The sequence below is a fragment of the Lygodium microphyllum genome, chromosome 15 (genome assembly GCF_053477565.2).
Source record: "Lygodium microphyllum isolate KBCC chromosome 15, Lygodium_microphyllum_v1.1.10, whole genome shotgun sequence".
Taxonomy (NCBI): Eukaryota; Viridiplantae; Streptophyta; class Polypodiopsida; order Schizaeales; family Lygodiaceae; genus Lygodium; species Lygodium microphyllum.
Window position 1 is genome coordinate 43,107,975 of NC_141149.1, and position 60,948 is coordinate 43,168,922.

Sequence of the window (60,948 nt, forward strand, 5' to 3'; positions counted from 1 at the left end):
AGGTATAGGATACCTATTCTTTACAGTGATCTTATTTAATGCTCGGTAGTCAATACACATACGATAAGTATTATTCTTTTTCTTGACTAAGAGCACAGGTGCACCGAATGGAGAACTGCTAGGTCGAATTAGGCCTCTATTTAGTAATTCTTCAACTTGACTCTGGATTTCTTTTTGCTCTATTTGATTGTGCCTATATGGTACTTTGCAAGGTGGTTGTGTGCCAGGTATTAGATCAATCTTATGGTCTTTTGGACGTGATGGTGGTAAACCTGGTGGTAGGTCTTCTGCAAAACAGTCCTTAAAATATGCAAGAAATTCCTTATGCCTAGGGTGCATATGATTTTCCTTTGCGTGCAATTCATTCACCCAAATGAGATATGATTTAGTATTCTTGCGTAGTGCACGTTTTGCTTGAGTACGCGAAAGCAGTGGAAAAATATGAGATGCATGCATACCAAATAATGTAATAGATTTTCCTTGAAAATTAATATTCATTGTGTGCGTAGAATAATCTATGTTTGGATTATGCTGGTGTCTCCATGGCATTCCTAGAATAATGTCACTTGACTGTAATGGAACAACTAAGAAATTTCTTCTTTCAATATATGAACCAATTTGAATTTCTAAATCTTGTACTTCTTGTGTGCCATTGTACCTAGTGCCTAAAAATGCAGCTTTTATGCGATAATGCGTAGGTACAGTATGCAATTTTAATTCCTTTACCAATTTTGCTGAAATAAAGTCATGGGTACTACCGTCATCATGCAATATAGTTCTTTCTTTTCCATGCACCATACATTTCATAGTCAACAATGAATGTAAAGTAGGCATACCTGGTAAAGTGTCGGAAGTAGTAGTAATATCATCCTCATCTTCAGTGAAATCTGGCATATCCTCATGCTCTTCTTCGTCCATGGCCCCAAGGTAGTTGATATGTGCTGATGGCTTCTTTGAATGACAATTTGCTGCGAGATGCCCTGGCTGGTGACACTTGTAGCATACTATTAGCTTGGCTTTGGTCACATTATTTGCAATGGCTGGGAGTCTGGGTATATTTGGATTTGCTAGTGGAATAGGCTTTGGATTTGGATTGACAGTGGATGGTAATGCAGGTGGTTTAGGCCAATTCTTGCGGAAAGATGGTGATGAGAATCGTCCTGGATTAAACCTTCTAAAATTGGAATTGAATTGTTTAGATCCATAATTACCGTTGGCTTGGAATGGCTGTGGTCGTCGATCTCTTCCGCGTAACTTATCTTCAGTGTCGTGAGCTAAGGAGATGGCGTCTTCAAGGGTAGCAGGCTTGAACATGTTTACTTCAGCGTAGTAATGTCCAAGAAGTCCAAACATATACTTCCGCTTATGTGTCGTCTCTGGTATGCCTTCAAGCATGCGTAGCTGTAAGAGTGCATTCCAAAAACGCTCTGTATACTGTGGAATAGGCTCACGATCTCGCTGTTGAAGTAAATCCCATTGTTTGATAGCCTTCTCATGAAATTGCGGTGGAAGGAAATTTTGCATGAACTTCTTCTTGAATTCTTCCCATGTAGCAGGACATTCTATACTCTTGCGGACTACAGTCCACCAAAGTGATGCTCTGTCTATCAGATGATTAGTAACACACTTGATTTTATCTTTTTCAAGATAAGTTTCCTCATGGAAATAGTCATCAAACTAGCTAATGAATGATAAAACAGTCTTTCCTTCTCTTATGCCATTGAAAGTGCGAAACTTGAAACTTCGTTTACTTATCTTGGATTCCTTGCGAATGGTTTGTGCTTCAAGGGTGGCGTCGATGGTATGGCGAATCAAATCTTCAGCTTGAGGTTCTTCGTTATCGGTGGACGCTCTTTGTAGCTTTGTCAATTGCGCTTGCAAGGCTTGCCTAGCCCTTCGCTCTTCTTCCAATTGTAGCATGATTAGATCCAGCTTGCTGCGAACAACTTTCCAGTTCAGAGTTTTTGCATACGAACAAGTCTTCTAGGAGTTTTAAGCACTAGTCAGTTCTGATTTAGTCTAACTTGCAGAGTTGCAGACTTAGCAGACTTGCAGAGTTGTTGACTTGCTAAACTTAGGCCGACTTGCAAAACTTAATTACTGTCGACTTGCGGAACTTAACTTCAGAAGTGCGAGACCTGGAGTTTGCGAACTTGTCGGACCTGTGTAACTTGCAGAAAGCCTTAAGCTTAAGTAATTAAGCTTAAGCTTATGAAGCTTAAGGAGGACTAACAGGCCGCCGTTGATTTCGTGAGAGGGGGGGCCGTTTTTTGGCCGCGCGAGATTTTCGGGCCTATATTCTTATACGCCGAGGAGATTTGGGGAAGCTTAAGCTTCCTTTAAGCTTTTAAAGCTTTGTAATTAAGCTTTTAGTGAAGAGGATTAAGACTTTTCTCACTGTTTTTCAACGACTTGTTGATGGAGATGATTGCGTGGTCCTCCGCCTGCAGAGCTTGGTCCTTCGCGATCTGACAGTGGAAACAGGGGTTCTTGATCGCCAGAAGTCTGCCTGTATCGACGGTTCGCGACGAGATTGACTGTAGAGCCCATTTGTTCCTGGAGCTCCGCCTTCGCCCAAGATTGGTAGCGATTGGAAGCTCTTGATCTCTGCTCCGCTCTGATACCACTGGTGCGCAGATCGGTCGCAGATAGCTCACGTGGTGAATCCCGGAAGGTCCCCAAGAACAAAAAATACTCTACCTTTTTGCACAAAAACCCATGTAAAAGCATGCATGACAAGAGGCAAGAGACAAATTGGGTTCAATCTCCCCCATGCCTTGTGTGAGCGCTTCACAAAGCATGTATTTTATGTATATTTCCAATCTTCATGCTCAATAATAGCCCAATTACAAAAATATGACAAGCTTTTTAGCTTTTGAGTTTGCTTTCTACAAAAATAGGAAAATAAAGCTTATGGACGGTGCCCATAGTGTCTGGTACGCCCAATCTCAATGTCCAAATAGAAATAACATATCCGGGCGCATAAGCGCATACAAAATAATAATAAATAATCGATGTCTCAATAGACATAACAAAATATAGGCGTGGCGCCTATCAAAATATAGTCCAAATGTCGAATACCCGCTAGACTCCAATGCTTTCCTCCGCCACTGCTGCTATCTCTACACATTAACTGAAGCATTCACAATCGTTAGTAAAATAATACAATTAAACCGACAAAAGTGAATACCTAGCAGTCTTCAGCTACATAAATAAATCAACTGGTTAGAAATAAATCCTAACCTTAATTTATTACGAGTGCGCACTCTAAACTCATAAACGTTTATTAATTTAATATGCATTTTGCGGAATCACCCGCTATGGAATCACCCATGTACACACTAAATTAATGAAATGCCCGAAAAGGACAGGCGTCCCCATCAACTTCTCGCACAAAGAATCCTCTTTGCGTATGAGCCCCGGTCATCTAAGTTTACGGAATCCACCGTAAAACCTCACGGAATCCACCGTGGAATATGCCTCCTGGCATCATATAAATCCTAACCTTAATTTATTACGAGTGCGCACTTTAAACTCATAAACGTTTATTAATTTAATATGCATTTTGCGGAATCACCCGCTATGGAATCACCCATGTACACACTAAATTAATGAAACGCGCGAAAAGGACAGGCGTCCCCATCAACTTCTCGCACAAAGAATCCTCTTTGCGTATGAGCCCCGGTCATCTAAGTTTACGGAATCCACCGTAAAACCTCACGGAATCCACCGTGGAATATGCCTCCTGGCATCAGTGAACTGCCTACACAAAATTGGCTCTAATTTGAGAAATATGTGTCCAAATGAAGCATTTGATAGCTCCACTCGAAGCTTGTGATGCCTAGTATCCACTCCAAGTGTTCTTTTCTCGTTATAATGAGTTGACAAATTTCAGTAGCAAAATTACCAAATCTGTCTTGTTATTACAACACCGTGGTGGCTGTAACAGAGCAACTCAAATGCCAATAAGCTAAAGCAAAGAAATTCTCCAAGTGCAGAAGAAAAGCATGTGGTATGGGAGGTTGAGCTGAAAGTTGCTCAACAACAGCACATGACACTTGTGACTGAGAAATCAAGCTCACTCTCTGAAATCTCAAGGTCCCTTGAAACACATGATCTAGCTCAATTTGAAGCCTTGGGAGCTCTAGTTGTTACATGCTTTGTAAGCTCGGTCAACTTCATAGCAGCAGAGCAAGTCATGGATGTGCTTTGGAGTGTATGTAAACATAGGAGAAACCACCACTCAGATCAAACTTTCGGGTAAACAAGCCTTCTATAAAAGTGAGAGCTGCAACATTGTCAGCATGGTCATTCCTTTTAACTACTATGCCTTCCAGTCAAATAGTAATCCATCACATGCCAGAGTGTCTGTCAATCTTGTCATCACAGCTAGGAAAGCAGCCTGCATTTACAGAATATTTATGCAATTATTCAGAGCATGCTGGTAATGACATTCTTTGCAAAAAGTTGTCTCTGCATGAGGTAAGGTCCGGTGGCCATCAAAGAAGAAGCAGTTTCAAAAATCAAATCCAGAACTGGAAATACAGAAGCGTTTCTTAAACTACTGTTGCCTTCACTTGAGAAGGAAGCTCACAATGGGAGCATGCCACTATCCCCTTCTTGACTAAATTTCTAAACTCCCTCAAGGGCATGCTGTTTCATGTGGATATGATCTACTGCATTGTTCAAGATTTCTGTTATACGACCAATCTACAGATGCTGTAATGAAATCACCTCCAACTTCAAAATGTTGGGGCCTTCTGAAAAGACTTCACTGCTGAGGCAGCTTGTGGTCAAAGGATGAAACAGGGCTGCAAAAGAGTCTGTGTCTTCTTGAAGATGAGTCTTCAAAAGACAATAGAGAGATTGCTGAATCTGATGGGTCAGAGCCTCCGTTGAATGAAGATGATGCACACAATAGAGAGACTGCTGAATCTGATGGGTCAAAGTCTCCATTGAATGATGATGATGCAGACAAAATAGAGAGACTGCTGAATCTGATGGATCAGAGTCTCCGTTGAATGAAGATGATGCAGACAAAATAGAGAGACTGCTGAATCTGATGGGTCAAAGCCTCCGTTGAATGAAGATGATGCAGACAATACAGTTCCGCCTTATGCTTCCTTAAACAACCGCTTTCTCTCTTGTTGGTTGAAACGAGCACAATAGTAAAAGGCTATTGCGTATAGCCATGAATCGCTGTGAACAGCCATGAGATAGAGCCAATCATGATATCTCTTGCAAAGTTAATACCTAGAGCAGGCTCAGGGAGCTCTGGAATTCGAACTTGTCATGGAGACTTTCAAGTACTAGAGAGAAACAGAAGCCTCAGAGGTCTATGTTTGCTGATCCTTCAATGGAGATTCAAGATCTCATAGCTTGGGCCAATGGTTCAACAACTGGTTCACAGGTTCCAACTTCAAGGGTTGGTAATCATGAGGAGAGTTCAAAGTTCGGCCCCCCCCCACCCTGCACAACAGCAAATGGTTTCACTCAGCTTTTGTTGTGCTTATACAACTGTTGCGTCCTTTAGAGTCAGCACGTTTTGTAAGACCTAATTCAGATGAATCTACTGCAGGAGTTGGGGATGGAGGAGATCCGCAGAAGACTCAGATTCCAACAACCGCAGCATATTGAGGAGGCTGTCTTCATGCTTTGACAATAGCTTTGTATGTTTCATCAGCACTTAAACATTCCATGACACATCTCCAGTGCACATCTCAACCATGACACATCCAAAACTCCAGACATCAGATTCTGGTGAAATTCCCACACGGTCATCAGCAAAGAGATTAAGAGCGGACTTCCGCGATGGAGGAGATCCGCAAAAGAGCTGAGTTCTTGAAGGATCTGGCTTCGTTTGTTGATGCCGGTGCACTTTACGACATCACAACTAGCATCATCAGTATCATCGTTTGCGTTATCATTTGCGGTTATCACAACTAGTATCATCAGTCTTCCGCAATGGATAAGTCATCGCGGGCATGGTCAACTAGACCTTGTGCACCATGCCCACGATGACTTATCCATGGCCACAATTTAAGCCAATGTCAGCATGGAGGATCACATCCAGGTTGAGACTGGCCTGCTGGAACATTTATTGGTATCTATGATGGTCAAAGGAGACCTAGAGATAGCAAAGAAGCACAACATTGAGAAGGATAAGCTTATGTATGAAACAATTGATGAGAGCAATGGATCCTTCGAGTGCCCTGTAGAGAAGTTAGAGCGCTCACAGATAAATGTTCCCTTCACCATGGAGATTCCAGAGTTGGAGGCATAATTTTTCAAAGAAGCAACAACGCAGGGAATGGTGTAGCTCAAAGTCTAGATGTTGGTTGCTTTGTTGGCAAAGCAGGCAGAGCGCTTTTGTCCTCCCTCCCTCCAAAGTCTCTTATGTGCATGTCTTCCTTGGAGTTGCAACATGGGCGGAGGACCCTTCAGGCAGGAGCACAGGTCATGGCAACGGCAGAGCACCCCGAGCTGTTGCAGCCATGGGAGAAGCTGGCCACTTTCCCTTTGAACAAAGTCACGCCCGCCAAGCGGCACATATAGAGCCTGAGCTTGGGAAGAGGAAAGGAAAGGCCTCTCTTCAAGAGTAACCCTAACTTAAGCCTTCCCTCACTACTGTTACCACTCCTTTACCAAAATACCTTCAAAATTGGCTTGAGCTTGCAAAACGAGCTGCCATCTTTGTCTGTCTACCTCCATTTTTGGTCCAAGTTCCATTTAAGACTCCAAGAAAGGCTGCCATGGTCTATGTGGCCTTCATGAAAGCTGCCATTAATGCTCCTACATGCAGTTCTTGTGGTCCAGAGATGCTTTGGAAACTCCCCTACTGCTCCCCGTACTTGTGTACATGTGACTCAAAATTCCATGTAACTAGAAAGTTGTAACTAGGTAAAAATGAGGGACTAACTGGGACCAAGAACCTAGGCTCTGATACCACTTGTCAGATAAAGAACCAGGGAGAGAGAAAGAGGAGAGAGAAGACTGCAGAGGAGAGAGAAAGACTGCACGAAGAGAGAGAATAAGAGTGACGAGGAGAGAGAAAGACTAGATTTAGAGAGAGAAAGACAAGAAAGAAGGGGAAGCCATAGAAGCTGTGAGCAAGAAGGGAGAGAAAGTCTGTAATTGTATTAATGTGTCAAAAAGATGTGTAAAATTACATATCCTCTACTTTTATACCAATGTCAGTGTGACATGGCATAATATCAATATTATTTACACTAATTCCCTATTCTCATCTTCTTACATAATTAAACTAAGGTCATCTCATAAAATCTAAAAAACGTAAAAGCATGACCATATTCATGATAATATGAACATGTTAGCTTTTTCTTTTAACCTTTGATCCTTCAACATATGCATAGAGGTTTTCCCATTACCATGTCCTCTTCTTGCTTTACACCTTAAGTATCACAGTTTAAATCTCACCTTCTCACTAGCAAAGCCCTTAAATCTATGCCTTTATTTCAATGTATCTATTAAAATATGAGTTTTATAATATATTAGGCCCTAGTCTATCTTTGAAAATAAAATCAAAATTGTATTTACAATATTATTTTCTAAGTCTATGGACCATTAATACATGCAATATACCATAACACATTTTGTCATTTCAATCTCACATCTCCTTGATGGTTAAAGGTCTACTCTTACTCCCCGTCTCTACAACTTTCTTTTGTAAAGTTGAAACCTAGTTTCCCTCTTTACGGCCAATCGTACATGCTCTTAACATCAATACACCAATATAAAAGCATGCTCATGCCATTGATATACAAAGTGCTTCAAACACTCTTTACTTGGGAAGTCATGCATATATGAAAAAGATATGCTATGCATTTTAAGCACTCTATGCTCATATATCGATAAAATATATACAAGGAAAGAAATTCTGAGCCTTTTCTAAGCCAAGGTGAAGTGCTCTATGCAATAGTGTAGACATAGAGGGTTCCTTAATTATTTTTTACCTTTATAGCTTGAACCTCATCTCTTTAGTACAAGATGGAACTCCTTCATGTCCACTCCTCACAGTACACTCCTTTGTGTCTACTACCACAAGGGCCGGTCATGTAAAAAGGGATGGGTGTCCATGGGATTTTAGGGCTTGTATATAAAGTTCAAAAAGTGAATGGAAGCTCATTCTTTGGTATGTGGCTAACAAGAGTCCTCTCTTCTTCTCTTCACCTTGCTTGTGTGTGGTGCTCTTGAGAGAGGGAGTGTGAGAGTGTGAGGGAGTGAGTGTGTGGGAGTGAGGGATCAAGAGGGTGAAGCCCTTCACCATCTCCTCTTCTCTTCTTCTCTTCTCTTCTCTTCTCTTTTCTTGCACACGCGCAGCTATGGTGGATTGAGCTTGATGGAGAAGGCTTGAGGATACTTGAGCTATCATCTAGGATCGTGGAGCTACCGGTGTGTGCGAGGAAGGAGGCAACTCATTTGAACATCAAGGTAAGTTCACTACACTCATAGGTTCGAAGGCACGTCAACTGGGTGAGAGATAGCCATTACAGCTCACTTGAAATGCTTGAAACAATAAGCGGTCCCTGGGTCTTGGCGATTGAGCGTGAGCTCCCTCCACATTTTGGTTCCATTGTTGAGACCAACGGATTCAAGCTTGAGCACTTGTGCACCTTATATCGATCATTGAAGTAAGGGATTCATCCTCGAAATGGAGCTTGAGATAGATAGGAAGTTTGGGTTTTTTTATCTTCGATACAAGTAAGTATTTTGGTTATTTTGGTTGTTTGATGATTGAAAAAGAAGGGGAAATCATTTTAGTTATTTGCTTTTGATTCTTGTTGCATTTAGTGTAGGTTAGGATTAAGAAATCAGATTGGAAAAGTATAGGGTTCACTATTATAAAACAGGGGAAAACATGGGACAAATCATGCTAAACAGGGGAAAAATAGTGCTTGAAATGATTAATGTTGGCAAGTGAGTGATTGGGGATAGCAAGACCTTGCCCAAGAAGGGGTTTAAGGGCCAAGAGACCATGGAAGAGCTCATTTTTCACCCTAGCATTGAGAGAGAGAGAGAGAGAGCCTCCATTGGTAATTCTATTTGATCTTGCCATTGGGGAGTTCTTCACACGCGTCACGTATATCAAACCCTTCCTCCTGTTGAGATTCAGCAATCACACTCACTAAACAGCCTCTTTGTATGGAGCTTCAGGGGCAAGGACATGCAGGCTAACCTATCCCATATGCACAGTGGTGCCTACTGCAGTTTCCTACTTTCCTATAAAGCATTGTACTTGCTTCCTTTTCTTAATGCAATGATAGTACTCTTTTATTTTCAGTGAAGTGTCAATGTCATTGTCCACATACACAAGATTGTGTTTATGAGTCCAAGTCTCAATCTTGAAACCTAATTCACTTGTGTAACAAACAATGTCTTTCTCTTCTCCATCATGAGTCCACGCTTCTCCTTCCATCCACCATAACTCACTGCCATGTCCTAGATCCCGTATCTTTAACATGGTATCAGAGCACAGACGGCTCCTCCAACTCCAATTCACTCTCATCTAGCTCAGTTTGAGTTCAGTCCAGCTTAAAGTCTAGGACCTCATCTCCTACTCCTCCTTCTCACTGCCCTGCTTGGCAGCCATAGCCAAACTTGCTTCAAGCTCTTATATCTCACTCCACAGGTCAAACCTCTTGGAGCTTCATTCTGGGAAAGTCTTCCCTGCTTCCAGAGCTTCTTGTTGACACATCAATCACTGACTTTGGGCAAGCATAGCTCCAGCATTGTGAAAATTCTCAATCTCTGCCATGTGTCTGCCATAGCCTGATAGGACCTACCTCACTTGGAGCTTCCATAACTCCTCAACCAGGCAACTTCACTCCTAATTCCTTCTAGGGGATTGTTCTCCTACTCCCTGTGCTTCTCCCTGGCACAACATAGAGGCACATTGGTGATCTACAGCCCTGGCATTGCAAAATTCGACGTCGCTGCCCAGATCTGCGCCGTATCTGTTCGAGCCCTCTGCGTGCGCCGTGCTGTCCGCGATCTGGATGATTTCCATGGGGCTTTGATAGCCCTTGACATAAGCTTCCTAGACATGTAAAAATTTTTGAAAATGATCAACTACAAGTCCTGCAATCTTAAAAAAACCAGGCCCTTGTCTCAGAAACCCTAATTCCACCATAGCCAAAATCTCTCAAGCTTCTTTTTTCCTCATTTTTCTCACTCCTGACACTAAACCAAGCTAAAGCCCACTCTAATCCATTGACCCAGCATCAAATCAAGGAGGGGAAGAACCTGAGAAGATTGAAGAACGACCGAATAAGAAGAATCAAGCTCAACATCAACACTAACATAGTGTGTTTTCACACTGTCATTACATGTGTCTCTTGACACATTGTAATCTGCTCTTCTACTGATAAAATCTCACAATTCTGGTGTTGATTTGCTGTTGATCTTGCAACCTCAACATGGGAAAAGACTCTCCAAATTCTTGATTCAAAGGAGTCAGGTTTCACACTTGGCAAACCCGCATCAAGCTCATTCTGATGAAGAAGGGTCTTTGGGCCATCACAAATGGAAAAGAGAAGAAACCTCGAGATGCGGACCTTGCAGTTACTTGGCAGAAGAATGATGACAAGGCACAAGCCATCATCAAACTGGAATTGGACGACAGCTACATCCATCATGTGGATGCATGTGACACGTCCCATGACACTTGGGATAAATTGGATACCCTATTTGGTGCACAGTCAAAGTCGTCTAAGTATGGTCTATTAATTGAATTTTTCCGACTTGATATGAAGCCTCATACATCCCTGGCATCCCATCTGAACTACATGGAAAGCCTACTTACTCAACTTGCAGGGATAAAGCTAAAAATGGATGAAGATGTTTGTATTCTTGTTAAAAAGTTTGCCTCCTGCCTATGATAATGTATCAACCACTCTAACCAATATGTCTGATCCTCAACTTGTTGATATTAAAGCCTCTTACTAGAGGAAGAAAAGAAACTTAAAAGCAAAGAAGAGCCTAGCACTTCAAAGGATGAACAAATGTTATATGTAAACAACAGATACAAAGGTAAAAAGGAACCGCTCTTCTGTGACTTCTGCAAAAGGACCGAACATACTGAGAAGTTCTGTCATGCTAGAAAGAGGTCCCAAAAGGCCTATCTTGCAGCTGTGAAAGAAGAAGAAGACCATGGACCAAAAGATGAAGAAGAAGTTGAAGATGAAGACCACCAGGATCGGAAGGACAAGACTCATCAGTCCTTCTACTCTCATTACTCTGATAAACTATTTTAAAAGCCTTGTATTTCCTTGCCCTAATGCTTCCTGCCATAATCTTTGTAAACTCCTCATGTAACTTGGCATTACAGTCCCTGTACACTTTGTGAGGCCCCTGTTACAACCTCTGGATGTCCATCATGTTTTGGTGCCCACACTTAGCCTTTTCTATGACAACCTCTGGTGTCTACCATGTTTGTGGTGTGCCCACACTTTGTAGGTGGTTCTCATTATAGCCTCTACACACTTTGTGCCTTTCTAGTTGTGATTGAGGAGGGGTGTTGAGATTCAGCAATCACACTCACTAAACAGCCTCTTTGTATGGAGCTTCGGGGCCAAGGACATGCAGGCTAACCTATCCCATATGCACAGTGGTGCCTACTGCAGTTTCCTACTTTCCTATAAAGCATTGTACTTGCTTCCTTTTCTTAATGAAATGATAGTACTCTTTTATTTTCAGTGAAGTGTCAATGTCATTGTCCACATACACAAGATTGTGTTTATGAGTCCAAGTCTCAATCTTGGAACCTAATTCACTTGTGTAACAAACAGTGTCTTTGTCTTCTCCATCATGAGTCCACACTTCTCCTTCCATCCACCATAACTCACTGCCATGTCCTAGATCCTGTATCTTTAACACCTCCTATGTCCTTGTTGTGATCTGGAAGTTTGTGTGTCTTGTGATTACTTGGATCACTGGATTTAACGAAATCATCCTCAGTGCTGCCGTCACTGCATTGTTGAGAGAGTCAGTGCCTTAACCGCATCCAGTGGAGTCATAGACCCCGAAACGAACCTAAAACAAGTAAGATGATGCAGCAAGAAACCCTAAAACCTATCAAGATGGCCGAAAATTGATCAAACAAGCCTATCAGGCCTAAGACAAAATGAGAGTGTGTAAGCCGCTTAGACACTTGTTCTTCACAATCACCTCTCCTACATCTTGGCTATTTCCATTTTCATGTTAGCCAATTCCTAGTTGGTGTTCGTGGCCTTTCCCTTATCTTGGGTACTTGTTCCTGATCTCTCTCATTGGATGCTAAAGCTCTCTCCAAACTTTTAGAGTTGGTCTCTTCTTGGTTTGATTTCCTAGAGCTCCTCTCCTTCAGCTCATCGTCTACTCGAATGGCTTCTTCGAACACCCTAGCTAGCACGTCTTGCTGTAAGCTCGAGTTGCCTACCAAGGCTTTATAAAGCTCCTCATTTCGTATTCCACTGATGAATATCGTTGACACTACTCTTTCTGTCGATCATTCTCCCATCATGACTCTCTCGAAGAGACTCCTCACTTGGGTCACATAGTTGGGATGTCCTCTTTTTCTCTCTGCTTGATATTCATAAGTCGTACTAGCAGGTTGTCAGAGTATCCGGGCTCGGAAAATCTCTTAATGAAGAGGTTTTGAGGCCATTGAAGTTTTCTCGCTCTGCAGCGTCTAGACTTGTGTACCAAGTCCGATCCTTGTCGCCTAGGCAAAGCCCTAATGCTTGAGAGTGTTGAGTTAAGTCAGTGAGACCATTGGCCTTGCAGACCTGCTCGAACTACTATATAAAGCTATATGGATTGTCATGGGGCTAGAACTTATCGAGATGCTTAGTGACAACTGGTATCTTAGACTAGCTCTTGGAGCCTTGGTTTACCCCTAACCCTGCTATAGTGAGATCGCTAATGCTGCACTGCTCTACTCTGCTGCTATGTTGTCTAGCAATCACTTCATGAGAAGCTCACTAAGCATCAAGTCTCCTTTTAGAGCTCTCTCATGGTCAATTTGATTCATGCCTACTGGGTTTAGTATTTCACTGTATCTCTCGCATCTCTACATTCTGCCTCAGGCTCCTAGTTTGCTGATCTCGATTGTATTTCACTATGCCTTGCAGTGCTTTGTGGGCTAGCTTCCTTTCCTCCTCTAGGTCAGCTATGATGGCTTCTACCGTTCTACCATAGTGCTCATATTGAGCGTGAGAATCATAGTTGTTCACCAACTGCTAGATCGCTTGTGGAAAAACTCCTAAGTTGAGTTCCTCGTTCTGCATGTGGTCTGAGCTTTCTTAAGATATGTTGCATTTTCGTGCTCCACCAAGCTGTCGATAAGGTTAAGAAAGTCGGTAGATCCACGTCTCTGTCAATGTTTGCTTGGTTCTATGTTGGGCTCTAATTGATTCGTCTATGTCTTGGGATCTTCTCCAAGACCCTAGGTCATGACCTTGTGCTAATTGCGGTAGGTTTGGCCATGACATTGCACATTGTAGATTGCCTAGAAGACTTTCATACTCACAACCATATGGTCAACCTTACCTGGCAAATAGGCTGCAACAATTCTTTAGAAGGGGAGCCCCATTGCCCCTTCCCGCGCCAATAACATTAAATTGGCTATTCCTAGAATGGACATAAATCCTACTAGAATACCTAGACCGCCTAGTCCCTATGTGACCCATCCACTGAGCGACACTCCAATCCACTACGTGGAAGAGCCAAATGAGGAAGAGACTTATGTATGCCCTTACGTCTCGCATGACGATGAGGGCAACATAGTCCTTATGGACTATGAACCAGTACCAGTGATGGCGTTAGGTAGGGGACGAGGTAGAGGCATAAGAGAACCAATGGACTTGCAGTCACCCGGAACACGTCTCATCACACTGTCATGAAAGAAGGGAGTAACAAAATAGAGACAAGGCTAACCTAAGGTGCCATGAGTGCAGAATCACTCATCTCTTCATTACTATCCAAAGCAAAAACCATCCTTGAGTTTGGCTAATGTGCCATCCTTTTGAGAAATAGACAAATGATGTATACTCTAAGAAGAGATGTCCTAAATCCCATATGCACAGTGAGGAGAGTGGAACAACCCAAATTCTATAAAGCATTGTACTTGACTATCACTTTTATATGGAATGAATACAATGTCATGATGCTTTGTACTTTTAGTTAAGTGTCTTATCATTGTCGATCTTACACAAGATTGTGTTTATGATTCCAAACTTGCATCTTGGAACCTAATTCACTTGTGTAATAGTTTGTCTCTACTCGTCCATGTCATTATGAGTTTGGTCTTCATCTTTCATCCACCATAGCTTGTGTTATGCTCTAGATCCACGTTGTTTAACATGGTATCAGATCATAGCTAAGCATGGCAGCACAGCTCCATTTTGCTCTCATCTAGCTCAGCTTGAGTTCATTTCACAAGTCCAAGACCTCATCTCCCACTCCTTCTCCACTTAATCTTGTGCCAGCCATAGCCAACAATACCCTGCCTGCTTGAAGCTCTCATATCTCTCTCTACCAGCCAAATTTTACCAAGCTTCCTTCTAGAGAAGTGTTCTCCCGCTACTACTGAAGCTTCTTTGTATCACTTGAAACATCAACGTTTCCCTTCCATAAGCTCAACATTATCAATTTTCTCAGGCTCTGTTCTATGTCTACCATTGCCATATCTATACCTACCTCTGATTGAGCTTCTTGATCTCCACCTACAGAGCATAACTTTACGTGCTCTCTTCTAGAAAGTTGTTCCTTTGACTGAAGCCACTTCCTCCCATCACATTAGAAGCCAATATTAAGCTCTATAGGACCAGGCATTGTCAAAAAACGTGAACTAGGCGCAAAAATCGCAGGCAGGGAATCGACATCATTCAGGGACCAACACGCCACGCAATCATCCTCAAGATCATAAGGCTTTTTTAGAGCTTGAAGAGAGCTACATTTCCATTTAAAAAATTTTGAGAATGATCCAATGTAGCTCATGAAATTAAAGAAAAACCAGACCTGGGTCTAAACCCTAATCCAAGAAGCCATAGCCAAAGCTTCAAATTTTGATATTTTTCACAGTTTCTTCTCACTAAAGTCATCAACAATGATTTTAATCACTGAGCAATACTCTTCAAAGTTCATTACAGTTTTGAAAGTTCCTGGAGGAAACTTAGAAGTCATCCATGAAGTTCGTGAGAGAAAAGCAGATCAATTACCAACTAGTATCCATTAATACTCAACTAGTGTCAATTTGACACTGATTCTCTTGTGTCTCTTGACACATTAAAATACAATCTTTTATTGGTTAGTTGAAGTTTAGAAACATGGTAGATCTTGAGAAATAGCAAAATTCAATGGTGAAGGATTTTATGCCTAGAAGGAGAAGACCATGTATCACTTAATGCGAAAGGACTTGTGGGGCCTGTTTGAAGATGATGCAGATAGCAAGAAGGAAGATGATGAAGACGGGTTCGTTAAAGAAAACAAACTCAAAACCAAAGAATGGAAGAAGATGAATAACAAGGCACTAGGCATCATTGCCTAGTGACTAAGTGATGATGTGCTACCATATCTCTCACATTAGAAATGCTAGAACCGCTTGGGAGGAACTTGAGAGAATGTTTAGTATGAAAGGTGAGAAGGATCGAAGCTTGCACACAAGAGCTATGGCGGGAGAGCAAGAGCAAGAAAGAGAGAGACAAGAAATGGGAACTCCAACACTCACAATGTGTGACCGAGCCTTTCTTTATTCAAACTGTCACTAAAAGAATAAAGAATAAAGTGACGGTGATGGGCGCCCGCCACCTGTAGTATGCAGTGGCAGTGACTGTCAGTGTAGTAATACACGGGTAACCTCCCACTTAAAGGCAAATCGGCCATAGTGAGGAGTGAAAAGAAAAAAGAAAAAAGATAGTACAACATGTACACATGTACAACAGGATGAGGAAAGACATCATCTCATCCCATGCCCATCAACCTCCTGAGGAAGGCAAAGCGCTCTATAGAGAGGCTTTTCATGAGCAGATCTGTAAGATTCTGGCCAGTCGAGATCTTGACAAGGTCAACAAACTTGTCCTTAATGACCCCACGTATGAAGTGATACCTCACCTCAATGTGTTTCGTCTTCGCATGGAAGACCGGATTCTTGGCTAATTGAATAGCACTCATAGAATCCGAATACAGTGTAGGGATAGCATCAATACCAAGGTCAGCAACAACCAAATGACCCAACCAAATGGCCTCCTTGCAAGCCTCAGTGGCTGCAACATACTCGGCCTCTATAGTAGGAAGGGCCATGCATTTCTACACCCTAGACATCCAAGAAATAGCACCTCCAACATAGGTGAATACATAGCTGGAAAGTGGACTTCCTACTATCTGTATGTCTTGCATAATCAGAGTCAGTGTACCCCACAACTCCTGTATCCTGGCTGCCATAGCATATTCACATATCTGCAGTGCCCTTCACGTACCTCATGATAACCTTCATGGCATCCCAATGCTTCTTGCCAAGTGTAGCCATATAGCGTGCCACAACACCAACTACAAAGACAATATCTGGACGAGTGGCTATCATGGCATACATAAGACTACCCAGTGCGGATGCATAGGGAATCTTAGCCATCTCGACAGTCTGCTCATCTATCTGTGGACAATCAGCCTGTGATACCTTCACATAAGAAGGCAATGGACAGCCAATAGGCTTTACATCCTACATATAGAAGCACTCAAGGACTTTATGAATGTACTCCCTCTGTGACAAGTAGAGAAGTTCCTAATGCCTGTCGCGTCTAATGTGCATACCAAGTATGTGAGAGGTCTATCCCAGATCTTTCATCTCAAAGCTCTTCTTGAGCTGAGTCTTAAGAGCATCTAGCTCATCATGAGCTTTCCCTGCTATCAGCATATCATCCACATAGAGTACCAAAATCAATAAAGAACCATCACGTGCTTTCTTCGTGTAAAGACACAGATCCATAGCACTCCTGCTGTAGCCCTGTGACTGCATAAAGGCATCAAACTTATGATACCACTCCCTAGGTGCCTGCTTCAAGCCATAAAGACTTTTCTTCAATTTGCACACTAGGTGTTCCCTGCCAGGTTCTGCAAAGCCCTTAGGCTGCTCCATATAAATCTCATCATGCAAGTCCCCATGTAAGAAAGCTGTCTTGACATCCATCTGGTATAAATCCAAGTCAAGCTGAGCAATCTCATGGCAAGCTCTGCTGCTTGCCCAGTTGCCTGTCCAACACCCTGACCATGAGCATCTGCTGCAGCTGTAGGCTGTCCAACTGGCTATGCGAGAGCTCTCGGCTCCTCCTGAAATATGACCCTGTGGATCTCAACAACTCTCTCAGGCTGCCTATGCATCTTGTCTTCATGGAAGACTACATCATGACTGCGGATGACTTTCCACGCCTGCGGATCCCAGAGACGGTAACCCATCTCGCTTGTATCCCCATAACCAAGGAAAATGCATTTGACACTCTTAGGATCCAGCTTACTTCTCTTGTCCCTGGGCACATGGCAAAATGCCTCACATCCAATGACATGGAGATGCGCATAAGAGGAAGGTTTTCCAGTCCATACCTCCTCTGCAACCTGGAAATCCAAACCACTAGAAGGTGATCTATTTATGATATGCACAGCTGTACTAACTGCCTCAGCCCAAAAGCTTTGTGGTAGGCCTGCATGGTTAAGCATACTGCGTACACGCTCTTGGATGGTTCTATTCATCTACTCAGCCAAACCATTCTAGGGGGTGTACGGGGTGGTCAACTAACGCTTAATACCCCTCTCATCACATAACTGCTCAAAAGCACGTGGAACATACTCACCCCCATTATCTATCCTTAGGTATTTTAGCCTATAACCAGACGGATTCTCAACCAATGCACGCCATCTCTGAAACATAGCCAAGACATCAGATTTCAACTTAATGGGCTAAGCCCAAAATTTTCATGAAAAATCATCTATGAAAGTAACAAAATACTTCGCAGCACCCATAGACTAACAAGGCATGGGCCCACCAGACATCCGAATGTACCAATGCCAAGGGCTCACTCATACGTGGCCTACCAGACTTCTTATGCATAGACCTAGTCTGCCTACCATAAAGACAATGCTCACATGAATCAAAACATGCATAATCAAGGGGCGGTAAGTACTGCAAACTAGAAAGCATTTTCATTCCCTTCAAAGACATATGGCCCAAACGGGCATGCCAAAGAGATACATGTGGGATACAACCCACAGGCAAAACATGATCAAGGGAAGAAGCGGATACAATCAAGGGATAGAGGTTGCCAGCCTTGGTACCTCTCGCAATCACAAGTCTACCACGAGTGATCTTCCATGCAGAGTCTCCAAAAGATACATGATAATCTACGCCATCAAGATGTCCAGTTGACATGACACTGCGTGTCAAAGCAGGTACATGACATATATCCTGCATAACAAAACTGCTGCCAGAAGGAAACTATAGCATAACATCACCAATGCCCACAATATCAAGAGACCTTCCATCACCCAAGTGCACAGAACCCGAAACAGTACGGTATGAATGAAACCACTCTCGGCAAGGTGTCACATGAAAGGATGTACCTGAGTCCAAGAGCTAACACTGTGCATACATAGAGTGTATCTCTGTCATCTGCGAACCACTAGAAGAAGCTGTAAGGATATAATCATCATCAACATCCTCAGGCTACATAACATTGATCTCTTCAATTTTAACACTAGACTTTGAAGGCACTATGCTGCGATCAGAAGACTTATCCTACACTTTGTCTTTCCCCTTATCTTTGTGTCTTTCATTGCGCAATTCATGGCATTGTGGCCTAATATGGCCCTTTTTCCCACAATGGTGACAAGTAACATCTACATTCCTGCCACAGGATTTGCTACGTGACTTCCCACGAGACTTAGACCGATATTTCTGAGAATCCCGTCCACGGCCACTGCCACTGCCATGCTTTCCATATCCATCATTCCTAGCTCTAACTGTCATAGCATGCAACACAGGAGAGGCATCCAAATTCTTACGGTTAACCTCTTCCTGCAGAAGATCACTCTCAACATCAGATAATTTCAAGGTAGCAGTAGAGGCACATAATGCAGTGCGGAATACATCCCATGACTCATTAAGAGTACCAAGCAAGAAAAGAGGAGTGACATCCTCTGCAAAATTGATGTCCTGTGAAGTCAAGTTCTTGAGTATAGCATGGAAATGGCTCAAGTGAGCAGACATAGTCACATTCTCCTTCATGCGCAGATCCATAAGCTGCTTCAGCCAATACATCTGACTCGCTAGACTTTTCTTGTCATAGAGATTCTTGATTTTATCCCACAACTGCCATGCACTCTATTCTTCCTCAAATACATTGTAATGAACTTGTTCTGTGAGAGATAATACAATAGTGGGCTTGCATAACTCATCAAGCTCAAGCCATTCCTCATCTGGCATAGTTGCAGGTGACTGTCCGCTCAACCTCAATGGTTTGATCTGCAATTTCTGCACTAACGCTTGCCAAATATGGCTCTTCCAATAAGAGTAATTCACACCATCAAGCTTAGTGATGTTGAAAATAGCATGATCAGTGGATGAACTAGCCATAATGCAGGCTAGAAGACTGCAGACAGTTCAAAAACTGCTTGCTTTTTACTGCAAAAAATGACCAAAAATCACCAAAATCGAGAGAAAATGGCGAGAAAAGTGTAACAAAGCTCCTACCCACCAAGTACTAGTGAAAGTAAATCATTTCAGAATATTTCAGCATGAAAAATCCATGTCAGTCCGGAGTTATATGCTTGCTGTAATAAATTATAGTAGGGGTACTATGAGAGTCAATTGCTGAACAAATCACTACACCAAGTCAATAAATGATAGCCAAGACATGACCAGCCATAAATGGGCATAAATCAGCACCAAACTGTCATCAAGACCCTGAGCAAACACCCAAACATGTCACCAAAGCATCCGTTAGTGAGTAGGCATATCCCTTGGACAGTAGGGCAAAGTATACATAACACTAGCAAGACCTGACACTAGTAGGTGTATGCTCACAAGAGTGCAAAGCTCAAGCTCAGGTCAAAAGCAACTCCAAGTTATCAATGCATGAACCATGCAACATTTAACTGTAAGAGATCCCAAAGTCTCAAGTATCTGCAAAATGCTCAAATATCATAAACCTCCTGCTCAATGTCGGTCAAGCATACAAGATGCTCCCACTGGCACGAAAGGCAAATAAACGAGCTCAACAGCTCAATCAAACCAAGTCAAAGTACCAAAGACAGGTAACCAAGACAATGCCTCAATAGTATCCCAAGAGCATGACGGCTACAAAGCAACTGTAGGTAGCATCCATGAGCAAGACATACATCCCAATAAAGATCTCTAACAACCAAAATGACATCCAATACAATATTCCAGAATAGCAAATGAGAATCCAAGCCAAGTCTTCAGAGAGCACTAAAGCTCAACAAAGTACATGGTACATTGTGCCAAGACAAATGCATCAAGCCATAGGCGTAGGGTAAGCATGTACCCAAAGAGCATATAATTGTCAAAGCACTGACTATTGTCAAGCATAGACCAATTTCAATAAGTGTGGGCTGAAATAAGCTTATGCTTCCAAAAGCATCCGGATCCAATGACAAGCTCAAAGTCATCCCTCGATGATCAATACATCATAGCATAGCCCAAGACATACACCCAGAACCAATAGGCATATGTCAAAGCATGAAAGATGGCTTCATCCCAAGAGTATTCAGCATGCATTTATTATTATAAACTATGTATTTCTAGCCCCAGAATCAGGCCAAAATCATAGCATGACATGTAGCTTCAATCCCCCAATCAATCGGGATGCAATAGATCAAACTGGTTATGTAGTCATACCCAAACAAGCATAGGCATAAACTGTGAATATAGCACTAGAATCAAATGTCTGTAGACTGTTAATAACAGTCCTAAAACACTGTTTTTAGCCACCAAACCAATGCCTAATCTCAAAGGATCAATGCCAAGTATCAATACATGTGCAAAAAATCCTGAAATGGAGCCCAAACAAGTGCTTAATGCCAAGCTGGAGCTGGAGCTGAAGTAACTACTATGTGGCTAAATGAAATCTATCCAAAATCAGGCACAGATTAGCGTGATGATGCTACTGCTCCTACTGGTCCACGTGGCAGGTCTGGAGAGATTAGAGGGTTCAAACATGAGCCAAAGAGGCCTTAGAACAAGCCTCTAGCAGCCCACAACCAGTGGCAGAGATATGAAGATTGGAAGCTTCAATGGTGGCTACCCTGTTTACCTAGACATGTGGACTAAAATAAATCTCTAAAATAATGAAGCAATACCTCAATGTCAATGCCCTGATGGTGCCTCAATATGCCGGGGAGAAGCTTGGGAAGCTAAGGAGTGACGAGAGCTCAAGAGAATGAGCTATGGCTGTAGGGAAGGAGACCCAATGCGAGTGGGGGGTCGATGGGAAACTGAGAATGCCACGAGCCAAGCTCAAGAGTCGGGAAGCCAAGCTCTGATACTAGTTGAAAGGTGAGAAGGATCGAAGCTTGCACATGAGAGCTATGGCGGGAGAGCAAGAGCAAGAAAGAGAGAGACAAGAAATGGGAACTCCAACAGTCACAATTTGTGACCAGGCCTTCCTTTATTCAAACTGTCACTAAAAGAATAAAGAATAAAGTGACGGTCACGGGTGCCCGCAAACTTGTAGTGTGCAGTAGCAGTGACTGTAATTGTAGTAATACACGGGCAGCTAGGCGGAGACGTCTTTACCCCCAACATAGTACCCAAGCAAAGAACTCAAAGGTAAAATTACTCATGCAGTTTTATAAACTAGATATCAAAGACAGTGCTTCTATGACCACACACATTAACAAGTTCAAGAGCCTAAAAACCCAGCTTGCAACCCTTAAGAAGAATATTGATGAAGATGAAGCAATAGCCGTACTGCTTGCAAGTGTAAACAAGGATCCATATGAGAACCTTGTGTCAAGATTGTGGGAGAGAAGGAAGGAGTCTCACTTGTAGCTTTCTCACTTACACAATGGGGGAATACACACAAAGGTGGAGGCTAAAAACAGTTTTCCTCTTCTTAGTTGTGTAAGCCAAAAAGAACTCTAGTACAAAGAAATAGAAGAACCCTATATATGGGTCTCAAACCAAACTCAACTAACTAAGGTGGCATACTAACTAAGCCACGAACTAGAGTAGATAAGGATAGCTGTCATCTAGCTATTATTCATGGGCAGTGTACCAACCGCATCTGCAGCTAACAAGTCGGTAGCATGTCTCTGAACTTGCGCAACTTCTCTGCACCCAATGCCTTCATAAATATGTCAGCTAGCTGATCCTCTGTGCTGACATAAACTAGATTAATAAGACCTAGTAAAACCCTCTCCCTCACATAGTGATAATGCACCTCAATGTGCTTTGTTCTAGCACGATAGGCTGGGTTATTTGCCAAGTGTATACTACTCATGTTGTCACAATAAATGACAATTGGCCCATCTGTAGGCTAATGCATATCATAAAGTAGCTTATGCAACCAAGCTACCTCACATGCAGCCATTGCTGCACCCCTGTACTACTCAGCCTCTGTGCTCGATAAGGCAACTATAGGTTGTTTCTTGCTGTTCCAAGTGACTGCATCACTCTCAAAAGAGAACACATATCCACTAGTAGATCGTCTATCAAAAATACTACCAGACCAATCAGCATCAGTGTATCCATGCAACTATATCTGAACCCTAGTCTCATAAAATAGTCCATACTGCAATGTGGACTTCACATAACTGAGTATGTGTCTAGTCGCATCCAAATGCGGTTTCCTTGGAGCTTGCATAAACTGACTTACCAATCCAACAGCATAGCTCAAATTTGGCCTGGTAATAGTCATATAAATCAAACTTCCTACTATATGTATGTACATAGTAGGGTCTTCCAGAAGCTCACCTGCATCTGCGCTCAGCTTCACATTCTGCTCCAAAGGAACTGAAATAGACTTACAGCCTGTCATCCCATATTTGGATAGCATGTCCAATCCATACTACCTCTGCAAGAGCCGTATCCCACTTAGTGATCTAATCACCTCAATGCCCAAGAAATAACGCAGCTCTCCCAAATCCTTCATCTCAAACTTCTGCTTCAATAGCATTTTCACATGAAGGATATCTTCATCACTGTCACCTGTCATAATCAAATCATCAACATAAATGACAAGTAGCATAATACCTTTCTCTATTTTTCTCACATAAAGTGAGAAATTTGCCTTGGAAATCTGAAAGCCAATAGTGACAAGATACTGTCCTATCTTGTCAGACCATGCTCTAGGTGCTTGCTTCAAGCCATATAAGGCTTTCTTCAACCTGCAAACAATCTCAGGATGAACAACATGCACATAACCTAGTGGCTGCTCCATATAGACCTCTTCTTGCAAATCACCATGTAAGAAGGCATTCTTTACATCCATCTGATGTAAAGACCATCCCTTTGATGCAGCCATAGCAATGGCTGCTCTTACGGTTGCCATCCTTGCAACCGGACTGAATGTTTCTTCATAATCAATGCCATATGTTTGTGCATACCCCTTGACTACTAATCTTGCCTTGTATATATTCACAGAACCATCTGCATTGTGTTTCACCTTATAAACCCACTTACAACTAACTGCATTCTTATCTTTAGGCAAAGGTACCAATTCCCATGTAGCATTTGCTTCCAAGGCATCCATTTCTTCATCCATGGCTTTCTCCCATTTTTCTTTTCCCATGGCTTGCTCAAAAGAGGTGGGTTTTGGTTCCTGTATCACTTTGACCATATAGGCATAGTGAATGGCTGTAAATCCATCATATTTCAGCCTATCCACAGGATACCTAGCTCTGGTAGACCTGCGCAAAGTAGGTTCACTCCCAGGTGCTCTCAAAATATCCCTGGTCTTCCTTACTCCAGGTGTAACAATAGAAGGAATACCCAACTCATCATCAATGCTCTGTTCTGAGCCACTAGATTCACCATCCACATAAGAGTGACCTGCATTCACATCAAACATGGGATGATCTACCTTCTCTTTTCCTTTTTGTGAAACCTGCATACCACTATTTGCATTGCTTTGAGAAGATTCTCCTGATCTCAATCTGCCTGTCCATGGCAAAGAATGTGAACCACTACTAGAGGACACTCCAGGTCCACTAATATCTTGTGACTCCTGCTGTGAATTCTGTGCAGCGTTACCATTTTGTGCATCTACATTATCAATCACATTTACTGGTTTATACCAGCTACTCATCTCATCAAAAACAACATCTCTGCTCACTGTAAACTTACAAGTAGAAGGGTTCTAGCATCTATACCCTTTCTGCTTCTGCAGAGAGTAACCAATAAAGATGCACTTCTCAGCTTTTGGATCCAACTTGGATCTCAACTCATCTGGCACATGAACATAGGCAATGCAACCAAAAATTTTCAAATGAGAAATATCTAGTTTCCTACCAGTATACCTCTCCTCTAGAGTCATGCCATGTATTGCTACAGTTGGAGTCATGTTCATTATGTAGACTGCTGTAGCAATTGCCTCAGCGCAGTAAAAATCTGGCATGTCTTTTTCATTGAGCATGGCACAAGATACCTCTCCAATATGCCTGTTTTTTCTTTTTGCAATTCCATTTTGCTGTGGGGTATGACTACATGAATATTGCTACTTTATGCCATGCTCCTGCAAGAACCTTGCAAACTCATTTGAGAGGTACTCTCCCCCTCCATCTGACCTTAGGCATTTTATTTGCAGGCCTGTTTCTTTTTCAACCGTAGCTTTAAGAGTTTTGAAATGCCCTAAAACTTCACTGTTCTTTTTCATAAAATACACCCAAACTTTTCTGCTGTAGTCATCAATAAAAGTGACAAAATAATGACAGCCTCCAATAGATGCAGCTTTAGTAGTCCACACATCAGAGTGGATTAATTCCAATAGCTTCTTACTCTCTTGAACATGTCTAGGAAATGGTTTCCTTGCATGTTTTCCAAATTGACAGGCTTCACATACCTTATGCATTTCTGCAACCTTGAATTTAGACAATCCTGCAACAATATTTTGGGCTTGTATTGATTTAATTTGTTGTACATTAACATGACCAATGCGTTTATGCCAGATATCAATATCTACAACTACATCGGTCCCATGTGCAAACATTACTGCACTCAATTCAGGCATGTCTGCATCCAACGTAAACATTCTTCCCTTCTTCTTTCCTTTTGCTATCAAGCGACCTTTATTTTTCATATCCTCAACAAAGCATCCATGAGAATTAAATATGACTTGCAAGCCCTGCTCAACCATTTGACCAACAGAAACCAGGTTCTTGGTGATATTCGGGACATGAAATACATCCGACAGATATTTCTTTTTCCCATCCTGCATAAACAAAGGAATTTTTTAAATCTGCACAATAGGATGTGTAGTATCATCACCAGTCTCCACAAATCCTGGTTTTTCCATTTTCCTTGCATCCTGCATCCATTCTACATAACCTGTCATGTGGTTTGATGCACCTGAGTCAACATACCACACATTGTTGCTTTCTTATGCACTTGTCACAGAATTGGTCATGTGCTGCACCATAAACAAATGCTCATTTCTGTCATCACCCTGTCTACTAGAAGATGCATAATTCCCTTGTTGCAATTTTCCATTCATGATGTCATTCTGCTTTTTATAGCAGTCTTTAGCCATGTGACCCATTTTACCACAGTAGTAGCATTCAACATTGTTGTTTGCATTTTGGCCTCTTTGCCATCCACCATGACCTCTTTGGCTCCCCCTGCCTCTAGAGTTACCACGTCCTCCTCCATAGGACTGGTTTTCTTGAGTTTGCTGCATATTCTGATTTCTACCACGGCCTCCAGATCGGCCTCATCTACCTCTGCCTCTACCTCTTCCAGGATTTGAGTAGAAGACAGCTTCTTTTGAAGTTCCTCCTGAAGAAGATGCACCACCATTTCTCTGCTCCTCATAGATTAGAAGAGCAATCAACTCCTCTCGATCGTCCTCCTCTACCTCTGCCTCTACCTCTTCCAGCATTTGAGTAGAAGACAGCTTCTTTTGAAGTTCCTCCTGAAGAAGATGCACCACCATTTCTCTGCTCCTCAGAGATTAGAAGAGCAATCAACTCCTCAAAATCAGGAAATCTTTCACGGACAGAAATCGATGTTTGGAACTGTGCATAATCCTTTCCTAGACCATTCAAGGTCACAGAAACTAAATCATCATCTTCCACTGGCGACCCAATGGAAGCAAGTGCATATGCAATCTTCTTCACCTTCATGTGGTAGTCATTGATGCTCATACTTTCTCTTTGCACATTGTGCAACTCTTGCTTGAGCTGCATTTTCGTGGCTTGCGTATTTGTGCTATACATTTTTGACAAAGTATCCCATGCCTCCTTTGGCGTACTTGCATCTTGAATATGCACAATCATAGAGTCTGAAATACTGATAGACAGCCAGTACATAACTTTTTTGGCTCTCTCATGACATCCTTTAAATGCCTGCATTTGCTGTTGATTGGGACATCAGGAAGAACTGGTTATTCTTCATTTCCTGCAACGAATTCCCAATATCCTTTTCCCATAAGGAAATTCGTCATTCTAAACTTCCATGCTTGGAAGTTGTTCTTGTCAAGCTTTTCAGTGACAATCTGTGAAAGAGAAATAAGGATAGCTATCATCTAGCTATTATTCATGGGCAGTGTACTAACTGCATCTGCAGCTAACAAGTCAGTGACATAAATGCACAATGGTCACCCTGGCATATCATGAGTGGAGCTCGATATCTCAACACCTTGTGTCCACTCTAAGTAATCTTCACAATCTCTCACTCAAGGATATTGAGCACTCACTACTTGATGGAGAAAGAAAATTTAAAAGCAAAGATGTAACAAGGGAAAATCTCCTATACACCAAAGGAGCTACTGGACCCAAAGGAAGAGGTCGTGTATTCAACATCGATAACAGAAGTCGGATGCAATGTCATGATTTTGGTAAGACTAGCCATATTGCTAGTGACTGTTTTCACAAGAAAAGAGCACAACATATGCAGAATGACCACCACGAAGGTCAATTAATGAATGAAGAAGAAGAAAAAGTTACTTCTTCTACCATCAACAACTCTGATAGATTATTCTAAGGAATTTGTTTCCCATAGTGGATGTAAAAACCCTACCAAGATGTAAAGTTTCAAGCCTTAACTTGACTAGGCTGCCAAAGAGCTAGTCTCCTGGTCCATATACACATGTAGGGGGGGCAAAAGCCAGCAAGGGGTAGAGACTCATCATTTGAGGGGGGTGTTGAGAAATAGACAAATGATGTATGCTCCAAGAAGGGCTGTCCTGAATCCCATATGCACAGTGAGGAGAGTGGAACAACCCAAATTCTATAAAGCATTGTACTTGACTATCACTTTTATATGGAATGAATACAATGTCATGATGCTTTGTACTTTCAGTTAAGTGTCTTGTCATTATCGATCTTACACAAGATTGTGTTTATGAGTCCAAGCTCATCTTGGAACCTAATTCACTTGTGTAACAGTTTGTCTCTACTCGTCCAAGTCATTATGAGTTTGGTCTTCATCTTTCATCCACCATAGCTTGTGTCATGCTCTAGATCCACATTGTTTAACACATCTGTCCCATTGGGGCTATTTGGTGTGTTAAGAATCTCGATGGATAGGCTTCACCTATCCCATTGAATATCATGATCCATGCAAAAATGAAGCAAGCCAGCATATCACTTCCAGGTCCTAGCAATCTTTACACAGCCTCAATAGGAAAGAAGAGCCGTAGGTAAAGGGAAGAAGAGACCCAAAGCTAAAGTCACGCTCAAAACTGAGAGTGCCACAACACTACCTGCTGGAAAGAAAGTCATTGACGCTGAGGCAAAGACATCAACCCCAAAGACGACTGAAAAGGGAAACGCTAAGGTCGAGGAGTACCCCAATCCAAAGCGCCAACTAGAGGCCATCAAGAAGATGAAGGAGTGGGTAAAGGAGGCCCAAGAACACACGAAAGATGTTGAGCCCATCTTAGAGGACGAGATTGAGGATCTCTCCAGCATGAGCACGCCAGTCTCACCCCCTTGACCGAAATCGAGAGATGTGATTGCGCCACAAGCAATACTACTTAGGCAAAGCCTTAACTACGGACCAACAAATCAGTCATCCTTGTGACTCTAAGTGTGGGAGATCTGCTCTGACCCTATGGCAAGACTTGAAGCAGTGGGTTGAAGGATCACGAGAGCAAGTTATTGAAGACCTACAAGAACATGATGCAGAGATGTAGATATCAAGTTTGACATTGCACTCTGTGCTTAAGTCCTTGCACGTTAATACTTTTTGGGAAGGCACTGAGATGTATGCGGTCTTACCAGTCTTAGCTGCCCTAGGCAACACAATAAGGAAAGGGATTGTAGACACAAGGGCGGGAGTTAGTGTATTGAGCCACACAATGCTCTCCAAACTTGGGGGCAACCCACCTGTTGAGACTGCTAGGTTCAATGTCACATTAGCTAACGGAATGAAAGTGAAACCATTCGAGGTGCTAAAAAATCGGCCAGTGAAAATTGCAGGAGTCTAATTCTTAGTTGACTTTATAGTCATGAAGGGAGTGGACTATGATATCCTATTGGGCCAACCCTGGATGCACAATGCCAGAGTAATCAAAGATTGGGGAAATGGTCTCATCTTCCTAGGCAATAGAATAGAAGCCATAAGGGTAGATATGGACTCCTAGAAGACTACACCAGTTGACCTCGACACCATTTTCGTGATGCTTAAGGGTGATGCTCAGATCAAGAAATCCTACAAGCCCCTGACTAAGTATATCCCATGTCCTAAAGATGAGTGAGATTGGATGCATGTCCTTGCTACCATCAACCTGCCATTCTGGAACAATGAGGAGTATGAGCATGCCATTAAAATGATCGGTAAGCCTAAGGATACACCCTCGATACCGGTCTGCATGATGGCAGGAAATCTTCACAAAAGATCCAACCCTATCACTTTCCGAGTGCCAAACAACAAGAGGGAACTCCAAGAGAATTTAGAGTATTTGACCGACAAGCTAGTTGGCAATCTAGTAGCAAATTTTAAGCCACTCCAAGATCTCTTAGATGAACCAAGGTGGCAATGGACTAGGGTGCATGACCTAAACCTCATGTACAATTGGGCCCTAGTCCCCAATCAAAGATACGAGACATACCAAGACCTAGGAGACGACGAGCAGTTAGATGAAGATGCTTTCGATGATGAATATGAAGACTGCCGCTCCTTCAATGACAAGAGTGAGGGTGAGATAGATACCATAGAATACGACATTGAAGGACGAGAGATAGAACATATACAAGTAGACTCCAAGCCATAGAGAAAGAACACCTTCAAGATAGAGCAAGGGGTCATACATGTGGATCGTGACCGTGCTTGGTTGGAACATATAGGATCCATAGACTTTGAGCAAGTAGGCCTAACCCAACTAGGTACCACAATTGTGCTTAGAACAAAGTCACCCTTTGAGGAGTTGCGACTATCAAGAGAGACTACCTCTTCTAACAAAGACCGGTAGTTCGATTCTGAGTCAAAAGTGAGTTCAGAGAGTGACCCAGAAATACCTAGGCCTTCCAAGACTAGACGTACCAAGGGGAACCTACCCATCCACCTGAGGTGGTGTAGATGGTTAAAGGAAGAAAGGGCAAAACAACCTAAGGATGCACGAGTAGATGAACAAAAAAAACCATAGGAACTCCCTAAGATATTTACAAAGTTCAAGAAGGGTGATAGGGTAGTGATCCTGCTAGGTGCCAAACATCAAGGGCAAGCAAGTGAACCCATCGAGGGACCTGCCAAAGTCAAGGAGGTGAACCTAGCCCAGGAAGGGGAGACACCCCGACCTATCTTTATTGCCGATGTCCTAACAGAGGAAGAGGAGACAAGTTTTTTTGCTCTCTTGCGAGAGCGTATAGATGTATTTGCTTGGTCCTTAGAAGATCTTAAGGGGGTAGATCTGAGTGTGGTGACTCATAATATACCCATACACATGACGCCAGGCGCAATGCCGGTCAAGAAGCAACCGTACCCTATGAGTCCAAAACACACTCATGCAGTCAAGGAAGAGATTGACAAGCTGATAAGAGTGGGATTCATCTACGAAATTGAGCACACAGATTGGGTGTCACCCATAGTCATTGTAATGAAGAAAAACAAAAAGATTAGAGTGTGTGTTGATTACAAGAATGTAAACACTGCCACTAAGAGGGACAACTACCCATTGCCGTACACCAAGCACGTGCTTGAGAGAGTGGTGGGCAAAGACGCCTACAATTTTCTAGACGACTTCTCTAGATACAATCAAGTGCAGGTGCATCCTGATGATAGGCATAAGACTGCATTTTCCACTGAGTGGGGTGTCTTTGCTTACATAGTCATGCCCTTTGAGTTCAGCCACCTTTCAATGCCTTATGTGCACTATATTTAAAGACATGCTGAGGAAAGAGTTAGAAGTCTTTGTAGATGACTTGTGTGTTCACTCAACCTAGAGAAAACACCTAGACAAACTTCGAGTAGTCTTTGAATGGTGTCGCCTATATCGTCTCTCTCTGAATCCCTTAAAGTGCCAGTTCTGAGTAAAGCACAGATGCATCCTAGGGCACGTAGTGTCGAAAAACGGCATTGCCACAGACTTTTTGAAAGTTAGGATCATTATTGATCTTCCACCCCCAACCAACTATAAGGGAGTTCAATGCTTCTTAGGAAATACAGGGTATTATCGGTGGTTTGTGCTGAATTATGCATTGATTGCTATACCTTTGTACAAATTGTTGATTATATTCGAATGGACTGAAGAATTCCAACACGCATATGAGGAATTGAAAAATTCCCTAACCACAGCACCGATTCTATGAGCCCTAGATTGGACCATTACCTTCCATGTGCATATTGATGCTTCGAAATTTGTTGTGGGGGTAGTGTTGTGCCAACCTAGTGAATACAATCTTGACTATCTTGTGAGCTTTGCTAGCAGACAAACCCTGAGACCGAGACAAACTACTCGACGATAGAAAGAGAAGGCCTGGCCATGGTATTTGCCGTGAAGAAATTTCGGTATTATTTATTAGACATGCCTTTCACTTTCTTTGTGGACCATCAAGCCTTGCTATGTTTACTAAACAAACCTTGTGCTATAGGACACATAGCTTGATGGCTCCTTCTACTTTTAGAATTCAACTTCTCAATGGTACTCATCCCCATGGGAGAGGCCTCTAAACAAGGCATCACTAATGAGTTGCCAAATGCACACTTGTTTAGCCTATCCAGGAGAGAGATTTATTTTGAGCCGACTTGATGCCATATTGGGTAGGCAACATAGTCCACATTCTTGAGCATAGACTACCTAAACAACCAATAGAGAGAGCCCGACTTAGACAACTTATCCTCAAGATCCAACTCTATCAGTTGTTGATAATACGCTAGCTATATAGGCTAGGGCAAGATGGATTGATGCATAGATGCATAAGCATGAGATGCACGATGCACTCTCAGAGGTGCACAGTGGAATCGCTAGAGGACACTTTAGCGGAGATATGACAGTCTGTAAGGTACTTTAGTCTCAACTGTGGTGGCCCACACGTTTTCACAATGTGACATGATTCATTAAGCACTCTGATGAGTGTTAGCGGACAAAGGTCCCAATTCGCAAGGATCAGATGGAACTAACCCCAATAATTGCATGACAATCCTTTGAAAAATGGGGAATTGACTTCATACGACCCATTAGTCTTATGCACAATACTTGCAAGCCAAGTACATCATTATAGCCATTGACTATCTAACAAAATGGGTAGAATCAAAAGCTACGAGAAAGAATGATGCTAGAACGGCTACCAAGTTCCTATGGGAGTAGGTAATCTCACGATTTGGCTGCCCCATCGAACTGGTTAGTGACCAAGGCACACACTTCATTAATAAAGTAATTGTGCATCTTCTATCCACCTTTCTAATTATCCATCGGAAATCCTTGCCATACTACCCTCAAGAAAACAGCCAAGAAAAATCCACAAATAAAATTCTAGTAAACGTCCAACCAAGGTAGTCTCTGCTTCGCTCAGTGACTAGGATAACAAGTTGATGGCAGCCTTGTGGGCTTACCGCACAGCCTATAAAATGGCTATAGGCCAAACGCCTTTTAGGTTGACCTATGGAATTGAAGCAATTCTACCTGTAGAGTTCTGTGTTCTAGCCTGAGAATCACACTTCACGAACGATAGGAAGGGAAAGAGGCATGGACAGAACGTCTAGTTAAACTCGAACGCCTCTCGGAAACTCGACTTCTAGCTATCCATGTGCTCATATGCAAGAAAGCACGACGCATAAGATGGTTTGACAAGCATGCCAAGCATCACAACATCAATAGGGAGACTTAGTGCTTTTGTACTCCGTTAAGGGGCATAAATAGAAAATGAAGTTTAAAGGTCTAGGGCCTTTCAAGGTTTGTGCCATCAGCCGAACTAATAATGTCGAACTCGAGACTCTAGAAGGCGAGGGCATAGGCTTCTTCAATGGCAATAGCATCAAGAAGTACTACCCTCCCACGCATCCTCTGCATGAACCACCAACATTAGAACCCCCTGTCAAGGTATGAGTAGCCATAATCATGAAGAATGATGATGAAAATGAGGAAGCTGTAGAACTGCTTACCTCTACATCATGATCACTGCCAAGCAGACATGCACTTTCAACGCCTTGATTGATGAGGGAGCAGACTTCAATGTCTTAATCCATGATCATTGGACCCACATTGGCAAACCACAATTATAGCCCACTACCGCCAAACTACGCCCATATGGGGTACCGATCATATGCACTCCTAGGGAAGTGCAGGACCGCAGTTTCTATCGAGTCTGAGAGCATACCAATGATCTTTTATGTGTTTCCAAACACTAAAGATGCATGCACGGAGTCATTGCTAGCTAGAACCTTTAAAAAGCAAGCTCATTGCAATGTCAATTATGAGTTGTAGCATATCCACCTAGACATTGGCAATGTCCGCAGCATAGTAGTAGCTTTCAGTAAGGGATGTGCAACTCCTACGAGATTCGTAAAGTCATCGATAGAAATACCTGCAACTAAGTCTAAGGAGGGAGGTTGTGACTTCTTACAACCTGCTAAGCCTCTATGCCAGCAACCTACTAAGGCCAAAGCAGATGCCCATGAACCCTAGCTCATATGGGTACCTAAACATCAGAGCTTGCCACCGAGGAGCAATCGGCCATACTTTCACAAGGCTAAGAACACAACCTTAAAACCTAGGGGGCCAAGACAAAGCTATAGACAGCAACGTACGATCAAGTCGTGATGGGTTCCTAAGACCCTATTGTAAGCACAAGGCTATTATGAGGGTAATGCATGGATATGGACAGCAATGTATGGTCAAGCCGTGATGGGTTCCTAAGACCCTATTGTAAGTGCAAGGCTATTATGAGGGTAATGCATGGATATAGACAGCGACGTACGATCAAGCCGTGATGGGTTCCTAAGACCCTATTGTAAGCACAAGGCTATTATGAGGGTAATGCATGGATATGGATCCCTAAGGCTAAAATAGCCAAAGGCACTAATCAAATGCCGCCCTCACGCTTAACCATACCCAACCATACAATGTGTCAAGGCCTAAAGCCGCATAAGCCTCAAGACACTAAGCCCATAGACTCACAACTAATTATGCCCATGAAGACCCGACCAAGTCTATCAACCCAAATTTCAGCCTGATACTCCAAAACCAGTACCACCTAACTATACCAAGACTCAAGAAGCCGCATCCACAAGTAGCAGTGCCCCATTATCAGTCCATTCCCAGTTCGTTGTGCAACGGACCCAACCGCAATCTAAAGAAAAATCAAAATCATAACCATCTGTTGTTGCCAAACTCTCTAGTTTTGTCAACCCCAACCACTTGCAGGCCTTAGACCCTCCTATGAGCAGAAATCGTTCTTGACACTAGCCACAGATCTAATCGAAGACATAGGGGATGATGTGATTCCTTGCCTTAGATGCTTAGATGCCACATTCATATCACTGGCTCTGAGCTATGATTGCTTGGACGTGGACCTATTGCAAGAGCCCTTAGCAACCGAAGTCCGTATGATGCCTTATTCAAATTTGCATTCATCAAAGTATCCCACTCAACTGTAGAGTTTCTCAGTAGTGCGATATCTAAAGAGCAAGCCATCAACAACCAACATCTCTTTATGTCATACAATAAGCAAGCTACTTCTGCTATCACTGACCAAGAAATCAAGGAGTTGAAATAGCTTGCTGAAACCGAATCCCCGTTCTTATGGAACTGGTACGCTCTTCGATTGCAATGGAAACTCACAGGATGCCAAATAATGACCAACGATGAGTAGTGATGCGCAATCAAGACATCGGAGTATGACCCAACTTATGTCACTCCAACCTCCTATAGGGTGTTAACAGCTATTTGTGGCCAACCCATGGAAGAGCACATCAAAGGGCACCCTTACCTTGATTGCCTCGTGACTGAGGAAGAGTTACATATTGCTAGCCGTGTCGATTTCGGTGACTTCCTAATAGATTTCCTTACTTACATCACACACGTAGGCAGCCGACCCTTCGATCTGGACTGCGAAGCTTTGTTGGAGTACAATCCAAACTTCTATGCTTGGCTCATGTAAAGGTAAATACTCGATCCATATGTGGAATGCCATTGGCCCACTAACCCTCAATCCTAGGAAGGATTCTTCTCAAATCCGGAAGGGGAGGGGGTAAGGTGAGTCAAATCAACACCAATCAAAATCAAGCAAACAAATAAACACATAAGAAAAAACACACCGTTGTGAAAGCCTCAATCTACACTTAAACATAGAAAGGAAAGAAGCATGTTAACTTGTGATTGAGAAAAAATGTCACAAAATTTTTGAAATAAAGGGTGAAATTTCTGAAAGGAAAGTTTATTTTGGAGCTTAAATGTTTTCATTCAACAAACATGAAGTCTTTTTTTCAACAAATAATTGTTTTGAAAGCACTAATGGGAATCATGGGTCATGACAGGAACAAAAGATCTCGTAGCAAGATCATGCTCACACTGACTCCCTTTCACGAAGGAGGAGAGGACATAGTATGGCATCAACTCAAAAAAATGTTCTCATAATTAGTTGAAATTCTACAGTATCCGCAACCTCCAAGAGGTGGTAGCTAAGGAGGAGGCTGCAAGGAGAGTGGTGGAACAGTGTAACCTCTTGAAGTACCTGGAGAAGTTTGCATAGGAGCCTGACCACACAAAGTGTGTGGAATTTCTGAGAATATACAACCCCGATCAAGAATGCAGAACAGTGACTATGGGAAGAGGGGAGAATGCTAAACAGGTGCAGGTGCCATTGAACCAGGCCTCGGTGGAGAAGGCATTGGGATTGGAACCTAAGGTGGAGAAGAAACATAAGAGAGATGTGTATGCTATACTAAATATGAAGAGGGAGGATGTTTTGATAAACAATGGCATCAACATATAGGATATCCCTGATGCTGAAGCTCACATATGCAAGAAAAATTGGTGCACTCACTCTTTCCAACCAATGTTATAACTCCCTCATGCACCAAATCAGTGTGCCTGTGTTGGAGAATGTGGTAGCCTACACCTTGGATGAGGTAGACTAGAACTTCTACATGCCTAAGACTATAGACTAAGCAGCCAAAGCACTAACCCTGGGCAGTAGATGACACACGAAGAGTCCCCAGCCTCTAAAGGTACCAAGAGAAAGAAAACTTCCTCAAAAGCCTCTTTCATCAGATATGGAAGTGTGTTGACAACCATCATCCAGGAGGCTGTAAAAGAAGCTCAGCAAGGAGAAGAAGGAGAGGATGAGACTCCAGATAGGTCGCCGATCCACCAGGAGAAAGAGCCATCAAGCAACAGGACAGAAATTGAGACAGAGAAGGAGGATCAAGAGGCTCAATCCAGAAGGAAAAAAGCAAAGAAGCCCACTAAAAAGACAACTCAAAAGAAGAAATGGGATGAGGGCAGAAAGAAGGAAAAAGAAGATCTAGAGGGAGCCAAAAGGGAATCCCTAAGAGAGGCTAAAGAGAGGCTAAAGAGAGGAAGAAGAAGGAGAAGGAATAAGCTGAAAAGCTAGGAGAAGAATCAAGGATAACAGAGGAAGAGAGAGAGAGAAGAGTTACAGAAAAGGAGGCAAAGTTGAGGACAAAGGAGGAGGAAGACATGGCCGAAGCAACTCGCCGGTCAATAGAACAGCAAAGCTGACTCGATGACCTAGGGGCTTTAAGTCTGCCTAGGGATGAGGGACTTGGCTCAAGCACTCATGTACTCAAATTCATACCACATGTGGTCATCACAGGCAAGGGAAAGGCTCCCATCCATCCCATCCCGCCCCTCTTGGTGCCCGCCAACAAAGCAACCACTCTCACTCCAAGGATCTCGACCGGTGCCAATGTAAATAATTTTGTGGCTTGGATGCAGTACTTCATTAATAAGGAACTGGGCCAAGGAAAGATTGTGGAGACTACGACCACTGGGCATAAAAGACCGGCCACAGATGCTGAGTCTAGATAGGATTCAAAACTCCAAAAGGTGGAAGCTTCAACCACTCAAATCCCTACTATTATGACACCACCAGCAAACTATGATGAATATGTTGCTAAACTGCTCTCTCAGCTAGAGAAAGCAAAGGAGGAAAGAAAGATAGCGATGGTCGAGTTAGAAGCAAAAAAGGAGTCGGTGGCAACCTTCCAACTTGAAAAGATGAGACAAATAGCTATGCAAAAAAAGGAGATCTTTGATCTAAAACAAGAACTAAAGGGCAAAGATGACAAGGAGGAAAGCTGCCGGCAAACAGATCAAAGATGAAAATCAAGAGCTAGTGAATATGCATAGAAAATATAAACTTTTAATCATGCAACATGAGGATTTGGTAGCAAAAATAGATCGGATCGAACGAGACATGGCAGAGTTTTCCGCAAGGGAAGAAGAAAGGAAGCAAGAAGAGGAGCAACACCACAGAGAGATGGAAACCATAACCAAAAAGTTTAGCCTTGAAAGAAAAGAGAAGGAGAGAATGATCAGGGAATGGGAAGACAAGGAGCAGAGACTCATGGCCCTAGTACAAAGACAAGGAGAAACTATGGACGAGATGAAAAAGAGATCGAAGAGTAGACAGGCCAAAATGAACGAAGAGTGAAGACCTTGGTGCATCGCCTAGCTCTCGTGGAAAAAGAGAAAGTCCTAGTAGAAAGTAGAGCAAAGGCAGTCTAAGTGGGCTTCAATACTCAACAATGAGATTTCCTGAATACTCTAATGGATGCCACTCACACGAAGGAAGGGGAGTCCCTTGAGGTGGTAAAGAAGAAGATGAGCATAGCATGCAGAGCTCTACAAGCACTGCTACACATGCCACCACAACCCATTGCAGTTGGGTTGAGCCTTGATGAACAACACAAGTGTTGTCCGGCCTAACCCCCTAGGAGATTGATGCACTAGGGTTTGTAGAGGAGGTACAGCAAGAAGATCGCCAAAGGGGTGAAGCTCAACTACAATTTGACAAGAGCATATTCGAAGAAGAAGTGATCCCACAATCCCCTTCGCCCCACTCTAAAAAATAGCAGTAATCAACAAACACATCCATGCAAAGAAAAACCACCTTGAGGGAAAAGAGAAAGAAAATGGTGGAAGAAGCCAAATAGAGATTGAGGGCCAAACCTATGGCATAGCCATCTGCACCTCTTCCACCATGCCTAGGTGACCTGTTGGCCAGCTTCCATGCAAAACTCATAGTCTAAGAGAGATAAGAAAAAGAGAAAAAACATTTTAACTTCAGGTTCCTCCTCCCCAACGACATGCACAGAGTCCTTCCTCTTAAAGTAGTGGAAGAGGTGTTTGGCGTTGTTGGAAGCCGCTAGGCCAACAATGGCTGGAAGAAAGAGAGAAGAATCCCAGCCTCTAGGGCACCGAGGATGTGGAGTATTGGCAAAGTAAGGTTTTTGAAGTGCCTCGATTTGTGCCCGGATACGATTGCCAGCCACTATGGCGGAGACGCATTTGCAACGACAATGTGTTCTCCTAGATGGCTTTTTGTAATACCATCCCCTCTGAGAGAAAGAACCCCACCTTCATGGCATATCCTCGTAGGGTAGGAGTACATTTTGATACAAACATCCATGGTCACTACAACTTCTCCATCATATATAACCCACGTACTACTATCTTAGCACAAGCCCTCACTTTCACCTCGGACAGCCTAGATGCTACCATGACCCGCTTCATTGTTGACTTCTCCTCCTGTCCCGATTCCCACCTTCATTACCATATGCAACTACCTTAGGCTATTAAAAATCTTACTTAATCAGGATCCCACCTTGGCAAAACGTGGTCTCCCCCCACTCTTTCTTGATCCTAACGCCATGGATAGCTGCGCAATGACGCGCCTAATTATGCAAGCCATCCTTCTACCTTCCTTCTCCCTACCTATTCTCAAGTATATGAGTGACAGCTAATTCACCCACTGTAACCACCTATTCCTCTCCACCACCTCTCTCCATATCCACTTGAACCTTAAGGGTTACATGCAAAGCTAGATATTTTTAAGTCACTCCATTAAATCCCTTCCCCACCACATTTTGATGCTGATAACTAACAATTAGCTACTGTCCGAATCATGTAACTCAACAAGAAAAAAAAAAGACAGAAGAAAAGAAAATAAAATTTAAGAAAAGAAAAAATAAGGCCAAACACAAAGACAACAAACAAATAACAATGAAAGGAGCACATGACACATCCAAACACAATTCGTGGCACATAGCTCACAGTCATTGCACACCTAAGGGTGCTCAAATTAGGCACGTCCAGTGGCCTCGATCAGCCGGGCTCCGTTCCTAACCCCCTAGCACTTTTTGACTCCCCAGTTCATGCTTAGGGCACCTCAAGGGCAGGACACACCTAGGGAGGTAACACTCACCTATGGTTAGACCTGTCACCCTAAGCTACACACACCGCACCTCCCTTCATACAAACAAGGTTCTCAAGTGTGAGACATCACCCACGCTTTCCTGTGGTTAGACCTAGCTCCCCATTCCACCAGTATGAGCACAGAGCATGCACAGTGAGGTAGAGCACTTCCTCCTTTTAGGTACAACAAGATGCTGCAAACCACCAACTTCGAAGACCCCCATCATCCACTCGACATACCTAATTGGGTTCTCCATCCAAATCATTACCAAAGCTTCCCAATCAATGAAGTCCACATGTGGCCTATCATCACCCCACCAGCCACTTGCTCAAATCCCACCCTTCCACAACAAAGAGCTCAAAGTGCCATGTGACTAGCACCGGTCTCAGAGGGGGGTAATGTTAACTTCAATTTGAGATGGCGGAAATATAAAGCAAAGAGTAGGAAAATGACAGAAACATTGCAAAGGTGCAGAGGCGGCCCCTAAAGCTAAGCTGAGGCAAAAAGTGAAACTTTAAATGGAAGACACCTCAAAAAACTCTAAAAACTCTTGTTTGGGGACCAGGGCATAGCATGCACCATCTACCTCCCGTAAAATAGGGGAGAGAACTCAAGAAGCCTCTACTTGCATGTGGCATATGTCAAATGCACTTCATAAAAGCCTCTGGAGGCAAAGTACACTCCCTCCACAAAACATCCTCCAAGAATAGACTTAATCCACTGTGCAACATCACTGGCCGCACGGATTCTGCCCAGAAAAAATATTATTACCGTAGTTTGAGATAGCTTCTCCCTCCTATGCCATTTGTAAAAGAAAAGACAGGTGTAGGCTTAATGCATGAGGCAAGAAGAGGGAAATAGGAAAAAGGACCTTGCCACAATGGCTGGTCATGTAAAAAGGGATGGGTGCCCATGGGATTTTAGGGCTTGTATATAAAGTTCAAAAAGTGAATGGAAGCTCATTCTTTGGTGTGTGGCTAACAAGAGTCCTCTCTTCTTCACTTCTGCCCTTCACCTTGCTTATGTGTGTGCTCTTGAGAGAGGGAGTGTGAGAGTGTGAGAGAGTGAGTGTGTGGGAGTGAGGGATCAAGAGGGTGAAGCTCTTCACCATCTCCTCTTCTATTCTTCTCTTCTCTTCTCTTCTCTTTTCTCATGCATGCGGCTATGGTGGATGGAGCTTGATGGAGGAGGCTTGAGGATGCTTGAGCTAGCATCTAGGATCGTGGAGTTACCGGTGCGTGCGAGGGAGGAGGAAACTCATTTCGGCATTGCGGTAAGCTCACTACACATGTAGGTTCGAAGGCGTGTCGGCTATGTGAGAGATAGCCATTAGAGCTCTCTTGAAACACTTGAAATAATAAGCTCACTACACGTGTAGGTTCGAAGGCGCATCGGCTATGTGAGAGATAGCCATTAGAGCTCTCTTGAAACACTTGAAACAATAAGCGATCCGTGGGTCTTGGCGGTTGAGCATGAGCTCCCTTTATAAATGATATCAAAAACCCTCACACAACCAATGCAAACATTCCTAACCATTAGCTCTCCCATTCACCTTACTCTCTCTCCCTTGGGTTACTAATGAGAGAATTTCCTAGTGTGTCATGTCAAGCTACACATGCTCAATTAGATACTCACTTAGGTGTGCATCCTACTAAATTTTGTTACATATAGTTGGAGAGGGCCTCCAAGTACATGATGAAGGTGCAATATGTGCTTCATCCTCTTTTGGTGTGGATCATGAGAGGAATTGAGAAAGCCTTCGTGAGCATCCTTTACCAAAGATTAGCAAGGAGTTCAAAGAGCATCGAGATATCATGGGTTTTCTACATGTACCATTGTAAAGCGGGACTATGATGGTACACAAAGAAAAAGGTGTTTGCCTAATTTGGAAGGCAAGAAAGCTTTTTCTACAGTGCTCATAGGGCTAACAACAGAAGGTTCCATATGTTTTAGAAAGTTTCAATACTTGCAAAGGAAGGAACAGTGACACGTTGGTAATGTTCAAAAGACTTGAAGGAAAGTGGTATGATTGAAGATGATGAAGAGATTTCGGGAGCTTTTGAAGAAGTTTATTTTGTTGATACCATTGGAGAGCTTGCAACCATAGTTGATTCAAACCTAGAGAAAGGTAATGAAGTTGTGAAAGTATGTTCAATGGACATGTACAAAGTGATTGAAGGCTTCAAACAAGACGTGTTCCAAAGCAAGTGAAGGGCCAAAAGTGTGTGTGAAGACCAAATACAAAACTATTACTAAAAAGGTAAAACTTGTTGCTCAACCTCTACCTTCTAATAGCAAAGAAAGTATGAATCAAACCTCTCAACATCCAAACCTACGAGATCCACAAAGAATTGGGCATACATTAACACTCGATACTTTAAAGGAATTGAAGATTAGATGCAAGGGATTTCTTACACTAGATGAGAAAAAGTGATTCTAGGAGATGCTATCAAAACATGGTAAGGCCTTTGCTTTTCAACCGCATGAAATTGGATGTGTGGATCCTAGTGTTGTTGCTCCATTGGTTATTTTCACTGTGCCTCATCTGCCTTCAAGCTTGAGACCTATTCTTGTTCCTAAGGCTCACTTACCAAAGTTGATTGAGTTGTTGAATGAAAATATTAGGATGGGTATTTTGGAGCCCTCTTGTGCTCCATATTCAAATAAGTGGTTCACAATGCTGAAGAAGAATGGAGATTTGAGGTTTATATAACATATGTGAATCTCTTGTATCAAGAAGGGGATATCCAAAGTCCTAACATTGAGCATGTGGTGCCTAACATTTTGGTTCCATTGCCAAGACCTTGGACACTTCAATTGCAAAATTGCTGGCATGGTTCATTGTTGAGGAATAGGAGGGGATACTCTTGTCAAGTATGAAATTCTTTCAATTAGTTAGATTTGTGTCTCATGCTTAAACACATATTTAGATTTCACATAGAGATTTTTATTTCATTTGTTTATGATTTAGATTAATGGTAGGATTCTCCAGATGGTAGTTTAAATTTTTTTTCTCTCTCAAGTTTGCAAAAAATCATCATAGATCATAAATGATCAACTTGAAGTTGAGAGGAATGGAGGCACCTCATGTAGAATAAGTCTTGAAAAGACTTAGTTTTTTTTATTTTTTTTGGTATTTTTATTAATATAAATAAATAAATGGATAAAAGCATTGATGCTGATTTTAGAAACTTCTCTCCCTCTTTAACACCTTCTTCTTCTTCATGTTTACATCATCTTTTTCGTCTTCTTCATTATTATCATCACTAGTATCTTCATGGTGCCAACCATAGCAAGATGGGTAGCAACACCTCATCTTCATCATCATCTTCTTCTAATACCTGCAGTTGCTACTCATGATTAGCCTCATCATTATTACCACCATGTACGTACTACAAGAGAGAGGAGCTCTCACCAAAGCACATTATGGCTACACAATATGTATGCTCATAAAAGCATATAGTTTGTGCATTAATTATATTGGTAGAGGGGGGTATAGTGTATGACTAGGAGAGACTCTCTCCACAATCTCATGAGTGACTCTCCCCCTTGAGGGGTTACATACATACATACATACATACATACATACATACATATATAATGTGTGTTCAAGGCCAATTAATAAATATCCTTATTTGTGAATTTTTCATGAATAAAACACAACCCTTTTTTATTCAACTTGTAATTAATCTCTTTATATGGCATCCTTCTGTATGTAAAAAATGAGTTTTTAAAACCTCTTATTTTGAATTCAAGTGATACATATATATATTCATGAGTGACCCCCCCCCCCCAACTCTCTCTCCTCCTAGTGGGGTAAGAGTACATAGGGGAAGAAGGAGAAGGGGAATTGTTGATCCTAGATTGATAGAGCATGTGTGGTATTATGAGTCCAAGTTATTCTCTAAGAGTTGTTCTTTTCTTTATTCATGAGTGTGAGGAAGAGGATCTGTGTTTGTTGGTGAATGAAGGAAATTAAAGCCATATGTGTATACCTCCATCTTCCCTCAATTGGTGCATTAAATGGTCTTGAAAGGCCCATGTATTAAAAATGAAGATTTTTAAAATAAAGCCACTTATTTTAGGTCTTTGTGTCTGCTCTATGCACCCTTTTTCTTTAAGTGCATCATGCCCTCTCTGTATGTACTCTTGGAAAATTTTTACTCGATTTATCTTGTTTTCTTTGAAGAAAAGGGTCTACCTCCTCTCTATGCGAACCTCTCCTTTTGGTGAGCACTCATATGCATCACCTGTTAACTGATTGTGGGTAGGAAGCATTAGCTTCAACCTCTTGCATACTCAATTATCCAACCTATTGGGAAGGGCAGATTGGAAGGAGTGCCAAGACAAGGAGGAGGGTTTGATGCACTATTGTCACACCCAGGTGCACAAGGGCACACATTCAATGGAAAGAAAGCCTATTCAATGCAAACAACCAAGAATGTAGAACTCCACTTAAGAAACCAACACCCAAAGGAAAAGTTTTTGGTTTTATCCCTAGGGAATTATGATTGTCTCATAGGAATAGATTGGCTAGTCCCTAATTTGTCAAGTATTCACTGTGGAAAATGGAAAATCACATTTAATAGCAATGAAGCAACTTGAGTCCAGGCTCATGGAAAGGCAGGAAAACTTAGTCTGTATTTAGCCAAAGATACTTGACTAATTAAGGGTATAAGGAGAGAGCTACCAATCTATTTGATCAAGCTAAATAAGATAGAACCATCCTCAAACCCCCAAGATTCTTCATGCTTAAGTGAATACGTCAATGTGTTTCTTGAAGATCTAACAAAGTTATCTCCTAGTTAAGAAGTAGATCATGAGAGAGTTAACCCTAGGAACTGAACCAATTTCACAAAAAGACATGATAAAATATATATTCACAATGCCTTCAAACTAAAGGAAAAACTCAAGAAAATGTTAGAAAAATAGTTTATCTAACCTAGCAACTCACCTTGGGATACCCCCATACTCTTCCAAAAGAAAGAAGATGGAATGCTAAGGCTCTCCATTAATAATCATGGATAGAATTAGGTAACCATCAATAAAAAATATCCTATCCCTTGAATTAATGAGTTTCTTAATAGAATTCAAGGAGAAATTTTTTTTTTAAGATTTATTTAAGATTAGGATATTGCCAAATCCGAATTAAAGATGAGGATACCCCAAAGAGTGCTTTCAACACTAGGTATAACCATTTTGAGTTCATAATTATGTCCTTTTGTTTAACTAATACTTTATCTACTTTTGACATATTAGGACAAGGCATTTATACACCTTATCTTAGCAAATTCATTCTTGTATTCTTTGAGGATCTCCTAGATTATTCCAAGGAAGAAAAAGACCATCCATGCCATCTCCAAATCATCCTAGAAACCTTGAGGATGAATAAGGTCAATGCAAAATGAAGGAAATGTGCCTTCTTAAAAAAGAAACCATCCAATCCACTTCATTGTCTTGACCAAAGAAATCTCAATCCATCTAACCAAATTGAAGGATGTCCACGATTGGCCCCCTCCACATGCTGTTTAAGAAATCAAAGGATTCCTAGGGCTCATAGGATGGTACTACATCTTCATCAAAGACTATTTTCTCATCATTGCGCCCTTGATTGAAGTCCTCAAGAAGTAGACCAAGATATTGTAGATTCTTAAGAAGTAAGAGAACTTCAAGAAGCTAAAGGTCTATCTTACTACCGCCCTAGTATTCAAGCTTCTTAACTTCCCTAAAGAATTTAAAGTTGTCTCACTTATGCAAGCATTGTAGTCGTGGGTTGCATACTTTGCCTACTCATCTAAAAACTCAAACCATACAAGAAAAATTTTCTACTCATGAATTGGAGCTTTATGCAATTATTCATACTCTCAAACTCTGGCACCACTATCTACTTGGTCATAGATTCACACTTATCAACACTGATCACATAAGAGCTTTAAATGGAGTTTCACTCAACCGAATCTTAACATGAGGCAAAGAAAATGGATTGAAGTCCTACAAGATTTTGACTTTAAGATCAAATACCTCCCTAGGGAAAACATAATGGTGGGGCTGATGCTCTTTGTTGAAAAGCCTTCTTGGATACCCTAATAATTGAATATCCTTCAATACAAGGTAGCCTTGCAAGTCTCATCTCAACGCCTAGCAATCCCATTCTTAATGCACTTGTTGCTACTAAAGCCCACAATGATCCAAAATACCTAGAGATCAAAGGAATTATGAGAAATTGAGAAGAAGGTTGCAAAAGATAAAGACAAGTTGAAGAACTATCTTCTTTAAGATGAGCTAATATGCTATTAGCAGAGGCTTGATGTATCCCAAAGTTGGGAATTGAAGAAGAAACTATTGTGGAAACACAACAACCCTATGGTGGCTAGACATCCATGTTATACTAACTACACCCTCTTGATACTTCTCAAATGAGGTTGGAATATATTAGCATGGACGTTATAGTTGGACTTTTTATTGTGAAATGAGAGTATGATTCTATCTTGGTGATTGTGGATATGCTTACTAAAGTAGCTCAAGTTATCTTTGTCAAATCAACTCACAAGGCTTCAAACATCGCAAGGATATTCATGAAGAAAATGTTAGGACTACATGGACTCTCAAAAAGGATCATTGATGATCATGATACTCTTTTTACCTCTAAATTTTAGACTAGTCTCTTTTAGGCCATCAAGACCCATCTATATTCTTAAGAGCCTATTATAGTAGGAAACCAAAGAGGTGGATTAAATACCTTCCATTGGTGGAATATGCATATAATGCATCATTCAAACAAAGCATGGGCATGGATGACAACATTCCAAGCATTATACACGTAAGAGTGCTTATCTCCTCTAAACTTCTTAGATCCCACCATAAAGGTTAAAACCTCCAAAAGGATGGTAGATTACATATAGGAGCAAGTCAAGACAATCTATCAATATATAGAGGTAGCCTAGGACCCGGCAGAAAGCCTACACGGACCCAAAGAGGGCATATCGAATCTTTAAGAAAGACAACATGATATTTCTAAGGGTTCAACATAAAAAATGTTCCTTACCTATTGGAAAATTCAAGAAGCTCGGTCTCAGATATTGCTAGTTGTACAAAATCATAACGTGCCTTGGGACACATGCATACAAGCTAGCTCTACCTCCTCACCTAAAAATCCACAATGTATTCCATGTAAGCTTTCTAAAATCCTATGTCCCCAATCCCGAACATATCCTTGATGACAAACAAATCATAAAGCCAACTCAAGGAGTTCCAAAGCTCCAACTAGAGAGAATTTTGGAGATTTGGGAAACGCATTAAGAAATCACACCTTACGAGAATACCTAATCCAATTGAAGGATTTCTTAAAAGAAGATGCAGCCTAGATAAAACAATCAATTTTCCAAAGAGATCATCTGAGTTTCTCTCCAAATAAGGACATCTCGATTTCTCTAAGGAAACGAGAATATAACATACCCAACTTTTTAAAGCAATTCTGCCTGATTGTCTCTATTTTTACCTCCTCTCTTACTTCTCAAAGAATTTTCACATTTATCTATGTTTTTATTTTCTTGTAGAAGCTCAACTTAATTTATGTTGTATTTAATTAGCTTAAATAATTTACTAAATTTTAATTATGCTTTTAAAAACTAAATTAAACTATTTTTATTTATCATAATTTTAATTTAACTTTATTATCAATTTTCTAAAATATTATATTTTATTTATTTATTTATTTTTATTAATTTCTTAATATATTAATAACTTTTTATCTTATTTTAAATTATTATAATTTTTATTTATTAATATTTATTACTTTTTGATAAAAAATTTATATTCTAATATTTGTAATATATTGTGAGTTTTATTCAATAGTTTAGTAAACTTTAATAAATTTTTTAAATTTATTAACTATATAAAATTTTCTTTGTATTAAGTACTTGTGTATTTGTGTATATCTAAGGACGGAAAAGAAAAAGAAAAAAAAAGAGAAAAAATGGACCTTACATTCAATTAGGGGAACAGAGATTAGGAGGAGAGTCCTTATTGGATGCACGTTGTGTTCCCCTGCTTTTTAGAATAAAGGTGTTGATTTCTTTTTTTTCGTAATGAAAGGTGTCTCTCTCTTTCTCCAATGAAAGTAAGTTTTTAATTACTAATCTAATTACTTGTATGCTTTATTTATTTTATTTAAATCTATTTTTAATTATTACTTAATTAACTATAATTTTAATCTAATTATATATGTTACTTTTTTTAACTTTAAATTATTAATTTTTAATACTTTGATATAATTATCATTGTATTTTTAATTTAGAAAGCTAATGATAATTTAAAAGTTAACAAATATAATATGAATTATAATTCCAATTTTTTAAGCATTTATACAATTAAAATTCAAATAATAAGAATTATTTATGGATTTTAAAAAATAAGAGAATATAATTGGGTCGTATCCACGAATGTATCCTTGGCATTTTGGTTGGTGGATGATCTTGCCATATCAACGTGTTTGCATAGGGCCATAATAAATAAGAAGGTTGTTAAAAAGAAGGGCTTCGAACATAGGGTACTGGCGCACAAACGTGTGCTATCGCCTTCTCGCAAAAAGTACCTCATCTCTAAATTATTCTCTCCTATTGACTCTCACTCTCACAAGAGCAGCCTCCTCTCAATTGTGAGTTGAATTTGTGAAGAGAGTGCACTCTTTTGAATAGTTTTTTGGAAAGAGCGGGGGAGGGGGGAAGGGGACACATCTCAGTTTGCAGGTCTCTTACGAAGGGGAGGGGCCCAAGGATTTGACTTTGTGGGTTGGGGGACGAGCATGTACTTGTAAGGGCTCTCTTCCTAAGTTTGAATGCTAAGGCCTTTTTTTCACTTTTTCTCTTGTTTTATTTTCTATTTCTTACACACACACACACACACACATACACACACATATACATATACACATGCATATACACACACAACTTTTTCAAGAAATACAAAGATATTTCCATAAATTAAAATAATTTGAAATTTTGTATTGAAACTTACTAAAATTGAGAATGAAATTTGTGTTATATTGACAAAGTTTGGGGCATAATAAACTTGTATAAATTATCAAAAAATTAAGAATAGCTCTTAATCAATTAAAATTTTGATAAAATAAGATTTAAATTTTTAGAAATTAAAATAAATTAAACCTTCAATAATATTTTTAGAACATAAATAATGAAAATAAATTAGAAATTTTTATTTAAAATATTTTAAACTAAAAATATTTATTTAGATAAAAGTATAATCAATCTAACTATTGTTAATTTTAAATATTTATAATAAAAATATAATAAAGTATATTTGACCAATTATATGGGAAAAAATCAGTTTGAGATTTTATGAGGAAATATCAACATATATAAACACAAAAATTCTTTGACAAGTGGATGAGGTAAAAATAGGGGTGGTCACATGCAGTTGATTGAAAAAGTTGGGCATCTTACAAGAAAGGTTGATTGAGTATGTTGAGAATCAGAGTTTGCAATAGTAGAATGTGTGCACAAGAGGGAGAGAAGAGCTCAAAGTACAAGAATGAAATCTTGCTTACTAAGTTGCTTAGAGTACAACTTGGGTACACTCTCTCTCGAATGATAGTGACCCATAGGCTGTTTATATAGCCCTTTGCCAGCTAGGGTTAGGGTTTTCCCTGCCCCTAGGGCTATTCACACTCATCTACCCTTATGCTCCCTTGCTTACAGTGGGTTTCTATGCCCATCTTCTAACACCCCCCCTCGATGCCAGGGTGGCATTGGATTACAAAGCATGTAAAAGATCCCCCCCTTTTTGGGATGCCTTTATAAATCAGGCTTACAAGGTTGTTTTAGGTAGATGATTTAAATAGTCAAAACAATCGATCTTCAGATGAATTGGAGACATAGTTGGCCACCAATTCTTTGGGTATTTCAGGAGTGTTGGGGCATTTACTTGTTATATGCCCTGTCTTCTTGCATTTGTTATATTTCATCTTCTCGGGATACTTCTTCCAGCAGTTGTTTACAAGATGTCCTTTTTTCTTACAGAAAGAACATTTAGTAAGAACTGTATGAACCAATACTTGTTCACGGGAATTTGAAGTTGCATGACTGTTGATGCTTTCTTTGTGGTTCCTCTTTTCTTCATCCAAACAGGATTGAATGGTACTTGCCAAAGTAGGATCTGGAATGTTGGTGAGAGTGGTTACAAGAGTAGGAAACACCTGTTTTACAGCTTTTAGGAGAATAGCAATAGCATCTTCTTCAAGTATTGGAGCTTGTACAGAAGCAAGCTGTGCCATAAGTCCCTTCATATGAGAAATGAATTTTCCCAAATCTTCTCCTGAACGATATTCCAAGCTAAAGAATTCAATTTTAAGGAAGATTTTAGTATTCTTGCCAATGGCTCCATAGAGCTTTTCAAGCTCATCCCATTTTTCTTTAGCAGTGTTTAGTTGATCAACATGATGAATCAGGGATTCATCTAAGTGTAGCATTATGATTGCTTGAGCACGTTGGTCTTCTTCTATATCAATCATATTTGCAGAGTTTATAACTCTACTACCTTGAATAAGAGGCCAATACCCTCTCTCCATCATTTTGTATTTTATAAGTACCTGCCATGGATAGAAATCCTTACCATCAAACTTTCGAATTTGAGGACGGACATCAGCATATGTTGTGGTCATTGGGAAGATCTTACCACTTGTTAGGACAAGGGCAGTGTCTAGTCCCTTACAAACCTTTTACTGAATGCGGAAGCAAATTAGACAAAGTGAAGTCAAAGTTGAATTGAAGAGAAAGGCTGAAAATCATATAAGTGTAATATTTCAAAGTATGACTTTGGTGGTCCTTTCTTATGTGCAAGCTTCTTCCGTGGTTTAATAGTATTTCTAGGTTTTAATGAAGTAAACCTAGACTGGACTTCAGGCTCCTCCTTGTGGTACGGCTTAGTGAATGAAGCTTGTGTTGGACACGGTTTTTCTATGATCTCAATGCTTGTTGCTGATGATTCCGAGGAGAGTATGATGACACTCATGCTATTGATTTCACTTACCAATGTACTTGAGACAATGTCACTTACGGTATGCAATACACTCCTTGTGCATAATGGTCTATGTGTTAATTTTACACATAACCTTACAACAATATATGAAGGGGAATAAAAAACTCACTGGGTTTTAGTGAATGCCCAGCAAGCTATTAACTTGATGATTTATGATTAGTGTTAAAAGAACACTATTGTCAAGCTTAGTGAAGTGCTTGAATGGAACCCGGTTGGAAGTCAGCTTCCCGATGCTTGGTGAGCATGCCCAAGAGCTTTAGACTCTGGAATAGGATTCAGAGACTCTGCTTCAGTTATTAGAATCACTGTTAATGAAGCTCAGAATGTAAAAATGCCAAAATGTCAAGCTTGGAGCTTGTTGGCTATGACTGCCCAAAAAAACACAGTTAGGGTTTGGCTTGTAGCAGCCCAACAGAGGAAGAATTTCTCAGAGCCCTCTTAGTTGAGGATAGCCCACTTGGGGGGCTATCAAAGCCCTATGGTGGTGGCTAGGATTGCGCCTTCTACAGCCCGCGTTTCAGCACAAGATATGCGCATGTCCATAACTGCGCCGTTTTCAGAATCCACGCAATGCTACTCTCGACGTCCACCAATCTCAGGGTTTATCACTCCAAGCTAATTCGTCCTGAGGTAGGGAAGAAGTTTCTGGAAGAAAATAGGAGCTGATATGGCCTCCTTTGTCCTCCCCAAGTCCTCCAATGGAGGTAGGTTGCAGGCAGCTATGGAGGAAAGAAGGATAGGATGAAGAAAATGACAGCTCATGTGCACTTAGTGATGACTGATGTTGAGGGAAGCTGAGGAGATCAGAGATGGCTCTAATACCATGTTGAGAATCAGAGTTTGCAGCAGTAGAATGTGTGCATAAGAGGGAGAGAAGAGCTCAAAGTACAAGAATGAAATCTTGCTTACTAAGTTGCTTAGAGTACAACTTGGGTACACTCTCTCTTGAATGATAGTGACCCATAGGCTGTTTATATAGCCCTTTGCCAGCTAGGGTTAGGGTTTCCCCTGCCCCTAGGGCTATTCACACTCATCTGCCCTTATACTCCCTTGCTTACAGTGGGTTTCTATGCCCATCTTCTAACAGAGTAGTTGTGTTGCTAGGTGCGAAGCCCAAAGACACATCTAATGAACCCATTAAGGAACTAGCAAAGGTCAAATAAGTAAACATTGCAATGCTAGGGGAATCCCCTAAGTCTACTTACATTGGTGAGGATCTTAGTGCAAAGGGTGAGGTGAAAATAGGTGTGGTCACATGCAGTTGATTGAAAAAGTTGGGCATGTTACAAAAAAGGTTGATTTAGTTGTGTTGCTAGGTGTGAAGCCCAAAGACACATCTAATGAACCCATTAAGGAACTAGCAAAGGTCAAATAATTAAACATTGCAATGCTAGGGGAATCCCCTAAGTCTACTTACATTGGTGAGGATCTTAGTGCAAAGGATGAGGAACAATTGATTAACTTGTTGAAGGAATACTTTGACATTTTTGCCTAGAACTATTTTGATCTTAAGGATATTCCACCGCAAGTTTTCACCCACACGATTCCTCCTAGGGATGATGCCAACACAAGCTGTGACCTTGGGGAATTCACTCTATATATATCCTCTATATCACATGCGTTCAATGCCTATTTACAAATATTCTTATCTATCCTCAAGATCCTGTGTTGTTTGAAGGTACTATAAGAACAAATATGGACCCCTTAGGTGTACATACAAAAGAGGAAATTTGGGAGGGCTTAAGAATATGTCAATTGGCTGATATTGTTGAGTTGAGAAATGGCATCTGATCAGTATTAGCAACCTAAACCGTGTCAAAATTTTATCCTTCTATGTGGAAATTCTGAGAGTTCCCCTAATTCGGTATATTCGAATATCCTTCTTTGTGCTTGAAAATGCTTTCATTCATTAAGCTATTAACTTACTGTCATAATGGCAAACTTTTCAGCATCGTTCATCACATCCCATATAGCCATATTCATGATCTTGCCTATGTCCATCATAACCAAAAGAACCTTATCTTCCATGCAATATGCCCCAACAAGAATATGCTTTGGAATAGGACTTTGTGCTCAATCATCCATGTTTTGAGAAAATATGCAATATTGGATCCATGCGATTCAACCAATCAAACGATGCTCACACGAAAATTATGGATGCATTGAAGAATTGTGCCTAGCCTAACTACATGTGCTCATGCATCATGCAAAATGCAAATAAAAAGGCATACACAATAGAAAACAAATTCCTAATGACACTGACTAAAAAGTTCAAATTCTTGGCAAAAAACTCTGGCCTTGGGTTCGCAATGGTGGACGTGCAACGTCACGACATCATTCATGGATTGATTAGCAATGGTAGTTTCAACAGCTAAAAAGCAATCATCCATAGCTTCAATCTAGGCTTCTACACCTTGTTCTACCTTGGATCCTTCTCTATTAAACTTAGGTGATGGATTTTTCTTTGGAAGAAATTTCTTCTCTTATAGTTGTAGGTTTCATCATCTCTCATTACTTGGAGATTATGATTAACACGCAAGCCAAATATTAGGATTCCATTTCTCAAGGATTTAAGACCTCCATCTCTTACATACATTGTAATAAGAGATTATTTCAATCTTTATTATCAAAAAAACATAACATATGGTAGGTTTTGAATCATGGATTTTTCAATGGCATTGTCACAAAAATAGGGGGCTTCTCTATTACTTCCAAGACTTTGTAGGTTGTAGGAAAATGAGGGTGTCCTCTGATAGCATATCCATTTTGAGTAAGTCTTCTATCTATCACTACACAATCAGGAGGTATAACTCAAGATTTTACAATTTGAAGAATAGAAAAGAAGAGGGTTTCAATTCACTATTGTAGAAAAATACATTGAAAGCATCTATATGACATCCTTGCAATCCATAGAAGAGCATATATCCAACAAAAATAATCATGCGTTTCAATGTTGAAGGATTATGAACAATAAAATCCAAGCTATGATTAGTTATCCATAGTGTTTATAGATAATCACATATACATCTATGGATCAAGATCATCCATGTTCTTGTATGAGAACAGCCTTGCTCTTCATGTCACATCATCCCTTTATATTTAGCATTAATTAGGCTTGGCATGAAGATTCAAAGAAACCCCATTTTGATGCACCAAATCATCCCTGCACAACCTGTCTTGATTCAAGACAATAGCATACATTTGTAATAGAATAGTTCGTGCCTACTAAACATCACAGTTTAATCCTCTTTGAAGAAAATTTAGGCTTGCTCTTCCTCTCATACATCATCCCTAGTATGCCTCTATTCAACCCTATACTATTTATGCTTGCTATCCACCCTTTAGCCCTATTCTATCCTTGCTTATTGGATCCTATAATAGCTATGATTTCTCCTACATAGAGTAGCCCTATTGGAACCTATCCCCTACCCAAAAGTCATGCTGAATAGCCCCAAAAATTGTGCCCTTTTTTCCTCCTCTGCTCATGCTTTGTTGTTCCCATAAAGGGATAGGTTAAAACCTTGGACATAACTTCGAAACTTAAGGTCGCTCACTTGTAGTAAATTCACCCAACAAGGAACCTATATGAATGCTTCCAAAATCCTATCCTGTATGATATGAAAAGTGCAATGTATATCAAGCAATGTCCACTTCATGAAAGCCTTCTACATCTCCCAAAGATGCATGCTTATAGAGCTTTTATGTCCTACCTTCCAAACCACGACATTGATTATGATTAAGTTCAAGTAGTTCACATCAATATTGGAGTTGCATTAAATTTTTGGTAACTTTCAAGATACCTTTGCTTCCACAAGTGTTATGAGTACAACTTCATATGTTTTCTTCCTAAACACATTTACATCTGCATCTTATATTATATTTGCATTGATTATTCATATTATGGTAGCAGTCATGCAATCATGCATAAAACATGAGTATTGACCATTTTATTTTTCCTAATCACCAAGTCGAAGCAATAGATCCAAAGATCAATATGGACAAGATTTTGAAAAGTGTACATGGGATCAAACATATTCTCAAAGCATGATATTAGTTAATAGATATACATTCGCCCCAATTTTGATGTCCGATCAAACTCCCATCAAGTCTTTGATAGTAATTTTCATTCAACCATGATAGTAATGGATAAATTTGTTTGAATTTTATTTTCCTAGCACTACTAATAGTAATATCCTCAAGGGATCAGTGTTTCAGTATTGTAGCCATATGCATGACTTTGGAATTACAAGTGATTCGGGAGATTTCAATAGACATGGCATTGCTTATTTTGAATTTGCTAACAAGATTTGCACATAACTAAGTAGCATGTTTTTTTTAAAGAGAGTTTGAAAAGGCCCAAAAGGAAAACAAATAAGTATATATGAGAGTCCAATAATTTCCTAGAAAGAATGATTTATCATCAAAAAATATGTAGTTAACTTGTGGCAAGCTTCATGCTTAGTTTTAATCATTTGTATCTTACTAAATCTTTCTACTTTTTAGCCAACAAATCTTAAGATAATCATTAAAAAATCATAGCTTCATGCCTAGTTTTGAAAGTTATCTTTCAAAAGCTTTCTAGTTTTTCTCTACTAAGCCTTAAGAGAATCACTAAGGAGAATTGAAGCAATAGCCAAATGGAGGAGAAAAAGAGCAAATAATATATTATGAACAAATGTTATGTTCCTTTCAAAATGTGAAAGTAATAAGTACAAACAGGAGCAAATAATATATTGTGAACAAATGTTATGTTCCTTTCAAAATGTAAAAGTACTAAGTATAAAAAGGAGCAAAATTTAGTAACAAGCACTAAATGAAAATCAAGTTGCACAAGAAGACAAAGTAAGATCTCTACATGCAATGCAAATCTTATATAAAAAAGATAATTGTTGTAACCATTCTATTCCATATTTAGGCAAAAAGACCCATCAATCTTTAAAAATTCAAGTAAAGACCACCAAAAAGGGACCCATCAATCTTAAAAACATGTCAATATTTTCCTTAGAACCAACAAAATCTTGCTATATAAATATTTAAATTTTAATTTTCATAAAACTTCACTAGGCACTCAGCACCTCTAGCTTTAGGCCAATGCTTCACACTAGTGTTACTAACAATTAAAGCATTTCACATCCTAAGACATGCTTCATGGGTAGTAGGGTTTACACATAGGGATCATATTTTGGTACTATGGTTCATACACAAAACCAAATTATTTAAAAACAAAACTAGAGAGAGAGAGAGAGAGAGAGAGCTATATAACTAAATTTTATAAGAAAAATGAATAAGAAGATTGAGGTATTCGATATCATAAAAACTAAAAACAAAACTTGATGAGAGTAACAAAGATATAGATCAAACAAGGGAAAATGATAATCATAAAACTTATTTAAAAGTAAATTATTACTATACATGCCTATAAAAATTAAAAACTATTAAGAATCACTATTCAATAGAATTGACAAAAACTAAACTATTAAAAATGATTTGTTAATTATGTTAAGGAGAGAGAAAAATGCAATGCAAAAATAGTTAACTCAATTTGCAACGTATGGTAAAAGATAGAGTTGATGAAGAGATGTGCCAAGGTAAAAGTGTCCTATAACTAGCTTTAAGAAGGCATCATTAATGTAATCTTGAACAATGTATTGAAAAGATAAAACAGATCATGTTTAAAATGTATCTAAAAATTAATATACTAAGCATCTTAGTATTTTTTTTAAACAATTATTAGATCCTAATAAAAAACCATCACCAACACAATGTTAAAGAAAGTATTAAAAAGATAAAACACCTAATGTTAAAAAATATTGGAAACATAAAATAAAATTAGAGATAGAGTAAAACTATTTAAAATTTAGTTAAAAGTAAATTATTACAATGTGTGCGTGCGTGCGTGCGTGCGTGCGTGCGTGCGTGCGTGCGTGCGTGCGTGCGTGCGTGTGTGTGTGTGTGTGTGTGTGTGTGTGTGTGTGTGTGTGTGTGTGTGTGTGTGTGTGTGTGAAAATATATAACTAAATCCAAAGAAAATACTATCACTAATGCAATATTAAAGAAATTCTTCAAAAGATAAAACACCTAATGCTTAAATATTATTTAAAACATTAGATAAAGTTATCAATAAGATAAAACACCTAGTGTTAAAATTTATTCAATAAGTAAAATTAAAAAAAGAGAATTATAAATGCCAAATTATTTAAAAATTAATATTTATTACATAATTAATAAAAAGAAACTTTAAAATAACATATTGATATCCTTGAAGAGAGATTAAAATTTAAAAATTATTTCTTGATAAGTATATTAAAATATAAAAAAGTAATAAATGAAAATAAATATTATTCAACATAGATCACATATAACCCACTATATAGCATGTACTTGAAAAGATAGAGAGATGTCAAGGCAAAGGTGTACGAACTACATGAAAAAGCCATCACCAATGAATGTTAAAGAAAATTTTGAAAAGATAAAACATATAATAATAAGAAAGTATTTAAAAAGTAAACACCTATAACATTTATATACTCATATTCTACTTTTTATAATTTAACCATTATTATCCATTTGTATTAACGAAATGAGAAATTAAAAATACCAATATTCCATTAATAAAAATAAAAATAGCATTGAAAATTTTTGAAAAGTATTAAGGGGGAGAAAACACACACTACAAAAGTAAAGGTTTTTTTTTTATCAATAGTCAAATGTTAAAAATAAATAACAGTTAATAAGACACCTTAGATAGAAAAGATATACATGAAAGACTAATAAATAATAGATATAAATATAAATTATTAAAGTAATTCAATATAAATGTGAAATATAAAATCTTATAATAATATTAAAACATCAAAATATCAAAATAAAATAAATCATTAAATATCTAATATTAAAATAGTAAAAATTAAAAATGATATACATGAGAGAGAGAGAGAGAGAATATTAAATCTTTAAAACAAAATACAACATTAAAGTTCCTAGAAATGAAGTATGAGAAAATATTAGAAAATGAAAAAATAAAAAACATATTAATATATCTTTTTTTAATGAAAGTGTTAAGTTGTATATTATTGCAAAAAAAGTCTGAATATTTACCTCGTGAACGAGAGATGAACCCCTCATACATCATCCAACCTACATCAACTTAGTACATGCTTTGAAGCTTGGTTTACACTAGTCAATGAGTTGGATAAGTCTTTGGGAAGGGGGAATTTGAGGGGTTGGATTGAGAAGGCCCTTTCAAACCTCGTTCCATATTGCTTCCTCCTCTCCAATATGCAATGGCGCCACTCTTCATGCACTCTAAACTTGCAGAGTATAATTGACTCTTCCTCATCTCCTCGCTCCTAGGTGGCATGGCTCCTTGGTTTGGTTTGGTTGGAATGAGCAAGTGACCTATTTGTTTGTTTAGACCACTCACCAATGACTTGTACCAATGCTTGAATGTCTGCATTTTTCCTAATATGAAGTTCCTCCTTTTTCTTTTTGGAGATGCATTCCCTTTCCCTAATTATTGCCAACTTCAATTCCATCCTAGCCACTACTCCTATTTTCTTGAGGATTTGCAAATCACAGTCACGTATTAGTTTGGGTAGCAGATTAATTTTATTATTATTAAAGACAATCTCAATCCTTGTCAACCAAATCGTCCACATTATGACGCCTCATGCATGTTTAGAGAGTTGAGGAAACCTATTTGCTTCCCCCAGTAGAAGCTCTTTCTAGGAGAAGCAATAAGGGTGGAAGGGGAGAATAATCATGTGGAACTAACAAAAGGGCGGGGGGGGGGGGGGGGGGGGGGCGTTTCTTTCTCTTTATTGCAACTCTTGCAAAGCCCTAACCCTATTCCTATGCTTTCAGCTCTTTTCTATGTCCATACTGCCTTATGCAGGGTAAGCCACATGAGAAGGGATACTTAAGGGGGGAGGGGGGAACTCCATATGTGTTGGAATCGGAACTCGATCCCATTGCCTAGGGCTCCAATTGAGTCTCCATATTTTGTTTAGCCTTGCTACCAAGATGGAGTTACCCCTGCATAGGACTGGGAGAGGAAGTAGTTTACTTCTTTTAGGCCAACCAAAGTCTACAATTCTTACCTTGTTGTGAGAGTTTGGCAATAGGGGATTGCCTTCAGGTCAAACTCCCTTCCTACTATTGATTATTGTAAGGTCATCCCTATTTAGCATGTAGATTGCTTTTAGCTGAAGATCCCCTTTCCAAGAGTTAGTTGTGTGATCCCAAATGTTTGACTAGACTCGAATTCCTTTATTTTGGAGTATTGTTGCTTTGGTGAATTCCTCACTAGCAATTGGGGGAAGGGAGATACTATGCTAGATAGAGCCATGCCTCATTCAATGTTGGGCTTTGACCTAGTTCTTCACGAAGATCTAGTTTTTGAACATCTACTATGATTCCCATATTCTTTTAACAAGAGGGAAGCTCTCTTAGCTTTGAATTTTAAGGTGGAGAATAGGAGTGTGTGACTTGGTAGGTTTTTGAGCTTGGGGCAGCTTTCTACTTGGAGGGATTTCAGGCTCTTAAACAAAAGTGTGGCCCACTCCTCATTTGAATTTGCAAGACTTTGAATAATCCACTTACTTGCCAGCCAATCAACCAACTAAATCAATGTTTTGATTCCGGTTTTGGTATGGTTGACTATGGATCCTAACGCTTGACAGAAGGTTTCTAAGCAGTCCTAGAAGATTGTAATTGACTCATTGAAATTATTCAAGGTATCATTAGTGCCATCTGCAAAGAGGTTGAGGATCATCTCCTCGTTGTCACAGAGATTGATCCCTCTGATTTTCCCTTTTGTACTTGATCTTGATTTAGCCATTCTAGCCCATCTGCAACAATGGCAAACAACAAAAGTACTAGGGGCAATCCTATCTAATTGATCTTCTTAAAGGCATTGCCTTTGTTAGTTCACCATTGACTACTATCTTGGTTGACACATTCCCAGATAGTACTAAGACAAATCTTATAAATTTCCTACCTAGTCGAAGGTCCAATAGGGACTGGAGAATAGAGTCCCATTCAAGTTTGTTATATTCCTTGTCGAAGTCAATCTTGAGGAATACAAAAACTTGGCTTTTTCGTTTGGCCATATTCTAGTCTCTCCTAGAGGTTTATGATGGCATCAAGAATATACCTCCCTTTAATAAAACATTTTTTTCTCCTTCCTAACCCATTGTGGATCATGAGCCTTCTAGAAATGGTCTTGTCATATATTTTATATGTTGAGGTGAGATAAGTAATTGGCCTCCGATTTCCTAGGAGGTCTTTTTCCTATATTTTGTGTATCAATCTCACCGTCCCTTCATTGATGGAGGAGGGAAGGACCCTATAGTGTATCACTTCATGCCAAACCCCCATCGGGCAAGGATAATAATTAAGTTCTTATACAACTCGAAGAACACATTAGGCAAACCGTCTAGGCCTAGGGACTTTCCTTTGGCAAGGGAGTCTATTGTATCAACTAGTTCAATGGGGGAGAGATCCGAATCTAGTAGGGGGACTAGTTCAAGGGGTGCTACCTTTTTCCTGCACCTAGAGACTCTACTTTGATGTTGTTTGTTTGTCCAATGTTATCCTTGGCTTTCTAAATATCTCAAAGAAATTCTCATAGACCACTCCTAGATTCTCTTCTTGATTGGCAACCAGTATCCCATCCATCTTACATAACAAGGGAATACTATCATTGGCTTGTTTTTGTCTAAGAGTTTTAATGTACTCCTTGGTGGGTCTATCCCCTTGCCACTCTCTTATATATAGGCCAAGGTTGGCTTTCATCTTGTGAAGGAGGGGTTGCAACTCAATTTCCCCTTCTCTCACCTTCTTTTGGTCAAATCTAGCTTTACACATGTAGGGTTTATTGGACCAAGTGAATCCTGGGTGGGGATTAGCATCTTTGGCCCATGAAAGTCTTCTAGTGTTTCCCATGCCACCTTCTCCATTCCATTGACTACTATCCCCATCCCTTCCCATCTATCTGGTATGGTCTCTACCATGTTGAAGTCCCCTTTTAGGATGATTGGGCAATCTATAGCTTTTATGGAGTTCCATATCCTAGCCCTTGAGTTATAAAGTCCTAATGCATAGACTAACCCTGTGGCTATTCTTCTTCATTGTTCAAATGCATAGCCACCCTATTATTACCAAGTTTCTTACTGGCACTCTTAACCATCATCTCCATTTTTTAAAGATAGCCTATTGCTATTGCCCTACTTCCCACCTCGTGATCTATTGAGTTTCATACGTACTCCTTTGAGTTAAGCTCAAATTCCTCTCTAAGGCTAGCCCACTCCCTTAGATTTAAGGCTCGAATTCCTATCTAAGGCTAGCCCAGCTACTTTAACCTCTTGGAGACAAATGATGCCCGGCTTGAGATTCTCCTGAAAACCCATGCATTGATTACCCCCAACCTAGAGAGATTGGTTATGCCCTTTGAATTATAGGACAAAATTCTCAATTTGTTTCTTATCATTTCTTTCTAGGTTTAGCATGTGAGTTTTTACCTCTGGAGCCTTTACTGTTAGTCAAAGGATTGAGTAACAAAGGACTGGGCGTGTTTGAGTCTAACTTCAAGTGTCTTATTGCCTCCTAAGTTACTGATCGAATGAGGGGGAGGGTTAGGGAAAACCTTAGCGATAGGGATTGTTATGGGCGGATCCACATGAAACTAGTATATTGTGCCTCAAAATAGTTTCATGCTTGGGTAATCACAATGCTGTCAATCCCATCAAGCGATAGTCATATGCAACATTGGCGTTGCAAGGTCCCTTTGTTCTATGCTCAGAAAAGTACATTGAGTTGGGGCATTATTGTGTGAACAAGCTCATTAAGAACACA

General features: G+C 40.3%; 1 pseudogene; it reads left to right on the plus strand.

Annotated features, from left to right (window-relative positions):
• Positions 1–41,064: 41,064 nt before the first annotated feature.
• On the plus strand, positions 41,065–41,752 carry LOC148024462 (uncharacterized; annotated as a pseudogene).
• Positions 41,753–60,948: the final 19,196 nt, after the last annotated feature.